Here is a 71,080-nt window from a genome sequence, read left to right as displayed (position 1 = left end):
TATTACCTACCTTTAGCCCACCGCACCTGGATGCAATTATCTGTGCAGTCTCATAAGCTCGACTCAGGTCTGAAGAATATACAAGGGAGATTTTGGGATCCTTGGATAATCTATCACCCAGCTACAGGGCGTAAACGAAAAATTTGTCAGACATTAACAAGCGAAGGGTACGTAAGACTCAAAACTGTCATATGAGTTCCTCAAATAGCACGTATATATACAGTTTGTAACTTACTGCAGCTGCTTGCTGCCTCCCCGCGTCATTTAATTCGACATCCAAAGTCCCCTGCCCAACATAAGTTTACTTTTTTCAGAAAAGAAGGGTGCGGCAGTCCTGTAGTTTACTGAAAACAAAGAGACCAGAAAGGCCTTACTTGAATTTAAAGTACAGCTGAGGGTATTCCTCTACTCATCAAACAACTAACAAAACAACGTATTTTAAGTGAAAAATAGGACCTGGATTCTACCGTCAGCATTCCAGACCGTTTCGCCATGCCGCACTACAAGGATCTCCGCGTAATCCGAGTCAACACTGCTGCATTGAATCCACAAGATTAAAAAAGGATTGAATTTCAAGCTTCATTTTTTTTTTTTAAATTTATTGACGAAGTATGCGATTGGAAGGAAACGGAGGATTGAGGTACAAGGAGAATGAGAGGGACCTGGAATCGGCATCCGCCATGGATGAATCGGGAACTGACGCCGCCGCCGTACCGACGCTGAGCTCTGAGCTCCGTGAGGCGCTAAGGGTTGAATGAAAGTGAGAGGAGGGTTAAGAGTGCGCATTGCAATAATTGTTAATTAAATAGAAGAAGAGTCTGATTCTGTGAAAAGACATGGAAATTGCCTGGAATCAGTTCTTTGTGGCAGGCGTTCACTTTCCCACCAGATATGCTCCACTGACGTTAGTTCAAAGAAAAGGACTTGGATGCCCTCTAATTTTGGTGCCCTACTCGTGCCCTTCTGTTTTTGTGGTCACGGTTAAGCCACGTTAACATTTTATATTACTATTTCTTTTTATTTTATTATTTTTATAAAAAAATAATATAAAATATTGACGTGACTTAACCGTGACCACACAAAACAGGAGAGCACGGGGAGGGCACCGAAATTGGAGGGCAGACAATCCAAGTCCCAAAGAAAATTGTGACATTTTGCTGACCTTAGTTCAATGAAAATTGTCAGTGGTTTTTGTCTCGGATTTGTGCATAGAAAAAGAGGATGGATTGCGGTTTATTTGATTTTTGCTCTCTAGATATTACAAACGATAGTATCTACACTAAGGTGTGGAGAATAGGCTAAGTCTCATACTGGGTAACGTATTATATGGTTCAACTCCGCCTTTAGCGAAAATCAAGCAAATGACTTTTTACTTACAAGTGAAGATGAATATCAATATATTGTAATACTAAGCAGCACATTAGATGAGTTATTATTACTTCTGATGACACGCCCCGATCGTGATATTCCTCGAATACCAGGATAAACACGTGTTGGCCGACACCTGAGGGTGACGAAAACGATTAATTGATACAAAAGCTAAAAATAAGAAGTAATTAAGGGTTATGAATTTAAAAACAATGAATTAATAATTTAGAAACGAGTTCAGAGCATACAACTAACTAGAGCTCTAAAAGAATTAATATAAAATTGAATAAATAAAAGGATGTGGTACCTACACCGAGAGGACTCGAATATGCCAATGCGAAAGTGTTGACGTTGGGATCGTATGCCTCGATTCTAAATTCTGAAAGGGGACTCAAAACAAAGATGAGTTGACCAAGTTCATATATATATATATATACATAATACGAAAACAGTTATGAACATACTAACTCCAGGTTTATATATAATGAAAACTACTAGCATAATAAGTGATAGGTTTTCTGAACTCTAGCATGCCATAAAACATCTCAACAGGTATAACGCGGAAAACCATCATATAAATCATCGCGTGTATCGTCTTGTAGATCGTATTGTAATCGCAGTGTACTGCTAGTAAGATCACTGAAATAAATATAACTCCTGGCCATATGCCAGCACCATGGTCTCTGCGCCCGTAGCCAGAGATTACCAACTCCCGGCCCAATGCATGCTCTGTGTCCCTCAGCCCGTAGCTAGGGATTATTTCTCCCAGCCTATCTACCAACACCAGATCCTCGCCTCAGGCGACATAGTGTCCACTAGTTACGCACAAATAGTTACGCCTCTCATAAATAACCACTTCATAGTATAAAGTCATCTATCTTCTATACTATAAAGAGGGGTTTTGAAAACACTTTCTAGTATCCTTTCGTCATCCATCAGATAGTCTACCAGTTCATGGTTTTATAGAAAATACGATATATTAAAATATAGCTCAATATAGGCCAACAATTAATTCCTCACTAAAAACACGAGATGAAAATCAACATATCAAAAAAACATGCTTAACATAAAATCAAATCATAAACTCGTAAGGCATGCTATTCATTTATGAAATTGAACTATAAAAATCATGTAATTTTAGAAAGGGTCCACTCATAGTACTTAGCCGCCAAAAGCTGCGCTACTAGCGAAGACGAAAATGTCATAATAATTGCCCCTAAACACATAAATAGTACATTTAATCAAACTCTACTCAAACGATTTAATTTAGGAAAACGGACTTCAGAAACGGGTCCAGGACGTCGAAATTAACCTAGGAGAGGTCTCGGACGAAACCCTGAAAAGTCAACCCTAAAAGTCAACGATGACCGTTGACTGGTCAAAGTTAGATTCAAAGTCAACGCTGATCGTTGACTGGTCAAAGTCAGTCAATGGTCAGAGTCAAGGGTCAAAGGTCAATTGGGTGAGGATGCACGGTGGTGTGCGTGGTTTGTAGAGAGAGAGAGAGAGAGGGAGAGAAACAAAAATAGAAAGAAGAAGAAAGAGTCACAGGGGGGAATAGAGAAAGATGAGGTTTGTTAGGGTGCTGCCACGTGGCAGTTTGAGGGGGTTTAGGAATCTAGATAAAGGGTCCAGATTTAGTCAATCTAGGGGACCAGAATGAAATTTTCAATAAAACTTTGGGAAATTATAAAATTACATATAAATTCGGGGGTGGGGTTTAACATTAGATTCTCTACAGTGTTTATTTTTTAGAGCGATTTCAGCTACATGGTTATTTATACTTTTCTTGTTACAAACAATCTTCTATATGGCCTAGTATTAATCTATTGTTCATATCTTGTTTTAGAATTATCGCTGGGCAATTGGTATGGTTCTAGTACTTCTCTTTTCTCTTTGGATTGATAAGTGGTTGGTTATGCCTATTATGGAGGCCGTTGTTGCTACTGAGCTTGCTCATTCTCTATTTTAGACAAAAGTCTCAGACATTATGATATGGAAAATGGGTTATTCCTCCTATTTTTCTTCTTCTACTTTTCAGAGTTAGCTAAAGAGATTTTAGAGATGCCTATTATAATTGATGAGGAAAAGGATGTGTTAATCTGGGACGCACATTTTGAGATTTTTCATTTTTGGATGGCTATGAAACTGTTCGTCTTCGGTTTCCTGTTAAAAGTTAGTCTTCCATTATTTGGCATCCTTTCATTCTAGCTACTTTATTTTAGATTGGTTGATTCTTTTTAATAAGCTACCAAAAGAGAATCAACATCAAGTAGGGGACATTCCTTTATTTCCAATTTTTTAGTTGTGAATTTGCACAACACGCTTGGTGTTAAAACTAAATTTGTGCACTACCTTGAAGGGTCGGGATGCACAAATTCGACAACCTATAAAATAACAAATAACCGTAAGCAACCTAAGGATCGGTAGGGTACTGGTCAAAGACTCTTTAACGGTCAAGTTAGTAAGCAATATTTGAGACTCAAGCAGTACATAAGATAATTGTGTTACCAGAGATGAACCCCATAAGGGTGTATTTATACTAGTTGAGATAGAGTTATTTTAGGATATAGAATTCGTATTAAACCATGAGAATCCCACAAGATATCTATGAGTAGATATTGAATCCTCTTAGTGGTATGATTACTTGTGGTGCACACCAAATCCCTAGATTTTAGGAATCTTCCATATTTTAGGAAACTTGGTTGATTCTATACTAGAACAAATTTATGTATCTTGCTGAACAAGCATGGTTAATCTCAGTGAAGTCAACAGACTTCGCCCACTGCTTCGATCAAGATGACAATGGAATCACTGGTTCATCTATGCAGCTCCGTGATGGAAGCTATTAAGTCCATGACCGAATTTCTAAGATATTCGTATTCCGATCTATCTTACTCCAAATCTAGAAAATCATGGTTCCACACTTAGTTTTGGCTTGCTACTCAATTTGGACTATTTTTCTGCTTACAGGTTCCTTCTCGAATTTTCGACTTGCTTTTGTGTCAAAACGGGTTTCTCCACAACTTCACAATGTTTGGCTAGCATTATGATTTTACTTATTAATGTCTCTTTGGAGTATGCATAATAAAGTAAAGTTTGAAAGTAGGCCTTCTTCTTTTTTATGCTTATGTTGTTCTACTTTGCCTGGATTAGGTAAGTTGGAGTTTTAACTCATGGTCATGTACGTTATATATTGGGTAAGCAATTTTTGGTCTCTTTTAGAATCTTGGTTGAGTCCTGTAAAGCTTCTTTTACAGTTCATGTTCTTTGGCATGCCCCTCCATTTCCATAGGTCAAAGTGAATAAGGATGACATTGCTAAAGGTAACCCAGATCTTGCGGCTTATATATGGTGGGGTTTTCCAAGATTATGCAGGTTATTTTCTTGGTGGTTTCTCCCTGAGTTTGTGTAACAACCCGTCCCAGGATTCACTGTACATAAATGGTATTTTTGTATTTTCATCAAGTTTGAGAATTTATCTTCCTTTTAAAATTTGTTTTTGGTCTTAAATGGTGAGCCAAGGGGACCCACCCCCCTGATTTTGTCCCCGAGCCCTCTTCTCTCTTTCTTCCTCTCCTTCTTCCCTTTCCCGTATACTTCTATTCCTCTCTTCTCTATGATCACACTCACACCCAGCTGCACTCCCTGCTCGAGGAAGACACAATCACCATCTAAACCTCGTCCCTTTCCTCTTCCTCTTGCCTCTGCGCAACTCGGCGAAACCAAGAAAATAACCTTCGGCGAGTCCGACGGCTTTCGAGGCCATTTCCGGCCAAACCACGACGAGTTGGCCGGCGTGAAAGGTATCAATCTCTTCGTCTCGTCGAGTACTATAACTTTCCTTTTTGTTTCACTCAATTTCATTGAGTATTGAAGAAGTTATAATCATTTGAATCTTACCCAGTTTCCGGCGACCTCCGAGTCTTTCGAGGAAATTTCCGGCCAAACCACGGCGATTTAGACGTCGTGTGAGGTATCATTCTCTTCGTCTCTTCCAGGGCTACAACTTTTATTTTTGTCTCGCTTGATTTCGTTGAGTAGTGACAAAGTTATGGCCGTTTAAAGTGGGGTGGTTTTCCGGCCGAATTTCCGGCCTTCTTCTTCCTTGGCAACAGGCCACCCGGCCTTTCCCTCTCCCTCGGGCCTTAGGCCCGTGTTGTCTTAAGCCCAGTACCCTAACCCATTCAGTTTTTCTTTTTTATTTATTTAGTTTTTAAAACCCAAAGGGCTCGGGCCCTAGTTTTGATTGGCCTTGGGCCGGTTTTGATTTAAAGGGCTTAAAGCCTTGCCCTTGTGAGGCCTTAGGGCCTTGTGCCCGTGTGTGTGTGTGGGTATGCTTAGGCATGTGTGTGTGTGTTGTTACGTATATGTTTGGGCTTAAGCCCAAATCCCAATTTTCACCCTAAAACCCTTTTAACCCAAAAAGCCTTAGAATTCCAAAACCCAATAAATCCTAATCCTATTTAACCTAAACCCTAATCCGGATTTCAAGCCTAAAACCCGTTAGACCTAAATTGACTGTTGATCCCCGGTCAACGTTGACTTTAGGGTTGACTTTTTGGGTTTTCGTCTGGGACGCTTCTTAGGGTAATTCGACGTTCTGAATCCGTTTCCAATGTCCGTTTTCTCAAATTCAATTGCTATTATATAGTTTTATTTATTGTACTCTTTATGTGCTTAGGGGCAATTATTATGACGTTTCCGTCTTCGCTAGTGGTGCAGCTTTTGGCAACTAAGTACTGTGAGTGGACCATTTCTAAAAATTACATGATTTTATAGTAATTGCATAAATGATTAGCATGCCTACGAATTTATGATTTGATTTATGTGAAGCCTGATGATTTAAGATATTGATTATCGTCTCGTGTTTTGGTGAGGAATTAATTGTTAGCCTATTTTGAGCTATATTTTAATATATCGTATATTCTATAAAAATCATGAACTGGTAGACTATCTGATAGATGACGATAGGATGCTAGAACATGTTTTTGAACCCCTCTTTATAGTGTAGACGATGATCGGTAACCTATGCTATGAAGTGGTTATTTACGAGAGGCGTAACATTTTGTGCGTGCCTAATGGACACTATGCCGCCTGGGGCGAGGATCTGGTGTTGGCATTTAGGCCGGGATAAATAATCCCTAGCTACGGGCTGAGGGACATGAAGAGGCATTGGGCTGGGTGGTAGTTATCTCTGGCTACGGGCGCAGAGACTTAGGTGCAGGCATTGGGCCGGAAGTTATATTTATTCGGTGATCTTACTAGCAGCACACCGCGCTTACGAGACGATTTATGATACGTTTACTGTTTTGATTTCCGCGATGCGTTTCCGCGATGTGACTTTTGAGATATTTTGGCATGCTAGGATTTTTATTAAATCCATCACTTATTATGCTAGTAGTTTTCATTTATATAAACTGTGGGGGTTAGTACATTGATAACTGTTTTATCATTATTATATATATAAACTTGGTCCACTCACTTTTGTTTTGCGCCGCCATTCAGGACTTAGAATCGAGGCACATAATCCCGGCGTCAAGACACTTCCGCAGCAGCATCTTTGGATCCTCTCGAATGTAGGACTCACTCCTTTACTCATTAAATTTTATCTTAATTCTTCTTAGTGATTAGGTTTAGTTGTATGCTCTGAGCACGTTCCTAAGTTATTAAATCATTGTTCTTAAATTCATAACCCGTATTTATTTCTTATTCTTAGCTTTTGTATCAATTAATGGCTTTCGTCACCCTCGGGTGTCGGCCAGCACGTGTCTATCCTGGTATTCGGGGAATATCAGGGTCGGGGCGTGTTCGTTTGGGCCATCATACTTCTTTATGTACAGAGCTTTATGTTGTCATCCTTGCTACGGAGTTGGCTCATGCCCAGGGTTGGCTTATGGCTATTCTAATGTGATATATTGCTTTGCTTCTAGTTTTTTTTCTCCTTTTTGGTCCCTCCGAACTCATTGGAAAAACTTTATTTCTATGTTACAACACATGGTTTATTGTTGCTCCCATACATTTTGAGAAAAGAAGGCATTTGTTGACAAATTAGCCACTTTAGAGCTTCTTTCATCTTCACTTGTTTGGCATGCCGGCTTACATGTTTATCTCCCTTTTTTATGTATGATTTTCTTTTTTACCTAATCCTTTTGGATTTTACTTTTTGTTTTGCAGTTTATCATGCAAGTTCTTACCTTGTAGCTTTTATTTTAGAGGGATAAGATTTATGCTCCATTTCTTTTCTTGTACTTTCTTTTTCAAGAAGGTAATGTTTATTTCCTCTTCTTTTTTTGTATTTTGGTTTTCTTGCTTTATAAGGGGTAAGGTTTATGTCTACCTGATTAGGTGTAATTTTTTTTTCAAATCAATAAAATTTTATCGTACGTCAAGATTTTCCAAAAAAAAAAAGTGAAAATTGAAAACTTGTATGGTATAAAAATTGAAAATAAAAAACTAAAAGCTACTTTTTTTTTAGTTTCATAATTTGGCTTGATTTTGATTTTCATGCATCATATATTTGAAACTGAAGGCAATTACTAAACTAGCTTTTAGTTAAAAAAAAAATAAAAGAAAATAAAAACTAGAATGGTTATCAAATGAGCATTTCATTAAATTTATCAACTTCAACAAAAGGAGCACGTAAGTGACAATATATGAGGTCATTAATTTTTTAGTAGAGTTTGGTGACTCTTAACTAGAGTTTGATAAACATTTCAGTAATTATATATAGTTTTCAGGCTTTGCTTAGTAATGTTTATCTGGTTTTTAATAATACCAAAATATGAAAATTAAAAATCAAAATCAAATAAAGGCATTTGCCTTGACCATTTTATTTATATTCGTAAGGCAGAAGAACTCATGGTTAAACATTCTTATATTGACCAAAATTATTCATTTAATTATAGGTTAAGAAATAAAAAATAAAAAAAAGTTAAGGACAAGATGGTAAAAATGTGCAAATGAGCTATAGAGAGAGAAACGTGAGGGGAGTGTGTGACGGGAACACAGCTAATACATCAAGTGTTAAAATAAAATTGGTTGAGAGGTTAGAATTTTTTTTAACTAATTGTTTAGGCCACTTGGTTTAATTAAAAAGAGTTTTAATAAAATACTCTCGGTACTGTTTACTTTTCACGAAAAATGACATTTTTACCTTTCCTGGTACTATTCACTTACACATTTATTTGTCTTTTTTCATTAAAATTAAAATTTTTAAGATTTTTTCGTTAGTTTTCCTTTAATTAAAAGATCTCCCACAGCCTTAACCAAAGTTCTTGACTGGCGGCCACCAACCCTCGTTTAATTACATGCATTTCCTGGTCATTTTTTATTAGCGTCTCCCACAGCCTTAACCAAAGTTCTTGACTGGCGGCCACCCAATTTGCGTCATACTGATTGGCAGTGTCCTATTGTTTTCTTTTGTTTGGGGAACAATTTTTTTTTTTTAAATTTTTTTATCTCAAATAATTGAGGCCTTTAACATTATTGGCTTAATCTCTCATAAGAATAGGAATAGTTCATTAACATAAGGAAAAAGTTTGGTACTTGGAATTAAAAAAAGAAGCTTTCTAGATGCCGATGAGAATGCGAACTAATTCAATGATAGCAACGATTCATCTCAATTAATGCAAAAGAAGCTTTCTATCTTTTAGTTCTAGATATAGTCGGTGGTTATTAGATCCGGCAGTTTTTTACACAACACGAAAATAACGGGTTTTGGATCAACACGATAACTAATCGGGTTATTATCGGATGACCTGTTAAGAACCCGTTAACATGGGTAATCCGTTTCAACCCCTTAAGAAAAATAAATTATAATTTTAAAGTTTATAATTACTAAAAATTTGTTATAAAATACAATAGCCATATTGTATATATTGGTATATTCTATATTAAATATATATTTTGGTATTCTTATTCTATATAAGTCAAAAAATTTAAGTTTTATTCATTTATTTATTTTTATTATGAGAGTTTCTTATTATCATTAATAGGATAAATTTTACTTAACATGTTGTCCAAAATTAAAATCAACTAGTATAGTATTAGTATAGGCAATAAGACATCCCTACAAGTATGAAAAATGTGAAAGAATATATAAACACTCGTGATTCATCATTCCTCTATGAGTAAACAATGGTTACACTTACATTATTGTTTAGATTTTAAAAACTCTCTAAACCGTCATGAATAGTGTTTTTTATTTGAGTGTAAAAGTAATAAAATTAATAATAATTATTGTAGAAGTGTAAGAAATGTAAAAAAAAAAAAAATACAATCACTAGTAGTGACAAGCTTTACAACTTTCGTAAAGGGATCAACTTCGAAATCCGACACTATAATCCATAAACCTTAAATTTGTATTTAACCTTCGATTGTCGTTTAGGCTTTATTCTCTATATTGAATTTCATTTTTAAAATTTTCTTTTTTGAAAACATGATCTTCTGGGGGATGTAGGAAGATGAACGGTTCAGATCTTTGATATCACATCCTGGTATTTAGGTTAATTGAAATATGAGTCAATGTTATATAGTTTGTAAAGACTTTATAAACACCAAGCAATATTTTCACTAACGGTAAAACTCTGAACATAATATCAACAATCTGAACTGTTCATCTTCCTGTATCCTCTAATAGATCATGTTTTCAAAAAAGAAAATCTGAAAAGAAAAAAAAAATTTGGTGAGAAAAAATGAAGCATAAATGTAAACAACAATTGATGGTTAAATTTTGATCTATGATTTATATGATTATAGTGGCACATTTCAAAGTTAAGCCCTTCACGAAAGTTGTAAAGCTTGTCATTACGAGCATTTATATATTTTTCACACATCTACATTAATTAAAAAAACTATTAAAGACTTTACTTAAACAATTAACATAGGATAAATGAGAAGAGAGTGCTAATGTAAAAAGCCTCACTAAAAATATCATCAATATAACTCTTGAAGACAATATATCAAGCCAAAGTTCCAATACCGTTTTCCATGGTGATTGATGAAAATTGAAGAGTTTGATTGTAAGAAAATGTGCAAGGTTCCAAACCTTGAAACATAACTCTCTTAATTTTGCAAATCTTTTGAACATTTGATATTTTGTAATGTTCTAATGTTTTATTTTTTATTTTTTATTATGCTCTTATTTTGGATATGTAAATATGTAATACTTGAAAGACAAATGCCTTTTTATGTTTTGAATGTGATAATATGATATGTATATACTTATTTAGTATTATGTTTTTCATTTGATTATTTATTGGTTTAAAATATATTTTCCTTAACGGGTAACGGGTCGGGTCATATTACCTGTTAATATTATCGGGTCGATTTCGGGTCGGGTCATTTTACCTGTTTATTTTAACGGGTGTTACACGACACCACCCGTTAAGATATCTAGTATGACACGAAAACGAAATGAACACGGGAAACACAACACGAATTCTAGGTCTAGTCATTATAGAGAAAATTTTTAGGGTTCTACTTAGACTCCAAATCGAGTTGTGATGGCCGACACCAAGAGGGTGACGAAGCCATAAAGTATTGTGATGTGGGAAAAATGTGAATAAATTTAAATATAAAAGTGTCTAAATATGAGAGTGCACTGTGAGCAAAAATGAACCATTTCACATGTGATGTCAGAGTATAAGTAAAGTATAGTAGAGTGGATTGAGAATCATACCATTGAAGGTAATCTCCAATACCAAGATTTGTCACGAATCCTCGTCGATAAGAAAGCTCAGCTAAAAAAAAAACCTGGAGGGTGGAAACAAAGCAAAGGTGAGTGGCCTTGGAAATAAAATTTTAATAAAAACCTTCTAAATCGTTATAACCCCTCGCTGTAACACCTGTATAGTTTTTAAAAAAAAAATCATACCACATATCAATGTAAAATCAAAAGTATATCAACAGTAAATCCATAAATATACCGTGACACAGCATCTCATAAACAATATATATAATCATGTGCTCAATAAATCAATGCTAGGACATAAGTCGGAGTCACCTATAGTGACCTGTATGACTCATTCATATCTCATCAATCAATGCTAGCACATAAGTCGGAGTCACCTATTGTGACCTGTATGACTCATCCATATCTCATCAATCAATGTTAGCACATAAGTCAGAGTTACCTATAGTAACCTGTACGACTTTGTCATATCTCATCAATCAATGCTGGCACATAAGTTAGAGTCACCTATAGTGACCTGTATGATTCCCTCATATCTCATCAGTTAATGCTAGCACATAAGTCGGAGTCACCTATAGTGACCTGTACGACTCATCCATATCACATCAATCAATGCTAGCACATAAGTTGGAGTTACCTATAATGACCTGTAAGACTCCACCATATCTCATCAATCAATGTTGGCACATAATTAGGAGTCACCTATAGTGACCTGTATGACTCCCTCACATATCATCAGTTAGTGCTAGCACATAAGTCGGAGTCATCTTTAGTGACCTATACGACTCATCCATATCTCATCAATCAATGCTAGCACATAAGTCGAAGTCACCTATAGTGACCAGTACGACTCATCCATATCTCATCAATCAATGCTAGCACATAAGTCGAAGTCACCTATAGTGACCTGTATGACTCATAGGCAACTTGTACGACAGTGTCGGAGTTGCCTATATAGCTCATCTACCAATTCTTGCACATGAGTCAGAACCACTTAATGTGATCTTGTTTGGGCCCAAAATAATAGTTTGGGCCGAGGGTAGGATCACTCTCGGCCCAGGAGGCCGGGCGGCAAAAGGGCCATGGATCGGTCAACCCGTGGGAGTCCAAACCTAGAGCGGTTAGGACAAGTCCTAGTGCAATGAGGAGTCTCGACGGGATCGGATATCCAGAAAACGAATCCAGCTTAGCTAAGGACTAGATTCATAGTCCTAGTAAATATAGGACTGGTCGAGGTGATCCGGAGAGGGAAACCTAGTCCGAGTAGGATTTAAACTCGGACTCAAGGATCAGTACTATAAATAGGGGACGCTGTGCATCAGGAAGACCCCTGCAAATCAATACAAAATTGCCCTGCGCAAATTCTCACAACTTGTGATTTTTCTTTTTCCTTTTTTCGCTGACACATCTTCCGTTGGCATCAACAGCACTGTGGAAGCAACCGGTGATATCTTAAGTCGGCATAGATAGCTCTGTCATCGTAGAGTCAATCGGTCTCGCAGTATCTTCCGTTGGCATCAACAGCACTGCGGCGAGAACGGTTGATTACCTATCCAAGTCTCGGTCGAGAAGGGTTTCTAAATCCTTATTGGTCGAGGTCATCTCACCAGCCTTCTTGGCGAAGTGAGGTGTTACAGTTATTACATTCGGCACATTGAAAGCCGAATTTAATATTGAACTTCGTAAGAATAGTAACCTTGTCTTCAGGTTCGAGAGCCCAAGAGGCCGAGACGTGTTCCTTTCTCGGCCGCAATCGCAAGACGCAGAAGTCAGTAGCGCGACCCAACGCAACATCAACAAATTTACTCCTCGACCGAGCTCGGCCGACGAGTTGGCACGCCCCGCATTCACCGAAGGACGTAGTTAGCTCATTAATTACTCGGCCTGCGCGCCACGTAGGCTCTGTAGTTTTTAGGGTCAACAGATCTGTATGACAGGTTGGGTGTAAATAAATACGCTCAAGTACTACGATCACGTGAAGGCTGTGCGAAGTATCGCAAGTCACCTACGAGTCGGAACCACCTAATGTGGTATGTACGACAGGCTGACACCTACCTTAGATCCAAAGTGAGCGTGTGGTACGAGAGGTGAACGATTACGTGAAGGCTAAGCCCTGTCCTCGGGCGGAGCACTAACATCGAGGTGCAGGATAATGAGCATTAAATGCAAAAAACATAACCATACACATTGAAATCACTATCATCAACATGTACTCACCTGAAGCTTACCGGGGCATCCGCAGCGTCATTTGGCATAACCACTTTAACGTCCCAACATTCTTAATCTGAACTAAACCCAGTCATAGACTAGAATAAAATCATGGTTAATTACTATGCTGTTAATCATCATAACTTATTTCCTTAAAGAAACCAAGTACATGTTAAATTTGGATTGTTTTATGGCTGCATCTAACTGTCTTGTTAGACTGCCTACGTACTCTCAAACGGGATCAAGCCATTCGTAGTTTAACTTAGTACTTCAAAGCATTCACAGTAATTATATGCCGATAATATGCATATAGATATATCATAATGCAATCTAGAACTCAACCATACCATAGTATTTTAACATATACATATATATATATATATATATATAACATGGCATAAAATGCATAGAACAATTTAAAAGCATTTGTGGAATTATCAGTCATATCTATATACGATAAAAGGAAAATACACACTCACTTGAGGTCCGCGCTACGGCGCCCTAACACGAAAATCGAGACATCACGAACCATCGTTGCCTATAACAATTATCAAATCACATCTCAGAGTTCTTATCGATAAAACACATAATTTACATAAAACATATCCCCAAGGACGTTCTAGAATGATTTGGGACCCATTGACCAAAAGTCAATCGTCGGTCAAAGATCGACGCTAGGGTCCGCAACCCTACGTAACTCAATCTAGAAGATCCGCATCATAGATTTCTGATCCGTAACTTCCAAAGATACACATTGTTCTTTTAAAACATCATACTAAAGTTTCATTACGATCCAACGGTTGGATCTCCTCCAATTGCCAATTCAAGTGGTGGTCAACGTTTTATTTTACGAACTTACAATTCCAATTTGGGAAGATCCGTACGTTAGATTCCCAATCCGTAATTTTTTAATATCCTCAAATATTACGTACTATAATGTATTAAAATTTAATGACGATCCAACAGTCGGATCGTCAGTTGCTGTAATAATCAAGTGGCGGACCATAATGAGACTAAGTTCAAACCACGAAATTTCGTCAATCGGACTTCACAAATGGAACCAACGTATTCAAATATAGCTTAGGAAGGTTAGGGGACCCCTCGGCCCACGCGCCGCCGCAAGTGGCGGTTGGCCGCCCCGACTTTCCGGAAAATTCAACTATTTCTAAAAATTACCAAAATTCACAGAAATGAAGATCTCAAAGAGAGGAACAACTTTCATACCTGCCACGAAGTCCAAAAGTGGACGGAAGATAGTCAATTTTGCTCATAAAGCTGGCTGGTGCCTAAAGCTTCCCGGCGTCAATTCGTCGTCTACGGTGGTCCAACAGGGTCAAGATTGGTTGGGATTTTCTCTAGGGATGATGGGCTACAAAGCCCAAGGGGTGGCATCGGCCATTGTTTTGCCGATTCACCGGAAAATTGAAAATGGTGGTTAGAGCACCGTGAGAACCGTCGACTTTCGTGGTCTCAAACCGCCTCATACAGTGGTTAATCAAGGTGGTTCTTGGTTGGGTTTTGTAGAGGGAATGAGAGCTTCAAGATGGTGGTGGTGGTGTAAAAAAACTCCACCGGAGTTGGCCGGAATCGGCCTTGGAAGATGGGTGGTCGCAATGGGTGTGGGTGCGTGTGAAAGGCTATGGGAAGGCTGGGAGCTTTCCCCCCCCCCCCCCCCTCTTTTTTTTTCCTTTCTTTTTCCTCATTGGCTCTCACTCTCTCTCCCTCCAAATCAGGTTGGTCCCCTTAACCCATATGTTGATTGGTTCTCAATCATACAAGGTGGGATTTCAAATAATTTAACTACCTTTAAATAACCAACTTTAAACGTCCATAACTATACTGTTATAATCTAGACTCATAAATGGCTTTCGCCTATGCGTAGTGACGAGTATTACTTAAATACGCTAAAAGAATAAGTTAAACGTTTTTCTAAACGAGGGTCAACGGAAGTCAAAGTCCTTGCCTCTAGGGCATTTTCGTCAATTCACGCTTTTAAAATTTATAAAAACGTAAAATTAGAGACGGGTTGTCACACTTTAGATATAAGCCCATGCAACACTTATTTTCTTGACAAAAACCCATCTCGTTTTAAACATCCAAATAAAACCTAAATTTGAAATAAACTACCATGTAAACAAATAAATACTTATTATTTTCAAAATATTTACAATTGTGCCACATCACCCTAATTATGTTTATGAATTTAATTATCCACCATAATTATGGCAAATAAGAGCTTTATTATTACAAAAGTATATATTTTATACTTGTCTTACCATCATCTGTTCCATTTCTTATATTTGTTTGACAATCATTGTAGGTAAATTATTTTGCATGTATACATTAGGCACATTTTGTTATTATTATATCTGTGTGAAATAAATTACTTATATTTTTTAAGTAGAATATAGGTAATTAATTAACTTTGAATCAATTGGCTGAAAACATACTTTTATTTTGTAGGTGAATAATTTTGCATGTATTATTACATATATTAGGCACATTTGTTATTATTATGTTGTTTGCAATCAATCAACATTCATTTATTCTATAGGTAAATTACAAAAGTATCTACTTTATACTTGTCTTACCATCATCTGTTCCATTTCATATATTTGTTTGACAATCATTGTAGGTAAATTATTTTGCATGTATACATTAGACACATTTTGTTATATATTATTATGTGTTGTTTGCAATCAATCAACATTTTTATTTAGAGAGATTATATTCACACTCCCCAAATTACTTCTCTCACACCTTTTTAATTTTTAATATTTTTTACACACCACTAATGTGACATCACATCCCAAATTTGAAGTTTTATAAATTTTAAAGTAGTGATTTTTCGAAAATGCCCTTAGAGGCAAGGATGTTTGACTTTCGTTGACCGTTCGAAGTCACAATTAATGTTTTTGAATAGATTTTGAAACCACGAATGCATAGGCGAAAACCGTTTGAGTTTGAATTATAACGGTATAGTTACAAATGTTTGAAATTGATTATTTAAAGTTAGTTAAATAATTTGAGCTCCCATCTTGTGGGAAGGAAGCCAATGAGCTTTCAACAAGGGAATATAGGACCAATCAATTTAAATGGAACTAAGGACCAATTAGAAAGGAGGAGAAAATGAGGGACCAATCAGGAAGGGTGAGAAAGAACCACCCTTTCCCGTTAACCCGTGCACCCACAAACCCGACTTCAACCCGGATGAATTCCAGCCAATTGCCACCATTTTTCAGGCCATTCTCACCCCTCCACCACCTACAACTTATTCCACAACCTCTCATCTACCATATTTGCTCAAATTTCAGGGTTTTTAAGGCCAATTTCGAGTAAAACCGTACTAGAGAACACAAAGGTTCTCGACGGTGATTCGCTGTTCCGGTGAGTCTCACCACCCGTCACCACCCTTAATCAACTTCCCTTGGACCCATGAACAAGACCCAACCAGTGGTAGAGATGTTGGAGCACCGAGGAAGGAGAATTGAAATTCACCAATTTTAGGGTTCCGACGGGTTTGAGTGAAATTGGAGCCTTTCCCAGCCAAATTGGACTTGACCACATGTATAAAACTTGCTATACTCTTGGAGATCTTCATTTCTATAGAATTTGAGAATTTTTTGGGATAGTTGAATTTTCCTGCGAATCGGGGCGGCCGACCGCCGTGTGCGGCAGCGCGTGTGCCAGGTCACCCCCTGACCTTCCTAAGCTAAGGTGTCCGATTGTTGAAATCTCATCGTTTGAATATAGTTTGGTTAAAGACCGCTACTTGAACATTATGTGAATTGACGATCCAACCTTGGGATCGTCACCAAACTTTAATACGCTATAGTACATAATATTTGAGGATATTAGAAACTTACAGATTAGGATTCTGACGTACGGATCTTCCCAAATTAGATTTGTAAGTTTGTAAAATATAACGTTGACGTCCCCTTGAATTGGCAATTAGCAGAGATCCAATCGTTGGATAGTAATGAAACTTTAGTATGATGTCCTAGAAGTATAATGTGGATTTTTAGAAGTTACGAATCGAAAATCCAAGATGCATATCTTCCGGATTTAGTTATGTAGGGTTGTGGACCCTACCATTGATCTTTGACCAACGGTTGACTTTTGGTCAAAGGGGTCTCAAATCATTCTAGAATGTCCTTGGGATGTGTTTTATGTAAGTTACGTGTTTTATTGATAAGAGTTCTGAGACATGATTGAATATTTATTCTAAGTGATGTTCATTCGTGACGTCTCAATATTCATGCTAGGTAGTCGTAGTGTGGACCTCAGGTGAGTGGGTCTTTTCTTTTTTTTATCGTATATATATATATATATATATATATATATATATATATATATATATATATAACTAATAGTTCCACAAATGCTTTTAAATTGAATTATGCATTTTATGCCAATAACAATTTCCTTTATATTTTCTAAAATACTATGATGTGGTTGAGTTTTATATTGAGTCATGGCATATCCATATGCATATTACCTATATATAATTGTTGTGAATGCTTTGAAGTGCTAAGGTGAACGCGGGTCATGAGGTAAGTTTAGGTGAATTTATGGTGTTATCTGGAATGAATAAGTTATGGCATGACTATATTTGTGTTTTAGGCAACTCCGACATTGTCATACAGGTTGCAATAATAGGCAACTCCAACATTGTCGTACATGTTGCCTATGAGTCGTACAGGTTGCATTAGACAACTCCGACTCATGTGTTATCATAGATTGATTTATGAGTGGTACAGGTTGCATTAGACAACTCCGACTCATGTGTTATCATAGATTGATTTATAAGTTGTACATGTTGCATTAGGCAACTCCAACTAATGTGTTATCATAGGTTGACGAGCACTTGATTTTTATGTTGTTGCCATGTAGTGATTTGGAATATTCCTGGATTTACTATTGATTTACATTTGATTTCATACTTATACATAGTATGATTTCCTAGAAACTATACAGGTATTATAGCGAGGGATTATAACGTTTAGAAGGTCTTTATTAAAGCGTTATTTTCAGGCCCACTCACTCTTGTTTCTTTTTCCTTCCAGGTTCTAGTAGCAGAGTTTTAGTATCGACGAGGATTCGTGGCAAATCTTGGCATTAGAGATTACCTTCGATGGTATGATTTTCAATCCACTCTACTATACTTTACTTATGCTTTGACGTCACGTGTGAAATGGGTTCATTCTCGCTCACAGCGCACTCTCGTATTTAGGCACTTCTAGGTTTAAATTTATTCACATATTCCACATCATTACACCTTATGGCTTCGTTACCTTCCAGGTGTCGGCCAACACAACTCGATTCGGAGTCCTAGTGAACAATCCGGGTCGGGATGTGTCAACTAACACTTGATAAGAAAATATTAAAATTTTAAAAAGGTGTGGGAGAAGTAATTTGCGGTGTGTGAATATAATCTCCAATTTATTTATTCTGTAGGTAAATTATTTTGCATGTATTATTACATATGTTTGGCACATTTTGATATTATTATTATTATTATTATTTGTGTGTGTGCATGCGCGAGCACATTAACTTAACTTTTGAATAAAACAACATTTGTATATTTGTGAAAAATACTAATTTACCTGTTACAATTATTTGAAAGGATAAAAATGCTCATTTTTACATAAATGTGAAAACAACAATATAAGGAATCAATGACACATCGTGACCGAAAATCGAGGCATGTTGGCCGTCACGTGAGGGTGGCGTAACCATGAGCACAGAGCAGAAGTGATAGTGATATGAAAATGTGAGTAAATAAAAACCAATTAACTAACTTACACTATATATATATATATATATATATATATATAAGCGAGTGGAGGTACTTAAGGTGTAGATACACATATTCAGAGTATAGGTAACCTAGATGCAGTCTAGCAAGCTAAGTATTAATTATACAAGACATGAAAGAAATTCCTACATTAATTAAAGTTTGTCAGAACCGCTGTAGAGTCCTTGTAAGCCACCAACACGAACGTCTAACTAGAACATGGAGGGGCGTAAAACAAAAAAACGTGAGTGGGTAAAAACAAAGCTTTTTAAAACCATTTCTCTTTCCAAAAATAATAACCACTCACCGTAAAACCCATATAATTTCCTAGAAAATAGTAATACATACATATGTAGATATCATGCTCAAGAGTAGTGAAAACCAAGTATATGCCATATCTCAGCAATGAAATGAGTAAGCCAGGTGAAATAAATCAATGTAAACTGATATGTCAGCCGGAGTCACCTAACGTGACCTATACAGCTGAGCCTATAACTCATCTACCAATTCCTGCACATGAGTCGGAACCACCTAATGTGGTATGTACAACAAGCTAGGTGTAAATAAATATGCTCAAGTGCTATGATCACATGAAGTCTGTGCGAAGTATTGCAAGTCACCTACGAGTCGGAACCACCTAATGTGGTCTGTATGACAGGCTAACACCTGCCTTGGATCCAAGATGAGCGTGTGGTGCTGGAGGTGAACGATCACGTGAAGGCTAGGCCCTGGCCTCAAGCAGAGCACTAACACCGAGGTGCAGAATAATGAGCACAAAATGCATCTAAACATAACCATACACACTGCAATCCCTATCATCAATATGCACTCACCTGAAGCTTACCTGGGCGTCCGCAGCTACATGCAATAATATGCATATCTATACTAATGCATATACAAAAATGTAATGCAATTGACATGGCATTTAAAAATGTAAATCCATTTAAAACAATTTCTGGGAAAATGGAAAACACATATACGTATATATGGCAAACCAAAAACTCATTCACTGGTATATAGCAGGGTCATAACCCCCGAGTCTTGCCTGGCTATGCTCATCCTCCTGAAACGTCTCACCTATATGCGAAACAACTAATTTAATGTTAATTTTTAGCACCTAACCAAAACCGCGTAATAACTTCTCATACGCTGCTCAATTAGGGTGTTTGAATATACCATCGTGGCCTACTCAACACCACAAGCATCCCCATATTTTTAGAAAAAAAAATTTATGTCTCACGCGCCAGCCACACGCAAGCATGTGCTTGGCACACTGACGGAATCCCTAACGGTGTTAGGGAATTTTCCGCTAAATATTAGAATATTCCGTTTAAAAAGTAACAAAGTTACCTGATGCCGTCAGTATATTCCATCAAAGTTGACGGAATATTCTTTGTCTTCTCCAGTGGTTTCGCCAGAGCCGCTGTCGGCAACGCCGAATTCTGGAAAATCTTAAAACCTTAGTTTCTACTTTGTTTTTCAACCAAAATTCACAAATCTTATATAGATTTGAAGCTCTCAACAAGGAGAACATACTCTTACCTATTTGGGGACCTAAAACCTTCAGGAACTGGTCAGAAAATAACTCAACACAACTGGCCAAAATTGGAACTCGACAAACCCAAGTACATAGTTGTTCGAACCACTCCAAAACTAGCCTAGGATCTTTATAGAGTCGATTATGACCCTTTTTTAGCCTTAAAATCTTGTGAAATGTCCATGATCACGTCGGAGTAACAGAGTACCTCACCAGAGCTTATGGTTCTTCACGATTCTGACGTCCTTTCTTTGAACAAAAGGTATGGTTAGGCCGCAGGCTTGTAAGGAACTTGAAGGTGGTTCTTAGAAGTTCGATATGTGAGGTTTTGATGGTGTTTGAAGATTGGAGGGCTCAGGTCGTACGGACGAGAAAGAGAGTTCGAGAAGGAAGGAGATAGGAGGGTTGCACATGTGTACGTGTATGTGTGTGTGTGTGGGGAGGGTCACAAGTTGGCCAAAAGAAGAACAAATCTCAAGCCCTAATTGGGCTATAGAATTTAGGGCTTAAGCAATTGAGTCCAAATGAAAATAAAACCAACCCCAACTCCACTTATTCATTTGTAACATTTCCATTACGAACTCGATTCGGCCTTAACTTGCGTTAACACACTCGTGACGATGCATACAATTTAATTACGTCAACAAGAAAAATAATTTAAAACTATTTACGTACATCCACGTCACTAAGCCTCGATGGCATTATCGTCACTTTGCATACTCGTGGATAAATAAATATATAATTTGGGATGGGTCGTCACAACTTACCCCCTTAAGAAAATTCCATCCCCAAAATTTATGTACACTAGCACAAAACATATCAATAATCATAAAACAGACGTGAATATAAATCTTGCATACGATCATCTGTCTCCCAAGTAGCCTCCTCCAATAAATGGTTCTTCCACAAAACTTTCATCATGCGCACAGTTTGGTTCCTAAGAAACTTATCCTTCCAATCTAAGATCGTCACTGGCTCCTCATCATAAGTCAAATCCGGATTAATCTCTAATGGTTGAGGATGGATCACGTGCGATGGATCAGAGACATAATGACGTAGCATAGACACGTGAACAACATCATGCACCTTTGATAGCTCTAAGGGTAACTCAAGTTTGTAGGCAACTTCAGCGATTTGCTCTGTGATTTGATACAGTCCAATGTATCTAGGACTTAACTTACCTTTCTTACCGAACCGTACTACACCCTTCCACGGAGATAGCTTCAAAAATACCAAATCTCTAACTTTATACACTCTATCAGTGGCATGTTTATCGGTAAGGCTCTTCTGTCTATCTTGGGCCGCTTTCAGGTTAGCTTTAATTACCTGAATATTTTGGTTAGTCTCATCAACAATCTCAGGGCCCATTAACACCCTCTCACCAACTTCTGACCAACATAAAGGAGTATGACAGAACTTACCATAAAGTGCCTCAAAATGTGACATACCAATACTAGAATGGTAGCTGTTATTGTAGGCAAACTGCATCAAATCCAAACACTTATGTCAAGCGTCACCAAACTGTAGTACCAAAGATCTCATCATATCTTCTAGTGTCTGGATAGTTCTTTCAGATAGCCTGTTTGTCCTTGGATAATACACCGTACTATAAAGCAATCTCGAACCAAGAGCTTCCTGGAAAGCCACCCAAAACTTAGAAGTGAACCTAGGATCCCTATAAAAAATAATACTAACCAAAACCCCGTGGTATTTAACGATCTCTGATATAAATAGCTCAACTAATAGGCTTAAAGAATAGTTCTCTCGAACTGGTATAAAGTGTGCTGACTTAGTAAGCCGATCCACTATCACCCAGATGTCATCGTAACCATTTCACGTACGAGGAAGCTTGTACACGAAATCCATGGTAATATTTTCTCATTTCCACTGGGGAACGGGAAGTGGCTGCATTAATCCAGAAGACTTCTTCCTCTCAGCTTTGACTTGCTGACAAATGGCACATCGACTCACATATTCAGCAATCTTTCTTTTCATACCAGTCCAGCAGTAGAAAGGTCGAATAGTGTGATACATCTTGGTACTCCAAGGATGCATCGAATAAGCCGATATATGCACCTCATCGAGTATATCTTTACTTAATTCTGTAATATTTGGCACGTACATTCGACTTCCCTACATAAGCATGCCATCAGATTCCCTAATCCTGGGATCTTTCTTTTTCCCTTCTAAAACTGCCTGAATTAACTCCTGAGATTCCCCATCATTGATTTAAGCCTCAAGCACACAATTTATCAAGATTGGTCTGACCCGAAAACTTGTAAGTAGGGTTTCTTCCCGATCTATCACTCCCAAATCAACTCCAGTAGATCTCAATTCTGTGAGAAGAGGGATACGGAAAGCATGTAGAGAATTAAGTCAGCCATGTGATTTCTTACTAAGTGTGTCTGCCACTATGTTCGCACGACCAAAGTGATACTCAATTGTGCAATCATAATCATTGACCAATTATATCCACCTCCACTGGCGAAGGTTAAGGTCTTTCTGGGTGAAAAAATATTTGAGGATTTTATGATCCGTGTAAATCTTGCACTTTTCCCCATAAAGATAATGCCTCCAAATCTTCAAAGCAAAAATAATGGTCACCAACTTAAGGTCATCCGTAGGATAATTCATCTCGTGAGGTTCAATTGTTGAGAAGTATAAGCAATCACCTTACCATGCTGCATTAATACGCAGCCTAAGCCATTTAAAGAAGCATCATTGTAAATCTCAAAATTACCACTGTCGTCTGGAAGTGCCAAAACAGGTGCATGAGTGAGATACTACTTTAGTTGCTGGAAGCTCCACTCACAATCATCATCCCACTCAAATTTAACATCTTTTATGGTCAAACTCATTAGTGGTAAAGCTATTGTTGAAAAATCTTTAACAAACCATCGGTAATAACCTGCCAAGCCGAGAAAACTCCGTACCTCGGTGACGGTTCGTGGCTACTCCCAATTCTCTACTGCAGTTACATTTTGAGGATCCACAAAAATACCCTGAGCTGAAATCACATGTCCTAAGAACGACACTTGATTCGGCCAAAATTGGCATTTACTAAACTTAGCATACAACTGATGCTCCCTCAATTTCTTCAAAACTAGAGTGAGATGTCTAATATGCTCCTCCTTAGATTCAGAATATACGAAAATATCATCAATGAAAATAATCATGAACCTGTCGAGATACGGGCAAAATACCTGATTCATCAAATCCATAAAGGCTGCTGGAGCATTCGTTAACTCGAATAACATCACGAGGAACTCATAATGACCATAACGAGTTTGAAACGCTGTCTTCAAGACATCCTAACTCCTGATCTTCAATTGATAATACCCAGATCTCAAATCAATCTTGGAGAACACGCAAACACCTCGAAGCTGGTAAAAAATATCATCTATACGCAGTAACGGATAATAGTTTTTAATCGTTACCCGATTCAACTGTCAATAATCGATACATAGCCTCAAAGTCCCATCTTTCTTCTGTACAAATAAAATTGGAGCTCCCCAAGGTGAAGTACTAAGCTGAATGAAACCCTTGTCAACCAATTCCTGTAACTAGGTTTTCAATTCCCTCAACTCAGCAGGAGCCATTCGTTAATGAGTTAAGGAAATAGGATATGTACCTGGAAGTAAATCAATATTGAACTTTACTTTTCTATCTGGTGGTAATCCAGGTAAATCGTCAAGGAAAACATCAGGGAACTGCTTAAATACTCGTACATCCTCCACACGGTTAGGAGTATCTTTATTTAATACCACGTGAGCCAAATAACCCTGACAACCTTTCCTCAATAGCCGTCTAGCCCTCACGGCAGAAATAACGCCGTTTTTCAGTCCACTACACACCCACAAAGGTAATCACAGGCAAGCCCGGTGGATGGAAAATGACCGTCTTCTCGTAACAATCCAATTTGGCACGATTGTATGTAACCAATCCATGCCCAGAATACCATCGAAATCAACAATATCTAATGGAACAAGATTAGCTGGCATAACAATGTCCTCCACCAAACCAGAACACCTTGATATGCCCAGCTAACATAGCATATCTCACCTCTAAGCATAGAAAATTCTAATTCATAACCAAGAGGTGTAGGATAGGGTTGCGTCTTCTGATCAAATGTATGAGAAATAACAGAGTGTGTGGCACCAAAATCAATTAATACTCTAGCAAAATGGCCAAGAATATTCAACGTACCCATAATAAGATCAGGATTACTCTGCGTATCCTAAGAAGTAATGTGATGAACACAACCTTGTGGCTACTGTCGTCCTCCACGACCTCTGTTAGCCTGATTTTCACGTCCCTGTAAACCACATCCATGACCAGGCTGATTAGGCTGCCTCAATGATCTTGCACTGCTAGAAGCAACCTCAACGTTCTGGGACTACTCTCCGAAATACCATTGTGATCCACCACCTGGATATGGTGGATATAGCGTGTAACCTCCTGGGTATTGTACGTAACCACTCTGATGATACAGATCATATGGGTACTGATACCGTCCTCCATAATATGGAGCTATATCTCCCTGATAATGATATGCACCCTCATAACCCGTCGAGGTATAACCACCAGGCCCTGGGACTTGCTGAATAGGAATTGGTGGTGGCAAGGCAGGTGGCTGAGGCTTCTGCTGGCTCTGTGGGCACTAATTAGCCCAGTGTCCCGTCTGACCATAAACAAAACATCATCTGTTACCCTATCTACATTCCCCAAAATGTCGACTATTACATCTATAGCAAAATGAATCACTAGAACCACTAAAATCTCTCTATCTTTGAAAGCAGGAACCTCCTGAACGGCCACCCTTCCGCGGCACAATGGAACTTAAGCCCCCACTAGAAGAACCATAACTAGTACCACTTCTCTTAAAACTCTGCGTCTTGCGAGGTCCTTGTGATGATTGGCCTTTATTTTTATTATTATTTTTCTTCTGGTTATTATCTTTTTCTTCTTCCTCCTTACTGTCATCTGGAGCATTGTCAGAGTCCTCAACGCGAAGTAGAACTTCATAAAACTCCTGATATGTAGAGCAGGGAGTCATAGTCGTCATAGAACGCCACTTTTTTCGAGTACCCCACTTAAATTGTTGAAGCATTTCGGCAGGATTTTCAGCAATCTCTGGACAATATCGGGATAAATCAATAAACTTTCTATAGTACTCATTAGCTGACATTTTCCTCTGTTTCAAACGTGAGAATTCTTCCTTCTTACTATCCAAATACTCTAGTGGTACAAATCTCTTCTGGAATTGATGCTTAAAAATCTGCCAATATGCAGCTTCTTCCAGTGACACCTAAAAAGATTCTTGCCTCCACCAGGATGCAGCCTCCTCAGCCAAAAACAGTAGTTGTCTTGACCCATCTATTCTCAGGGAAATTCCCATGTCGTTGCATCACCCGATAGGTTTTCTCGACATGATTGAGCCAACGCTCAACTCTCTCGGGCCCCTTAGTACCAACAAAATTATTCAACTTTCAGTTATATACAGTCTCCAAGGGAGTTCTTTGGGGAGGGCAAAGTGAGGACTGAATGGTATTAGCGATGGCTTCACCAAGTCAGGCAATATTTGGAAAATTAGACTTAGAAGAAGTACGTGGCTCTCTACGAGGCGACATGGTTCTGACATAAGACATCCAAAATGATTAGAATACTCACAAAATATGCAGGACTGCCAAACCTAAGCTTTGATACCAAACTGACACACCCCGACAGGAATCGAGGTATGCTGGCTGTCACGTAAGGGTGACGTAACCATGAGCGCAGAGCAGAAGTGATAGTGATATGAAAATGTGAGTAAATAAAAACCAATTAGCTAACTTACACTAGATAAATATATATAAGTGCGAGTGGAGGTACTTAAGGTGTAGATACACATATTCAGAGCATAGGTAACCTAGATGCAATCCAGCATGCTAAGTATTTTTTATACAAGACAAGAAAGAAATTCCTACATTAATTGAAGTCTGTCTGAACTGTCGTAGAGTCCTCGTAAGCCACCAACACGAACGTCTAACTAGAACCTTGAGGGGTACAAAACAAAAAAACGTGAGTGGGCAAAAACAAAGCTTTTTAAAACCATTTCTCTTTCCAAAAATAATAACCCCTCACTGTAAAACCCGTATAATTTACGTATGTAGAAATCATGCTCGAGAGTAGTGAAAACCAAGTATATGCCATGTCAAGTATCTCAGCAATGAAATGAGCAAGCCAGGTGAAATAAATCAATGTAAACTGATATGTCAGCTGAAGTCACCTAATGTGACTTGTACAGCTGAGCCTATAGCTCATCTAGCAATTCATGCACACAAGTCGGAACCACCTAATGTGGTATGTACGACAGGCTGGCACCTACCTCGGATCCAAGGTGAGCAAGTGGTGCGGGAAGTGAACGATCATGTGAAGGCTAGGCCTTGGCCTCCGGCTAACACCGGGGTGCAGGATAATGAGCACTAAATGCATCTAAACATAACCATACAAACTGCAATCCTTATCATTAATATGCACTCACCTGAAGCTTACATGGGCGTCCGTAGCGTTATGCAATAATATGCATATCTATACTAATGCATATACTAAAATGTAATGCAATTGACATGGCATTTAAAAACGTAAATCCATTTAAAACAATTTCTAGGGAAATGGAAAACACATATATGTACATATAGAAAACCAAAAGCCCACTCACCGGTATGTAGCAAGGTCGTAACCCCCGAGTCTCACCTGGCTACGCTCGTCTTCCGGAAACGTCTCACCTATATGCGAAACAACTAATTTAACGTTAATTTTTAGTACATAACCAAAATTGTGTAATAACTTTTCATACGCTACTCAATTAGGGTGTTTGAATATACCATCATGGCCTACTAAACACCGCGAGCATCCCCATATTTTTAGAAAAACATTTTGATGTCTCATGCACCCTTATGCGTCGGCCACGCGTAGGCACGTGCTTGGCACATTGATGAAATCCCTAAAGGCGTTAGGGAATATTCCGTTTAAAAACTAACGGAGTTAGCTGACGCTGTCAATATATTCCGTCAAAGTTGAGGGAATATTCTTTGTCTTCTCTGGTGGTTTCGCCGGAGTCGCTGCCAGCTATCATCTGCAACGCTGGATTCTGGAAAATCTTAAAACCTTAGTTTCTACTTCGTTGTTCAACCAAAATTCACAAATCTTATATAGATTTGAAGCTTTCAACAAGGAGAACATAATCTTACCTATTTGGGGACCTAAAACCTTTAGGAACTGGTCGGAAAATAGCTCAACACAATCGGCCAAAATTGGAACTCGACAAACCCGAGTACACTAACATTCGAACCACTCCAAAACTAGCCTAGGATCCTTATAGAGTTGATTAGGACCCTTTTTAGCCTTAAAATCTCGTGAAATGTCCACGATCACGTCGGAGTAACAAAGTACCTTACCCTTATGGTTCTTCACAATTCCGACGTACTTTCTTTGAACAAAGGGTATGGTTAGGTTCGCAAGCTTGCAAGGAACTCAAACATGGTCCTTAGAAGTTCGATCTGTGCGGTTTTGATGGTGTTTGAAGATTGGATGGCTCGGGTCGTATGGACAAGAAAGAGAGTTCGAGAAGGAAGGAGATAGAAGGGTTGCACATGTGTGTGTATGTGTGTGTGGTCACAGGTTGGCCAAAAGAAGAACAAATCTCAAGCCCTAATTAGGCTATAGAATTTAGGGCTCAAGCAATTGAGTCCAAATGGAAATAAAACCAACCCTAACTCCACTTATTCATTCGTAACATTTCCGTTACGAACCCGATTCAGCCATAACTCGCGTTAACATGCTCATGACGATACGTACAATTTAATTACGTCAACGAGAAATATAATTTAAAACTATTTACATACATCCATGTCACTAAGCCTCGAGGGCATTATCATCACTTTACTTACTCGGGGATAAATATATATATAATTTGGGACGGATCGTCACAATCAAAACTCTAATATCATGTAATTTTTGTTATTAATATGCATTGAAATCATGACACTAAAAATTTTCTTTTCCAAATCTGTATAAACATTTCAAAAAGTTTAATTGAATGAAATAATATAAAATAAATGTAGATAACAAGTAATAGACCCAAAGTCAATGATATTAGGGGTAATTTAGACATCCAAAAATACCAATTTTGCCAAGTCATACTTAATTATGGATATTGCTTAGTTGGAGCCTAGTTGGGTTTTTATTAGAAAATTTTACAATTGTGGGTTTTAGTTAATGAAAATTGAATTCCAAGGAGTATACTCATATTTTCAGAATTTTTTATTATGATGGGAATATGAATGGTATATCATGTGTTTTTATGTAAGTGGTGAGAAATTTTATTTTTTTAAGTTATTAACTTTTTAACACACATATCCCACCATTTGTATAGTGACACGTGGTATTCCACCTCATATGCTAGTCACGTCAACAAATCTCTCATCGTTATACCATTATCTCTATTAATTAATGAAACCCTATTTGTCAACCAAAAGAGGGTGAAAATACTACTTAGTTTTCTATCACACAAAAACAATGATGGGCAATAATGTAATTTTACAAATCTAAATTTTACTGTTTTTTATTGAAGCATCACCTACAGGTGACGTTAAAATACCTCTAATATTGAAAATAAATAAATAATAAAAAACGAAAACAAAAACCGCCTACCCCCCCCCCCCCCCCCACATTCTCTCTCTCTCCCTCTCTCCTTCTCATTTTCTAAAAAAAATATGTTCATACACACAAAATGTGTAGGCAAATGCTAATAATTATTAAGAAAACAAAAAACTGGCTTTATATGTCATATGAGGTGGATGATTAGGCACAAACTTCCCCAGAAGAAGAGACTGCTGCTTTAAACGTTTTGCTGCAACGAATGGTATCAAATTTTTCAAGACTAATGTTTTCCCACCAGAATCAAGAACTTTCAAAAATGATTTACCCAAAATAATCTAAACATTAGTCTTTATGGAAAATAATAATTACTACTATATTTTTCCTCCTAAACGTTTTTTTTATTTTATCCATTATTTCATTGAAGTATTTGAATTTAATAGTTAAAAATTAAAAATTATTTAGTACTACAGTCTAGTGATATTTTTCTTTACTTGTAAGTGAGAGATCTTAGATTCGATTCTTATCAAAGACGAATTTGAATAACATTATTACTAGTTCACTTGTAAGTGAGAGGTCTTAGGTTCGATTCTTATCAAAGACGAATTTGAATAAAATTATTACTAGTTCACTTGTAAGGTTAAGCCCACCTCCTTCTTTTTAGTGTAAATAATGTTTGTTCCAAAAAAAGTTAGAAATTAAAAAAATGGTAAATTACATAGTAGCCCCTTAGGTTTGAGGTCTATTTGCAATCTTATACAACATCTTTAAAACATTTCACTTTCTTAACTCAAGTACTATTTTATTTCAATTTCATACAACCGTTACATTTTCCATCCATGGATCTGTTAAATGCTGACGTGGCTGCCACATATATGTCATGTGGCTGCCAAATGTCTGCCACATGGCAAATAAAATAATTTTTAATTTTTTTAAAAAAAACCTAAAATTGGAAGAAAAAAAAAGGACCGAACCCCTGCAACCCAGAAGAAGGAGGAAGAAGAAGAAGAGAAGAAGAAAGAGGAGGAGGAGGAAGAAGAAGAAGAAGAAAAAAAAAAAAGGGACCGAACCCAGAAGAGAAGAAGAAAGAGGAGGAGAAGGAAGAAGAAGAAGAAGAAAAAAAAAAAAAAAGGGACCGAACCAGAAGGAGGAAGAAGAAGAAGAAGAGAAGAAGAAAGAGGAGGAGGAGGAAGAAGAAGAAAAAAAAAAAGAATGATCAAACCCCCTGCAACCCAGAAGAAGGAGGAGGAGGAGGAGGAAGAAGAAGAAGAAAAAAAAAAAAGGGACCGAACCCAGAAGAAGAGAAAGAAGAAAGAGAAAAAGAAAACAAAAAAAAAAGTGGCAAACAGGTTTTTTAAAAAAAAATTAAAAAATTATTTTATTTGCCATGTGGCAGACATTTGGCAGCCACGTGGCATATATGTGGCAGCCACGTCAGCATTTAACAGATCCATGGATGGAAAATGTAACGGTTATATGAAATTGAAATAAAATAGTACTTAAGGTATGAAAGTGAAATGTTTTAAAGATGTTGTATAAGATTGCAATAGACTTCAAACCTGAGGAGCTACTATGTAGTTGTATAACATTACAATAAACCTTAAACCTAAAGGGCTACTATGTAATTTACCTTTAAAAAAAATTGTATAAAAAAATAGTGTACGTTTATCATTTCAGTGAGACCGTGGTGTTTTGGATGATGATATAACTCCAACATGACAAATGAAGACAGGACCTTGGAACTTTATGAGGTAGACGACAAATGCATCAAGTAAATAAGTATTAAGATCTGAATCCCCATGCAAATTAATGAATACTTATAAGTACGGTAATAGAACACTTTGACCAAACCCGTTCAACTATTGGAGGTGTGAGTGTAGCCGCCTAAGAGTACCTACACAGACACAGTCAGTAATATGGGCCGCCATGGCTGCTACCATTAAGAATAATGTGTGGGTTCTTGCTATAAATAGCATACTTAATCTCCGTATGCTTCACAGCAAGCTTCCTTCACAATCACAACAGGCTCATATCAAGTGACTTACTGATTTTTTTCGAAAAAAATTCAATTTCGACAAGGTCTCTTTAATTCGAGTTATAACGATGTCGACTGGTTTGACAAAGAGAAGGACGGTGACAGTACTAAGCATTGATGGAGGTGGCATTAGAGGCATAATTCCCAGCACCCTCCTCGCCTTTCTTGAATCCAAGCTTCAGGTACTTTAACCATTTCAGTTTTCAAATTTTAGTTTTTAATTACGTGCTTAATTAATTTGTGCATGTGGTATAGGAATTGGATGGGCCTGATGCAAGAGTCGCAGATTACTTCGACATAATTGCCGGAACAAGCACCGGTGGTCTTGTCACCACCATGCTTGCAGCTCCCAACAAAGACAACAGGCCCATGTTCGAAGCAAAGGATATCAACAACTTCTATTTGGATCACACCCCTAAGATTTTTCCTCAGAATAGGTCAGTCATTTTCATTTATAACAACTTAAGAAAAAGTTGTTTCGTATCAGGATATCAACTTGCAGTATTACTATGTACAAGTTTGGTAATGTCATAAAACATGATCAAATACCCACAATGCACTAAGTACTGTAAGTTGGTACCTCGCATCCGAACAGATCAATCAGCTCACTCAAATCAGCCTACTAGACATATATATAAGTTAACTAGTCCTAATGTTAATTTGTTTGAAATTTTGCAGTCGTAATAACTTCTTGACATCACTAACAAGTATGGTTGGTGCTGTCATGGGACCAAAATATGATGGAAAGTACCTGCGAACATTGACGAACGAGCTGCTTGGCGATCTCACTCTTAAACAAACCCTAACCACTGTGCTTATTCCAACTTTTGATATTAAGCACCTTCAGCCTGTGATCTTCTCAACCATCGATGTAAGACAAACAACAATATACAAGCTCTAATTTTTACTCAATTTTTTGGGATTGTTGTAGCTACTTTGTACGTATTCTTATATAGTTTTAAATCTATGGCACAGGCAAAAGAAATTCCACTGAAAAATGCTAAGCTTTCGGATATCTGCGTTAGTACCTCTGCTGCTCCCACTTATCTCCCCGCTCATTACTTCGAGGTCAAAGATGACGAGGGAAGAACCCGAACTTTTGATCTCGTCGATGGTGGGGTAGCTGCAAACAATCCTGTAAGTACTCAATTTGACAATATACTCTCAATAGACACGCATTTTAATCATAAGTTAGGAAAATAACATGTTAGACTCTCAAACAAAAATTAGAAACTAATTAATGCACAAAGGAAATTAATTGAATCTACGATCATGAGCAGACGATGACGGCCATAAGCCACATAAACAAAGAGATGTTGAAGCATAACTCAGAGCCCATGGATGCGACAAGGTTGCTAGTGCTATCATTGGGCACAGGCGCAGCCAAGCATGAAGAGAAGTATAATGCAGCCACGGCCTCCAACTGGGGTTTGATCAATTGGTTCTTTGACAATGGGAGCACACCTTTGGTAGACATTTTCGGCGATGCAAGTTCCGATATGGTTGACCTTCATGTCTCCACCCTCTTCCAATCCGTCCACGCCAAGGACAACTACCTCCGTATTCAGGTACATTTTATAAGTGGTCTACCTTCGTCAAACATGTACATGTGGTCAGTAAATATTGTATAAATGCAGCATTTTAATTTTATGGTTGCAAGCATGATCATGCTAATTGTTTCCTAATGTGGAAAAATAATAGGATGACACGTTGATCGGCGAGGAGGCATCATTGGACATTGCAACGGAGAAAAATTTGAAAAGGCTTGTTGAGATCGGGAATGCGTTGTTGAAGAAGCCGGTTTCACGGGTGAATTTGGATACCGGAAAGTATGAGGTATCCAAGGAAGAAGGTACCTATGAAGAAGCACTGATTGATTTTGCCAAAAGGCTCTCGGAGGGAAAGAAGCTTGTAGACAAAACAATTAACTGAAAGTGCAATAGAAAATCTTAATTAAATTTTTTGTTTAATTAGTATGTGATTACGTTAATCAATTCCATTGTGAATCTTGATTAAAAAATAAAGAATATTGAATAAGATTAGAGTTTTGGGATCACATCTGTTGATGGTTATGAATGGGATGATCTGTCTAACTTGTCTTTGCTTGGAGCATCCAACCCATGCAAAATAGAAAGGGCATGTATATTTATCAATTCCATGGTGAATTTATAAGTATTTTAATCATCCAACCCATGCGACATTTTAATCTTATGGTTGCAAGCATGATTTGCTAGTTGTTTCCAACCCATTCAATATACTCCGGGTGAGGACCAGAACCTCACCTTCTCCTATATATCATCATAGTGCCAACCAGGCACTACATGTATGGGCTGTGGACAAATACGTTTCTGAATATTTTCTTATATATGAAATGGCTAACAAATCTTCTTGCACTACAAGAAAAATGGCCAATCCACATAAAAAGTTAAGAGCATCTCTAGAGGAAATGTTAAAATGTCCAAATTAGTAATACCAGTAAAAAAAGACAGTTGCAATATTTTCCAACCGAAAAACCAAATCTGATATGGCATGATATGGAACGGCAGCTCTCCCCCTTGTTGTCAAATTTGACAGCAACATCAAATATTTTTTTATTAATTTTTTAATCAGATTTGCATCTTCTAATCAGGACGAAATAGAAATAGGGGTCAAGGAGTTGTTGTACGGGATGAAGAGGCAGCCACAAGGGCTGACGAAGCAAGAAATTACAGCCATCGATTCGATTAAGTTCGGATCCAGGGAAACCAACAACAAATTTACCAGCGATGCCAAATCGAGAGTTTCGTCGCCGATCTCGAACTCGCCTTGTGTGGTTCCTCAGCTGACGTCGCCTTTCCCTCGGAATTCTTGCTCCTCTATCACTTCCATGTCCGTCGCCGGTGGGTACTATAAGCTCACTGAGCTCTCGGTTTTGTTCATTTCTTTCTGGGTACCCCAAATGCTTCGTTTGGTTGTTGAGAGACTGAGAAAAAGGATTGAATTAGTTTTTCAGTGAGCAAACAGAGCTGGGTTCTTTGTGTTTTTATAGTGTGATGAAAATTTAGTGTCTTGGTTTGAATCCGCAGCACCCAAGAGGAAAAGACCGCGATCCGTGAAGTATGAAGACGAGAACCCATCAATTTTTGCAGTTCAAAACAGTCCCATTCGTCTACAGCCAAAGTGGTGGCTGATTAGCCTTCAAAGGTTGAGACCCAGAAAATAATAGTTTAACAAAATAAATAGTTTAAAAAAATAAAAAGAAAAGAAAATAGTGTAATAAAATAATGTTTAATTTGACATACCAGATGGTGAGCAAAAATTTGAAAGATGTAAAAATGCCACATAAGCTGTCAAATTCAAATTTTATGTTTTAAATTTGACATATCCTTTTAGAGATGCTCTAAATGTGCCTATTGAGGTCATCTCCAAAGGAAATGTCAAAATTGCCACGTAGGCATACAATAGTAAAAAATAGCAGCAAACTCTCTCCAACCGAGCCTTCAATTTTTTAGGTAGCGCTGAGTCATTTGAAGGTAAAGCCTTTTGCTGTCAAATTTGACAGCAAATGTCAATTTATTAAATGATATTTTAATAGATTAATATAATATATATATATATATATATATAAATGTTGTTATGTTTTTGAAATATTTGATTGGTTGCCTTAATCATTGGACTCCATAAAAAGATAAATTTTTTATTAAATAACATTATTTAACATATCGGGTGGAGCAAAATATTGTACAAAATGTCAAATTACCACATAAGCTATCAACTATCATTTTGATGTTTAAAATTTGACATCTCCTTTAGAGTAGCTGTAAGGACACCAATATATGTGTTCTTTGACGAGAGCAACAATGCAGCAATCAAAATTGTATATGTGCCCTCTATGAGTGTGGCCTTTGGTCAAAGGGCACAATAAGACGTTTAGTGCTCAAAGAGTTGAGCACTAACAATGGTTTTTTTGTGCCTCTATCCTGACAAGGTTGTCAGAAGGCTTTCCCATCCATCTTACCACAAATTTTGTAATTGTGCCCAATCGATTGAATATTAAACAAATATAAAAATAAAAAACGAAACAGCCTACAAACTGAAACAAAAATTTTACATGTTTTATCCATAAATTTAAACACTCCAAAATAATCATTACCGCACAATTGCATCTTCCTCAGAAAGCTTTGTTCATCCCATCTTCGTTGCTCCACAACTAAATCATCATTCCCACAAGCAGAGTTCCATCAAGCTTGTACTCCCAAAGTATAGCTCAAACTTATGAATTTATGTGCATAAATATACAAAGAATTTCAAACAAAAAAACAAAAACTCTTAACTGAGGAGACATCAAATTTCCTGAGGGAGCAAATACAAAAAACATTGTTAAAAAAATTACACAAATTAAAATATAAAAAAACAAAGGAAAGCACCAGACTAATTGTGTATGTTTTGGGTCAATTCTCAACCAAACACAACATTCTAGTAGTCGAAATGAAGCTAGAAAGACAAGGATTCAAAATATACCATTTTGGTTCCCAACCGTGGCTAGAGTTGGCTGGAAACGGCTTAGAAGGTCACGGGTTTCGCCGGAAAAACTAGGGAAATGCTTGCCGAGTTGGATCTGCACCAAAACTCTACCAATCATGCATGCAGACTCTGGAATTGCACCAAAACATCAAAAGGAAGAGAAACAAGGTGATCCCGAGACTTACCTTGGCTGTGTATGGCGGAATTTTGCAGGAAAACCTCTGAGTTCGAACAGAGGTCATGAGCCCCGCCCTCGGGTTAAGTTCTAAACCGCTTTCTGTCCTCGTCTCAGGGTCTAGAAGACATGTAGGGACGAAATTAAGCAGTTGGTGGTGGTGGCGGCGTGATTAAAGTGGTTGAATCTGAAATGGTTTTCTAAGAAAAGAAGTTGAAATGGTAGAGAGTGAAAGTGATTAACGTGGGAGTTTTAATGGGGAGAGGAAAAGATGGCATGGAGAAAGAAAGAAAAGTACATAAAAATATAAAGGGATGACAAAACCAAGATCAAGGCACGGTTTAAGAGTAGAAAATTAAATAAAATATTAAAATGATTGATAAAATCAAGAATAGATTTACAATTTATAGTTTTTTTAATAATAAAAAGTTTTTTTTAGTTAAAATAGTCTCTGAGATTTGCATGATTCATCACTTTGGTATTGAAATTTGAAATGACAAAACTACCCCAATTTAAATAAGGATCAAAATGACAAAAATTACATTAAATAAGGACTAAAATGACAAAAAGACAAAAATACCCTCAAGTTTGGTTATTTTAACCTTATTTAATGGGGATTTTTATGAAAGGAGCAAAATAATTGATGTTAGACAAATTTAGATTACTTTTATTGATTTTAAATCTCATAGATCAAAATAAAGAGTTATGTAAATCTTTAGGATCATTTTAGGTAAAAAGCCATTATAAAACCAAGACAAACTTCACAAAAGAGAGAGAGGGACGAAAAGAGAGGGATAGATGTTTAAGAGTATATTTTTATTTTCTATTTTTGGACAAGGGGAAGATGCTTCAGTTGGCACATTTAGAGTAGAGAGATTGCAATATAGGGAGTTGCTCAATGCCTTTGTAAGGTTCTTTAATTCTGCGTTATCTGATTCGTACTTTTAACACGTTTCTACATACAAGTGATATGAGATCACGTGCGCATGTGAGATGTTGGGCTCAATTTGATTTGATATGATACCATGCAAATTGGAATGAGCATATAACCTAAGCCAATTATCAATAAGAAAGTAGTCCGACTCCTAATAAGCTTTTTGCATAGTTTCTTAATTTGTCTATATGGAATTCGCACTCGTATCACGACCAATTAGTGCATGCCATAGTTAATCGAGGTGGTTTTAGCTATGTGATTAACCATCCTCATAATGGTCTAAGATAATTCCTAGTTATGTGACTGATTTTTGTTCCAATATTAGGTTAAGGCTACACTAAGTTAAGGGGTTGTGGGAAAACAAACTCAAATGTACAGAAACTAATTTAAAATATCCCAATAAAACAAAAATATATTCAAACCCAAAACTAAATACCGCAAGTGACCACCTATGAACCCAAAATCAATTTCAAACTCTTTTCAAAACACAAAAACTAGGTCTACATATGGATGACAAGCTTACTCAGGCAATGTCACTGATTTTGCTTGACGATTTTTAGATTAAAAGAGCGAGAAACTAAACCCTTAAAAGCTATACAAATAGAAGAAAAGTCAATAAACAAACATTTTGCTAAAATTCAATGAACGTGGTTAAAAATATTTTAAAATTTACACACTATGTTTCATTTTACGGTTGTAAGCATGATGATGCTAATAATATCCTAGTGGTGCAAAAATTATAGGATCACTGGTTGACCGGTGATGAAGCATCAATGGATATAACAACGGAGAAGAATTTTATGAGACTTATAGAGATCGGGAATGCATTGTCGAAGATAAAACATCTTTCAACAAATGGTATTAATATAAAACATAAATTAAATTTAAACCCTCTACTATATATTTAGAAATAAATTTATAAATATTAGAAGATTTTGCAGTCATGATAAAAAAACTTAAACCTCATATCATATGTAGCTTGAACCAGCTTGCACGGAAAAGAATAAATAAAGACTTAAGAAAGGGGCATCAACTTGCAATGTCCATTCAAGAATATATAATGCATATCCGTTATAAAAAGGCAATTATGTGAGAGAGTGGTTTCTTGGAAGATTACATATTCACACGGCCTGCCAATGCTGCATTAGGAATAGTTTTTCTAGAATGTGAGAGTTCTTCTTTCTTCCTGAGAGTCTTTCCTACCATATGTGTGAGTGAACTCCCCACTGTATAAAATCGTTGCCGAAGGCCCTTCTTTGGTGAGGGTCGGAGGAAAGCTTTTCTTTTTGCTCTTTGTTTCTCAGTTTTTGGTTAACTTTCCCCCCAGTTCTTCCTGATTCACCCAAGCTGTCTCTCCTCGACGTCTATCTTCCCAAATACTTTCACTTTAATCCTTAGTCAGATTTCAACGCAAATTTTTGCGATCATTTGAGAGGGTGCGTAGAGCTCCGGTGGACATAAGGGCTCGGGTGTTTAATACAGCACCTCCTTCTCCCTTGTCTGCGTTCGTTGGTAGTGTCGTTCGGGGTATTCCCACGGACTTCTTCCGATTTCTGGCTAAGATCGGGGCGATTGGAGCAATCGGGGGGATCAAGACGGCTTTCGTGGCTGGGTTCTGCAGAGCTGCTTGATTAGATTTGGCGTTGGCTGGAGGATTTGTTTTGGGTTGATCGGAAAAAATTTTACGGCAATGGATGCTGGGGCTGAGAAACTTCTTTTGTTTTGTCCATAGTGCTGGGCTCTTTTTTTAGCTTTGTTGGGTTAGTTGGGAGGTCCAGTTGTGTGTCTAGTACTATTTTGTATGTGGGCCTCTGTGTTTGAAATAAAATTGTCTCCTTTCTTCAGAATGGTTTTACCAAAACAAAATTAAAAAATTAAAAAATAAAAAATAAAAACTCGAGTAAATTTTTCATGTCCCAATGACGTCATCTGATATTATCATCAATCCATTCATGCCATAAGACTATCTCCAACTGAAATGGCTAAATATAGTTCCGTCCAAAATTATAGCTCTGCAAAAAAATTATTTTTAAATAAATAATGTTAGCCGTACTCATATACCATCTTCAACCGAGTGGGCTAAACATAGTCCCCTCAATAATTTGTTAGTTTTAAATTTATACTTTGAATTTATTGGTTAATTTAATTAAACTACCTTTGGATGTTTTCAAATCTAATCGTTCAATTTGAATCAATTATTGCAATTGAATAGCTGACCCTAAAAAAAAGGGTTAAAAGGGGGGTCTACATTTGGCCAACCTGATGCACCTTTTACCAAATGTAACCTAGGATTTAGGAGGATTTTAAAAAACTTTAAAAGTAATAGATTTGATGGTTTTTGAAAACTCTTACAAATTTCATATGGATTTTTTAGGATTTTTAGATAGATTTTTAAGGATTTCTGTTAATTTGGTTTATGATTTTGGTGGATTTTTAAGACAATGGGTGGGGATGGTAACCCACCAGACAGCCGAGAGCAACCATTGCTCTTCACCACTTCTACACTCCAACCGCCACTGCCACCCATGGGAAATTCACCATTACCCATCAAGTCTCTGTTCAGCTTTTCGATAAAAAAAATTGCAAAATAAATATTACAAACAGTGAAATCAACGCCATCATTCCAGAAATTAGAAAACAAACTCAGAAAAAATCCCCAAAAATCAGTGGAAAAAATGATAAAGAACAAGAATTGGTCGTCGCGCGGGAAAAAAAATGAGATGTGAAAATTGGGACCCAACAACACTACATATGAGAAATGATGCAACCCAACATCATCCTTATTTAGAAATAATGCAACCCATCAACGAAAATTGAAGGAAAAATACAGACACGAAAGGAAGAAGATAAAGAAAACAAAGTAGCTGGCAGGCAGTGAGAGGAAGAGAGAGTCAGAGGTCGTTGGATGTGAAATTCTAGGGTAAGGTAGGATTCTATTTGGTCTTAATCAAGGTATTAAATATCGGTAATATCGGAAATATCGGTAGTCTGAAAACACGGAAATATCGATGGAAATATCGGGATAATATCGATATCGATAAAAATTACATGGAAACCACGGAAATTGTAAGAAAAACTTGGAAATTTTTATTGAAACTTTGCAGGATGTTTATTTAGTCAATTATCTATTAGTTTATCACAAAAAATTGGAAGGAAATGCATTGCATGATGAATTTAACATTATCAAGTTGATTATATAGCGAGCTGACAAACATTTTGAGTGTAGAAAATATGTAGTAATTAATGAAAGAAGTCTAAACACATCATAATCATTTATATATAATGAATTAGTAGAATATTTTACACTTTTCACATGATGTAGCACACCATTCCAAAACCTTTTTTTATTTATTATTATTTCTTCTTCTTCATTTTTTGTTTTTTTTGGCAAACATTTTTTCTTCTTGTTTTCAAATGGTGCCATGCACCACTTCTTTTTCTTCTTCTTTTCAGATGGTGACAACGCACCAATCCAAAAGCCCTTCTTTTTCTTCTTCTTTGCAGATGGTGCCAAGTCACAGACGCAACACAACTTTTCCCTTCTCCCTTCTCTCTTCTCCGTTCTCCCTCCTTCCTCATTCCCACAACTTTTAATTATTTTTCGCTGTCTCTCTCTCTCTCTCCTCCCTGCTCGTCACTTTTCAAATCCCACTCTCTCTGCAAATCCCAAATTCCCGATCGCCTCTCTCTAAAATCCATTCCGTCAAGGAATCAAAATCCCATCTTTTTCATTCACATACAAAACCCACACACATATTTATAGATCTGCTGCTCCTCCTCCCATGGCTTCCACCGGGAATCAAAATCCGCCTCCGCAGCAGCAACCACCGCCCTCGGCCGCTGCTGCGTCATTTCCCGCCGCTTCCACTCCCTCGTTTCCCAAGTCGAAAACGTTGTCGTCCGTGTCGACTGCTCCGCCTCCTCTTCTTCCTCCTCCGACAAGTCTCGGACCCCCTAGATCGGAGTCTAGGGTCCTGTTTTACAGTCGGTCGGAGCTTCTACAGCTCCGGTGTTCTTCTCCGAGCAGGCCAGTTCCGATATTATCCCGAAAACCATTTGGATATTGAAAAAAAAATCGGTTCCCCTAAAAACCGATAATATCAGCGATATATCGCCAATATTATTGGCATTTCGGACCATGGTCTTAATTATACATACTTATTACTCTCAAATTCTACAAAATTTACAACTTAATAAAATCCTATAAAATCTTTAATTTTTTAATACACCTGAATTTGGATAGACTCTAAAAATGTCTATTAAAATCTCAATTGACTATACTAGGATTTGCATAAGTTCCAAAAATCCTTTAAAATCTTTTAATTGACTACACTAAGATTTTAATTTTTTTTTTTATGAAATTCTCTCAAATTCGAGTTTGACTAACCCTAAATTACAAATTGTGGGCTTGCCAAATTAAAGAAGTGTTAAGTTCCAGAGAAAGGGAAGATAAGAAACGTCCCCACCATTTGCAATTATTACCTAATTGGTATAGGATGCGAAATGATCACAATAATTGGTATAGGATGCGAAATGATCAGAAAGTGTCTTTCCCGCACCCTCAAATAGATAGCGAAGGATGGTTATCTTTCTTAACACCACCACGTAAAGTCATATATGGAAGGTTCAAAGTTCACAGAGAGAAGAAAGTAAAAGTTTACCGATAAGCTTTCCAAATTAATTGGGAAAAGTACTCACATGAAGCCACAGTTCTTATCTAAATTCATGTGGACTATGTAAATTTGGACCCCATGAATTAGAACATAGGGCGAGTAACAAATGCAAGGAATCCAACGGCCTGACAGAGGCACACCGGTTTAAAATGGTTTAAAATAAAGTGTGAAGGCAATGTTGACGACAATAATTCGTGGATGCAAATCACTTCAAATACTATGGACGTGAACCATGACGAACCCAGAAATATGTATAGATGGGAGTATTGTTAAGCAACAAAGTCGCAAAATAAAAAACTAAAGAATTTACTAAACAAATACTTATATATTAATTTATAAGATTTTTCATACAAAATATAATACCCCTTGACGTATGTTCATGATTTGAAAGCATTGCATGACAACTTAATTACCAATACCATCAAATATCTCTTTTATATAAAATAACCATATTATCATCCATCTATTGATATCCTATCTGATTTCTCAATCGATTCTTCAAAAATTTCATGGCAAAAAATGCTCTTTCAACTTTGGCAATTGCAACTGAAAGAGTCAATGCTAATATCACAAGCAAGTAAACAAGTTATACACCTTACTAATGTCACAAGCATGTACATTTTTTTGTTTGCTAAAAAAAACTGAGTGGGCGCATCCACCCCCTTTGAGCCCAAGGTGGCTCCGTCCCTGGACGTGAACCATCTCAAAGCAAAAAGTTCAATGGACTTCCTAGTTTAGAAGTGTTTGGACTCGTGCCATGTCAAATTTCAAATGGCACAAAGCCACATCAAGTCTCAAGTGGCACGAAGTCACGTCAAAATCTCAAATGGCACGAAGTCACGTCAAATCTCAAATGGCACCTATTCACATCAAGTCTTAAATGGCACGAAGCCGCGTCAAGTCTCAAATGGCACGATACCACGTCAAGTCTCAAATGGCACGATACCACGTCAAGTCTCAAATGGCACAAAGACACTTCAAAATTCAAATGGCACAAAGTCGTACCAAATCTCAAAAATTATACAAAATCATTCAAATTTCAAAATGGTACAAAGCCTATTCTAAATCCAAAATGGCACAAAGCCAATTCAAAGTCCAAAACACGACATAGCCATCCCAAAATCATTTGTAAACTATGCCAGTTTGATTCTACCAAGAATACGTAGGCAATCTAGTTCATATTGCAGATGCAACCGCAAAGCCCCAAATACAACATCTTTCCTTTTTAGTGGTCATTCAGTCGCTAAAAATCCGAATCCATTCTAAACTACATCAGGTTTGATCATGCCAAGGGGATGTAGGCAATCTAGAGATTCAATCCAGATGCAACCGTGCAAATTCACCATCAAATCTAAATTGAATCCTTAGTTCAACTCAACCAAATTCACACAAAATCCAAAACCAAATCCCTGATTCATTCAACCAAATTCACCACAAATCCAAATTGAATCCCTGGTTCATTCAATCAAATTCACCACAAATCTAATTAATTTACTGACCACATCTCTAACAAAGGTAAAACATTTACTGTGGTTATCAAAATGACCAGTAAATTTGGTACGAGTAACATTATTTTAATTGTGTTTATTGTGAAAATTATGGGATGACTCGTTGAGTGGTGAGGACGCATCGGTCGATATAGCAACGGAGAAGAATCTAAAGAGGCTTGTGGAGATTGGGGAGGCACTATTGAAGAAGCCAGTGTCACGAAGCACTGGTCGATTTTGCTAAAAACCCTCTCAGAGGGAAGGAAGCTCAGATAAAACAATTCGAAGCCCAATAGAGACAGCAATAATAATTTTTTTTTTTTTTTAATCTTTCATGTTCATGAATTCAATTTCAAATTTTAGTTGAAAATAAAGAATTACAACATATACACGTACAGGAAATTCAACGGATTCATTCAAATTATAATAAGTATTATGATACAATAAAATTTGTGACACTATGTCATGTAGTTTGGCTTATTTGTACTGTCAATTGATAAGTGGTGAGGAATAAATTCAAACTCAAGATTAGGTGTGGAAAAAAATGCTAACCTCCAGAACTACAAGCCAGTACTACTTTTCCTGCTTGGCTTTGTATCTTCTATTTAGTACATCCACAAAATATTTCCAAAACACTATCAAACCAATCTCCTAAATATCCTAAAAACAAAACAAAATATTCAAGAAAAAAGGAAGTCGAGGAAGACCTAGCTATTGGTGGATGATATAAAGTAAAACAGTTCTAAGCTATAAAAGTGTATTTTGGTGTCTACCAAACAAGAGATTCTTGCATACAACTGGCCGCATGTAACAACAAGATCATACTTGTGTTATTGGCCACATGAACACGTGGTTTGGCGGTCGTGCACTAGATTTTCTTCCAACAGATGACATTAGACAAAGATAATATATAGGACATTTCTTCAAACAAAGATCCGGTGACAACAAAGTACAGCTTGGAACATCAATTTTGAATCTATCTATAATTTTGAAACATGTCTTGATTGGAATTCCCACCAAACAAAAACATTCACAACTTAAAACAAAAGCAGAAGCAACAAATCACAAATAACAAAACCTGGAAAAGGTTGCTCTATAAGTAAACGATGAAGGCAAATGATCAGGCAGAGGTTCCCGAACACCCAAGTGCGAAGAGCGTATGGAGCTGTACGACAAGCGAATAGCGCAAAGCTACTTCTGCAAATCGAAAGAGTGGGACGAAAGCGAAGACAAAATGGGGTCTAAGATGGCAGAACTGATAAAGACCAACGAAGAGATCAAGAAAGCTAAATAGAGCACCATTCAGGAGTGGATAGACTTCAGGCCTCTCATTGATGAGCTTGAACTGCTGAAATATGGCCTTGCATGTACTGAGAACCGATGTGACACACCCAGCATCATCTCAGACCTTGAAGCACAGCTTGAGACGACAAACAAGAGCATCAGATCCAAAAAAGGAGGAACAACACAAGGCGACGATGATGATCAATGGAATAAATCAGGCATTGGATCAAACGCGTCAAGAGATGAAAAGGTTTAAGTGCGATGCAGATGAAGAATTACAAGCAAGATCAAGACTGAAGCAAGGCCTTCTTATGAGGAGACAGACTCTGTGAACACTGTAACTTGGACTTGAAGCTGTACAAATAGAAAAAGAAGTGCTTGTTGCATCGGAAGAAAAAGCACTTAAATACGTAAACTGTTCACAGATGGAGAAAACCATCATCCGTCTCACTTAGGAAGTGTACCATGCCTTGGCCAAAAGAGCTCAAGATGAAAATTTTCTTTCAGACTGGCGTGTTTTGGTTGCATCAGAACAGAAGCTCGCAACGGAGGCAAGCAGAAACAAAGCTTTGGAAAAGTTGAACAGATTACTCTCTGAGAAAATATCAAGAGAAGGGGAAATACAAGAAGAAAGTATAAGTGGAGACGAACACAATGGAGATCCAAGAAACAGGACAGGAGGCCAAAATACTAGAGATTATATGCTCCCTCAAGCTCAGAACAAGGCAATTTCCAAGACAAATCAGAGAAACCCAAGATCAAGAAGCAACAACAAGAAGTTGTCTGCAAAGAAAAAACCATTTGTAGTGCAAAAAGTAAGACAATATTTTGTAAGAAAGATAAAAGGGCTGTTCGAAAGATTTCATACAAATTCAGAACGTAGCAATCAAGTTTTGAACAGCAATAAAGTCATATGTGCTAGTCTAATAGAAGGCGAAAACACTTAGAACAAAATTTGATTTAAGCTAGAATATTCTGATTTTCCCTCAAGTCTTCTGCTAGTTGTCTTGCCTTTCCTACAAAGCCTGAAAAACGAGCAAGCTCCATCATAAATTGAGCAAAGATATTAACCTATTTCAAAACTGGGTTTAATCTTTACTGCTACGACAATAAGAAAACCAACAAATGATCAGATCAATAAGATCAAGAAAGGAAGTTAATAATCTTGCAGAAGACAAAGGTATCCTATCTGGAATCTCACAAACATTAAGGGTTGAATACAAGAGCCTGACCATTTGCAATATGACAAAAGGGTAAAAGTTTGATACCTGATATATCCTAGGGGCCAACTAAGACTTTTAACAGAATATTTTAACCAGTTGACATTGCCGAAGGAATCAAAATTTATCCATACTATGTACAGCGCCTCTGCATAGCATAAACAAAAAACTCAGCCCCAAAATTGGTTGATAACAAAGCAATACCGATAGAAACAAACTTACCATGTGACTGCGTAATCAATGAAACATTCTTGAATATGCTTTTTTTTCTTGCTCAGACCTATTAGCAACCTGTGGAGATTTTTTTTTGCTTTCAAATCTTATAGGAAAGGAAAGGAAACAAAGCAGCATCCATTGTTTGGCGAGAAAATAAAAAATGAAAAAAGTTCACTAACCTTCTTCTTAGCAACCAGAAGCTCTTTCTTAATTCCTCCTAAAAAATAGAAAACATCATGAAAGGTCAAGAATCTATCATTGATAGTATAATGTATAGTTGGTCTTGGTCATCCACTCTGAAAGCATAGGGGTTTAATTGTATAGTTATAACGAATAACAGTAAATATTTGAAAAAACAACCACAGTCAAGTTAATGTCTATTGAGGTTCCCACAAATATGGTTTGCCGTTGGGAAAAATGTGCAAATTTATCGTAACTAAAATTCTGGAAGGATAAAACATATAAAGCATTTGAAAGATTGGCATAGCAATCCTGTAACAGCTCTCTGATCTCAAGAATCTGAACCTTGGCAAACTTTAACGATTACAAGAAAGAATAACCTAGTTGGATAGTTCATAAAAGAACCTACTTTTCGGTATGAAGTTAGATAAATAATCTAACACTACTGACCATCATTTGGTTCCAACTCCAGTGCCTTCTTGAAGCTTTCAACTGTAGCGTCAATGTCATTGAGTGCCATATAGGTCTGCAGGCAGCAAGATGCATAGAAGTCAGATCATAAACAGCAGCCAGAAAGCATTATAAATTCTTTTCTTGCCAATTAAAGATTATTACCTGGCCTTGGCGAAACAAAGCCTTCACATTGTCTTCCCAGTCACGCAATGCAAGGTCAGTGTCCAACAATGCTCCATCTAGGTCTCCTAATTTCAACCTACAAGCCTGAACAGAAAACTCACATATCAATCAATTAGATAATAAAGGGAAAAGCTGTTCTTTTTAGTTGATAACAGTGAAATCAAAGTACCACAAAAGAATATACAATACTCCTGAACATAATCAAGCTAGCCTTTGGAGAAGTATTCATAGTTATCTTCTAGGTATCACAGAAACTGACAAGCGATGGTACTTTTCATTTTGTCCAGCAGGTTAATTTGAATGTGATTAAGTTACTGTTACACAATTTCGATGTCTATCACTACCACTCATAAATGTACAATTTCTGCAATAGAGATAGCTCAGCAAATTGTCATTTACATTTTACACTACTGAGCTGAAGATATTGGTTTACCTATCCATACATGTAATTTTGTTTTCATTTCAAAAAGGTTTCTTAGAGAATTCATTTAACATCAAGTGCTTTCAAATTTGATACATGAAAATTCTTACTGAGCTATTAGTAAATATCTGAGACTTTGTCTTCCGCAAAGAGGAGCTCGCTTCTGTACGATAAAAAAGATAAAATCATAAGATGATGAAACAAAGTAAAGGACACTCTATAGTGCAGAGCAAATGGTATACCTTCATCAATTTCTTCCAGCTCCCAGCATATATCCACGTAGCGCAAAGCCTTGCGATACTTTCTAAGGGCCATCTTATAGTCTTGCTTCTGGATAAAGATCAGAAATCATACTATTGGGTATTCGTGAATGAAATGTATGACATAATTTACCATAGTTGTGATATTAAATGCAATATCCCAATACCTTGAACTGTTGGTTTCCAATGGCCTTAATAGCACCCACATCTGTGACCCACCAAGAAATGTCATCTGGTTTTGTATCAAGATCAACAGGCCAATCAGGATAAACATCACAATCTTTGAAGAAGTTACACACCCCCTCATCTGCTCTCTCAGGAAGCTGCCCACAATCCGAAATAACGACTTCTTCGGTGAGCAAGTCGCCATCTTTCGTGTTCAAATGTTCAACCGAACGAACCACGCACATGCCCTTGATCACCTTCCCAAACGCAACATGTTTCCCATCAAGATAGGAAGTCCGAGTGGTGGTAATGAAAAACTGAGAGCCATTGGTGTCAGGGCCCTTATTAGCCATGGATAGCATCTATTTTCTCTCATGCTTTATGTCAAAGTTTTCATCTTCAAACTTCAACCCATAAATCAACTCTCCCCCGCTGCCATTTCCTACCGAAATGTCTCCACCTTGTATCATAAAACCTCTGATAACGTGGTGAAAACAAACAACCTGCAACAAGATGCAATGCAATTCTTATTGCAACTCCATCCCATTAACAAAATTACAAATTCTTGCACATACACACATAAATTAAACAAAAACCTACCAATGTAAAAATCAAAAGAACAAAAACCCACCAATTTAACAATAGAAAAACAAGACCCCACCAGTGTTACAATGCAAAAACCAAAACCCAACAATGTAACAATCAAAAGACAAACCTAGAAATAAAAATTGAATCTTTTGATGAGAGAGAAAGAGAGAAGGACCTTGTAATGCAGAGGAGCATTGGTGTGGGGGCCAATGCCCCTCTCACCAGTGCAGAGAGCTCTGAAATTCTCAGCTGTTTTGGGGACAATGTCATTGTAGAGTTCCACTACTACTCTTCCTTCTAGCTCTCCTCCAATGGTTATGTCCAAGTAGCACCTTGGCCTCCCCATTTGTGAATAACCCGGAAGAAACTTAACTAAAATAAAAAATTGGAAAAGGGGAAAACTTAAAACCCTAATCCCGTTTTTATAAATTTGAACTGGTTCAAGTTCGCCGCGAGACTCAGTGACTCAGTGAGACCAGGTTACCTTCACATTTCACAGTCTTCTAGACTGTGCCTATGAAATATCCATCTGGTTGAGTCACCAAAGGCTGGTGGGGAGGTGTAGGCGGGTTAGATGTGAACGGAAATGTTAGCGCTATGATCTAATGATTTTTTTTTTTTTTAAATTAAACACTTTATATTTGATTTTCATTTGAAACAAATTTGAATTATATTATTGATAGTTTAGCATAGCCTACCCTCTTCTACAAGAAGATGTGGACGGACACTGACTCCTATAGGGGCAGGACACTGCAGGGTATTTTGGTTGCTGAAGAGAGGTCAGTGAAGATGGGTATTGTTGGAAAGTAGTGAGATTTGACTGAAGATATTTGGGTGCAACTCACTGTACAGGACTGTGTGTGCGCTTCTTTGGGTGGCAATGGATCGTGCTCGGGTTTAATTGTATTGTGTTTGTGCTTTAATGTTTATCATGTTTGTGCTACCTCTTGAGTTGACATTTGTCTTATTTTTATAACTACATATTAATAAACAAATTGTGTCAACAAAAAAATAGTGAAAAAATTATTCAGTCTTTCATCATAATATTAAAGTTAGGGATAGTAAAGTAAATTTATAAAATAAAATTTGTTTTTTGTTTTGTTTAAGCATCACTTACAGTTGATTTTAACGTCTCTGATTAAAAAAATAAAATTAAACATCTTTCCTCTGTCTGCTCTCATGTTCTCTCTCTCCCCCTCTCCTTCAATTTTAAAACAAAAATAAAACATTACACACAATATTTTGTGTGTAGATATATACTAGTTTTTATTTAAAAGAGTGATGTGATATTGTTTACTAAAATGTGGACTGTAGTCTCTATATCATTTCTTATAATATAATAACTTATATTCTTCATCAAAATAATGAGAAAAATTATCATTTTATTGATACGAACTAAGATGCTCTCCGGATTCTCTTTATAAGGATCTCGGGAATCCTCAAATCACATCTGTTTATTGTATAGGGATGTGCTATCCACACACCTCATTTTACTTCTCACACACCCCTTGATAATTTATGTTCGTTGATCTTCTTCAATTCATCCGATCTGACGGCCGAAAATTAAAAAGGTGTGTGAGAAGTAAAATGGGGTGTGTGGATATCACACCCCTATTGTATATTATACGGTTAGTTTTCGTCAGGTATTGTTTTTATTTAATTTTAAATAAAAAGATTTATAATGATTTTTGACCGCACGATATACGATGAATGGATGTGATTGGAGGATCCCAAGATCCTCACAAAGAGAATATGGAAAGGATCCTCATTCTATTTATACAATATTAAGTTAATAGTGCTAATCGTGTTTTAATTATGTACACATCAAGTCATGTATTCATCTTGATATTGAGTGCCGTTTCAAAAATTATCACCTTCACGTGATGATCGTATAAACACATAGTAGCTTGTAGCCGATGATAGGAAAATGTTTCTCAAAGAGAATATTTTCACATATTTTGGATGAGGTTTGGCCCAATTCTTTTTTCTTTTTTCTTTTTTTATTATTTTTTTATTTTCACAAACGATTGCAAATGTTAGTATTAGATGGAAGAGGATCGAACCTTCACCATGTGATTGCTTTCTGCTACTATCGTAAAGCGCCATATGCAGTTTGGCCCAATTCCTTTGATTAGTCTTTTTTTTTTCATACCATAGCTTTGAATTGAGTAACGTGTTTTCCCCCACAATTTTTTTTTCTCTATATAGATGCTGACTTATTTTTGGTCTTTGATTATAAAAAGATGAATAAAAACTCACAAGGACATAAATAAGTCGAGTGTGCATAAATCATTTCCTTGTGCTATTTGCATTTTTTCAAAAAGAATATGACCAATTTCAGTTTGACACAACCCGTATAAATTATATATCTTTTTAGAGCGTGAATAACAACTTCTTTTAAAATTTATACACTTGGTGCGATGGCAAGTGCCTTCGCCCATGAGTGGTAGGTCTCGGGTTCGAGACTTGGGAGCAGCCTCTCCATAAATGGGGGTAAGGCTAGCCGACATTCACCTCTCCCAGACCCTGCGTAAAGCGGGAGCCTTGTGCACTGGGTACGACCTTTTTATAGTTTTCTGAAAAACGTAGATATATCTTTTACTATTTGGCAAAAACACAAGTTACAAATTGTTTCATCGTTAATCCTTTTATCCGTCTAACTATCAAGCATAACTTTTGCTTACCAACAAGTATATACATAAGCCATAGGATTCTCACTAGAAACTCCTAAACATAAGTTTATGACATTTTCAACATCATACATTTAATACAAACACACTAACATCAATAATGCAGTATACCCTACTTCTTATTCACCACCCTACAATTCTTCCTGATTTCTCCATTGCTTCCTGTGAGTACACCAAGATTGGCCATCTTCACCATCGATGCTCCAAAGTCGTTGTTAAATAGAAATGGAAACTTGCTGTAGCTAAGAACCATGGAAGCAGTTCTATTATCCCCCATAAGCACTTGGTCTGATTGGAGAAGTCCAGAATTGTTGACTAGGGTTTTGTAGTAGATGTTGTCAAACTTGGCTGAAGTGACTGGATCAAAGGGAACCAGATTGGTATCGGAGTCGGCTTGATTAGGGCACACGCTTTGCAGGTTTTGTAAACGTGAAGTGTCCAGTGTTGGGTCAGGTTTGCCAGAGTCATCAAAGTTGAAGAGTCTAGTCTTGAAAGTGAAGCATTGAGCAAACCCAATTGTATGTGCACCTGCATGGAGAAAAAAAAAAAGGTTTATTAAGCTTTGTAGTCATCCAAAATTTTATATATAAAAACGGCCACTATAACAGGGCTGGTCCTAAGATTCCTATGAGCATGTGTGCGACAATAAAGAAAACCCTTAACGTAGGGCAACATTTTGAGTTTAACCGTGAATCCCTATATATAACACTTATCACGGTCAAGTGATCACGTGTTGAGTATCATATGGTGATGATCACTTGTTGAGTGTTATATGGTGATGAGAACATATCTCCATGATGTATAAGAATATCTTTCAGTAGTAGAGATGACATGGGAAGCAAACCTGAGAGCACAACTACATCCTTTAAGTCAAGGCCTTTGGCTGTGAACTTTGCAGTGATGTTTCCCAAGGGCTCAAAGGGTGATGGCAATTGTTTATTAGCTGCATCTTCACTTGCTGTTGTGCCATCTCTACGACCCAAGGGTACTGGCCAATATGGCCCTCCACTCTAGCAAAAAAATAAATATATGAGTGCTAGAATCAGTCACTTACACATACATGAGTTAAGCATGACCATTAATGCGCAACTAATTGTACCATTTTGCAAGAAACAATAGAAAAGATAAACCATGTGGAAATTTTAATTAGTTGGAGTTGTTAAATGAAGAAGGTGCTTACAAAATAAACGGCTGCTCTTGATACAAGAGTGATTATGTCAGTGCAAGAAACAGTGGATGGGCAAGCTTCCTCCACCTTTGACTTGATTGTGTCAATCACCTCAAAACCTCTGGCTGAATTTTTGTTGGGTGCAGCATTTTTCTCCCCTTTAAAACCGCTGGTATCATCAAGTAGCAATGATGCATCACATCCCTACCTCCAACAAAATGGAACAAGTTCAGGTTTCTAGTCAATTTAATTTGGCTCATATGGTAACCACAACTAGTAATCAGGTGATCATGCTTATACTTAATTAGACCAGTTCTTCTCTAGACAAGACGTACGTTTTTTTATTAAAGAATGCACCGACAATGTGGTGCCAATAAGTGGTTGATATTAATACTAGATAACATATCAATAGCAAAACTTATTAATGTAATATCGATACATTACTTGCATTACATATCTCTACGAAATTGTTCTTTAACAAAAAAAAAACGTGTCGCGTAGAGAAAAATTATAATGCTTAGACAAACATAATTATTATGACACTCTAAAAAGGTCATCTTTCACTTTAAATTATATAAGAAATGAGTGAAGCCAAATTAATTACATTAACAAAGCAATCATGGAAGTGAAGCCTCAAAAGTGAGGCCGCAATTCTAGTATCATTTGCAATAGCTGACCAAACTCCAGACTGAACAATCTTGGTCAGGTTGGGACAAGTTGAATCATAGAATTTAAAATCAAGCTGACAGAACATAAGATTAGGGCTTAGGAACAAGAGGCAAAGCAAGGTATTAAGAAAGGAAAGTTTGTGATCCATTTTCTGGAATACGAATATATAAATTCTCTAATTAAGTTGTCACTAATACTTTGTGACAGTTCAAATGGTACCGAGTAGTGAGTACTTGAGGTATATTTATATAGAGAGTGAGAGTGTCAAAGACAAAGGAAAAGTGCATGAAATTGTGCAGATGCAGTTGATTATGTTATCTGGGGAGAGTGGTAGAGGCACTAGATTGTCTTTTTATTCAGTTGAGTTTGGTAGAACTGCATTTGTGTAATTAATGGGATCAAGAAGGCGGCTAGGTTAGGACTATTTATATTGCTCTAAGTGGTAGGATACTAGGATGATGTATTCTGGTCCTAGAAAAAGAGCATTAGTTCATACTCAAGTTGACTTAAATTTCTTAATATCTTTTTTCTCAATAAATAATCGGATATTTAGAAAGATATTTTTATAGCTGAATAAATATACACTCAACAAAATTTGTCATTGCAAAGAGGCATTGAATTCATGATATAACATATATTGTAGTTAATGTATGTGAGTTAAGCCTGAAATGTCCTCCAAAGGCTAATTAGTAATAAAATTTAAAACTGGGGCTTCATGAAAGTCCAAAGGCATGTTGTGACTCTCTGTTTGGCCTAGATAATCTTTGGTCTAATTGTTGGCTATATGTACTTGAAGGATTGGAGACACTGTTTCAAAAATCTCCACCCAAAGCCGCCTACTATATGTACTTGAAAGGTTGGAGACACTATTTTAAAGGCGTTAGACGGTTGGCCACTATTTTGATTAGTCTCAAGCGTTTGAAAATCAAGAAAGTGCGCCTAGACCCGCCTAGGCATCCGTCTAGGCACGTAAACAGAAAATCGATAACTTTCATTTTTCATTTTATTTTTATAAAAAATGTAAGAGAAGTGTTGAATACTTGGATGAACACTCATTCTATGTTTGTTCACCATGTTTTCAATATGTTTTAATATTTTATAATCTACATGTCATTTTATTTTGTAATTTGTGTATTCCAATACAACTGTGTGTTTTTTAAGTATAAATAGACGGTTATTTATACAATATATAATAAATTTACTTAAATCTGCTAAGTCTGCCTAGACTCCTGTCAATACCCCGCTTAGCCGCCTAGGCACTAGGCCCCAATCCACCGCTCGACCAGTGTTTAATGTCTTTTAGATCCTTGCTATCAACTAGTGAAAATAAGCATAAGCGTAGAGAGTGATGGGGGCTATAGTGAAATGGATCTATGGAAGCAGCCAGAAGGAAGAAAAGGGGATTGAACTTTGAAGAGCAAGTATCACCACCCATAATGCTAAGTGGAAATTTGAATTATTACTCAAGTATTGATTAACGTGCTTATTACTTATTATGACACAATATTTGGTTTAGAAATTTGATCTCCTTAACATTATCTTTATAAATAACCAGAAACTTTTGTCAACATAAATTTAGATTACAATATTAATTCTCTGCAAATAGTGCAACATCTAGATGTTGACAAAAGTGCTGAGAATTATTCGAATTCACAAACACAGACCAAGAACACCAACTACTGTAGATTCCCAATATAGGATAATGTAATAGTACTAAATTACTAATACAACATAATTAAGTTAAGGTCTTAATCTAAATCTCTCATGATTCATCTAACAGAGATTACAGAATAAGTAATCAAAGCAGGTCTCCGTGCAGTCATAAAAGCAGGAACAGCTGCATCCAAACACAAAATTACACAAAAAGTACAAATTACAAGCTAATTAAACCATAAAAGAAAATAAATAATTAACAAGAAATTAATTAGATAATTACCACTCATTGATGACTTTGTCCTGCTCATCTTCTTCTATCTCGAAATTCTTTGTGGAAGCATCTATGGCTTGTGCTGGTGGAGGCTCCATATCTGATCTTCTCCTATCTTCTGAAATACTCTCCATAGAGAGAAAGAGAGGTGGAATAAAAGAAAATGAAAAATAAAAAATAACATATATGATGCACAACGGATTCGTCTTTTTCCTAAATTTTGTAATAAAATATTCTTTCTTTATTTTGATTTGACCAAATGAAAGGAAGAGAGAACCCATATCCTAATTTTAAAGGGCACTATCATGACTGGAATGTTTCATAATGCTTTTATTGATTTTGCTTATTTGCTTTTATACATTTCATAATTAGATTAAAGTAGTGTTATTCATTTTTTTTTTTATTGTACACATTTTTGTTAATTTTTATACTTTTTTTTCTTTATTTTATTCAATACGAAGATCGAAAATTAAAATGATGTATGAGAGGTAAAAATAAACGTGTAAATAATATTATTCTTAAAATATTTTATATTTTATTAATTTTTTGTAAATATATCTTTTAAGTAACTATAATATAAACGGTTACGATAAGTATAAAATTTTGTGGATGGATCACGAAGTGTTGAGCCAGACACTGTATCTAGAGAAATGCAAAAATTAAACAGAAAAGTAAATGGTTATGGAGAGTTGAAGTGGACCACTGCAGGAGTTGATAAGGCCATTTATCTGTGAAACTAATGGTGATTCTGTGCATGCGTTACTTGCACTACCAAAATGTATTTCAAAGGTTTACCTTTTTAAGCTATTTTAGTTACGAGTCGTTTTCATTGATTGATGACTTCATTTTCTTTGTGAATAATGTCTTCAGTTTTTTTTTTTTTTTTTTTTTTTACACTATATATGCATTATACCAAAATAATGTAATTTTAGGATATTTCGGGGTATTATGTATTCTGAAGTTTTTAGTCATTAAATCTTTTGTCAAAGATACATAGGGTACCAAAGAAATTAATTTAAGATCTTTTGGGGTATTATATATTTTGAAGTTTTTAATCCTTAAATCTTTTTGTCAAAGATACATCGATCAACATCTAACGCGTAATATTCTCATAGTATAAAATACTTTAGAGCACCATAAAATCTTTTTTACTAGAAATTGTTTTGGAGATTTTCCATTTGGGAGTGGTTTATGTAGGAAGGACATTATTTCCCTGCTTCCCAGTAACATGCCATCATTTCAACGTGCAAACGTCATATTTGGAAACTGTTTAGTCGTACATATGAATGAAAGGAATTAACAATTCATAATGAGGACGTTACTTGTTACCATAATCATCGATTTGTTTGACACATGAATGATTAAACATCTTTGAGTCAATAAAGTTTTCTAAAGATGAACTTTAGAAGATGATAAAGAGAAAAAACAATTATGATTATGACGTTATCCTATCAAATAATGTCATGTTAAATGAGAAGGAGGAAAGCTGCGAAGGAGGAAGTATTATCTCAGAACCCAAGAATTTAGAAGAATTATAGCATATATTTTTTTTGTTTGTTAAAATCCAAGAATTTTCTGGTGGTTACTAGGATCTTCTTCTTTAATCCACTTTGTTCGGGTTCAACCACCACCCTTCTCTAGTGTAAATTAACATAGGGATATTGCTTGTATTAACAGAGTGCATTTGGAAGCATATTTCATGAGGAGTTGTTTCAAGGTGCAGATGTATCTGTAACTCAGAAGTGCTTATTAACTTTCTTCTCTGCCAACTATAGCCAAAACTGCTTTATTAGAAAAAAACACTTCTAACGTTTCTAAACAAACCAAAAGTATAAAATGAAATTTAAAACAAATTTGCAAAATCAGATACCTTGGAATGCAAACAAAAGCACCAAGTGCAAAAATAATTTGAGCCCTTTGATATATAGACATGTCATTTTTTGAGTCCGCCAAATTATACATGAAGACGAAGTCATCCTTCAGAAGGCCTTGTTAAAAGACTTCTGCTAAAGCTCTAAATTAGTTACTGGTATACAAAAACTGCTTCTAAATTCCCAGGGCAAGATAAACTTCCACCATCGAAAAGGATGGCAGAAAGAACCTACAAAACACTCAATGGCTCCGAGTCACCTACCAGAGTCTCATCCAGCACAGCACACCTACAAGTCAAGAGCCGCTTCTCTGCAGAACTATGGGCAGAAAGGCAGCTATCGTTCCCTTTCCACCAGTCATCTGAAAATGCTATATGTTTCAGCATTGCGGTTGGCACAACGCAGAGCATCTGCAGGAGGGATGTGGTATTTGAATTGCAAACTGTGCTGGAGGAGTTAATGCACACGAAAATGTTGGCCATTTCCACTGGAGAAAAGGCTGGACCCGTCAAGCTTGGCAATCACCAAATTGGGAATGCACTGCTCTGTGATCCAATTATGGCAGGAATCATCAGCGACTGATCAAATTTTCTTTCAAGTTCGATTGGACTATGGGATTTATCCTGTAGACATAACAAAAACTGTAAAAAGAATATATAAACTTTAATAAAACAAGCGGCATGGCATTTGTACTTACTGCGTAATTCATCCCATTAGATGCCTGAGTGCCAGGCGGGACATCCTGCTGCTGCGAGTTTTTTAAGAATCGATGTTCTAATAACATGGCAGCAGTTGGCCTCTCTGCGGGATTTCTTTGGAAGCAGCAGCATAGGAAATCCTTACCCTCAGGTGACAATGTTTCTGGAATTGGTGGTGCATCCTTCATAACTTTAAACATGGCCGCAGCCTGAATTAATAGACAAGAGTTTAGAAAACTGACAGAGGGCTTAAATGCAGAAAGTTATGTATGAAACTCGAACCCAATTATATATTCACAATGTCAACTCTCGAGAGGCAGATGAGCAAAGCTACATGGCAACGAAGAAGCTAAAAAGAAGTTTATGATTTTATCGAACTGTGCGCGAATAGGTAAAAGCATGCAGAAATTAGGGATTTTGACATAAACAATGGAGTAGACCCCTTCAAAGCACAAATTGAAACAAGTTTCATGGTAAAATACAGAAGATACGAGCTTACCCCTTCATACTCACTCCAAGGAGGTTTTCCGGTGAACATTTCAATAATTGTGCAACCCAAGCTCCATATATCTACAGCAAGAGCCAGATCAGAGCTGCTATCTTTATGCATCTCAGCTTGCATCAGCTGCAGGAAGAAATTGTAGCAGTATTAGAGCAGCGCATAACCCCATAGGCTGCCGCATACTAGTTAGCAAAAGATTACCTCTGGAGCCATCCAGTATGGGCTTCCCTTTAGAGAAAGATTTCCTACGTGACCTGAAAGCTACAAAACAAACAAGTTTAAACTATGTCAGACCAAACTTAGATGGTAAAGAATAAATCCCAGAAAATGATCTGAAACTATAACAATGCGATGACTGTAATGATAGCCTCATGAAACAGTGTGTAGAACCGCCAGATGATTAGATTGAGGAAACCAGCTCAAAATCTCAAAATAACTTAGCCTATTACCCTGCCAAGAGTAAAAAAAAAGCTACTAGCACTCACATGTTTTGCCATTCCAAAGTCAGCTAGCTTGACAACTCCATATGAATCAACAAGCAAATTAGCCCCTTTGATGTCCCTATCAACAGAACACAAGATAATATGCAGCCTAATTAACCCCAAGCACAATGCTATAGGCCCTTACACCAAAAACAGTTCTTCCACATTTGACAATGATAAAATTCGCAGTCAGAACTCATTCTTATTTGCTACTCGAATTTAGTCTCACATTCCGTTTTTGTAAGACAAACTTTATGCTGATAATCATACATTTGATTAAGAATGTGATGATACCTGTGTATTGTCTTTTTGCTGTGCAAGTAGGCCAACCCAGAGAGTATATGGCGAGTAAAATTGCGAACAACAGCTTCTGTTATGGCTCCACAATGTTCATGGACATATTTGTCAATAGAACCAGGATGGACAAACTCCAGATATATATAAAATCGATCATCAACCTGCATATACGAAAGTATGGTGTGATTTGTTTTAGGCAACTCCAACGGACAAACATGAGCCTGGATGCCTAAACATGCATGTAACACATTACTCACTATTTCGCTTCCATAATACTGCACAATATTAGGATGCTTCAGCTGGCTGAGAACTTTGATTTCCTGATTAAAAAAAAAAGGTTTACAGAAAATGAGTAAGAAACACTGACATTGTAACATAATACATCACTCAATACACCTGAAGAACCAGAACAACATAGTCCACCAAAATATATTACATGAAAAATTATTTTGCCCCGATCTCAGTCCACAATGTACTTTTAAATTTTCGTGTTTCTATGAGAGATCAAAAAGCTGAAAGCCGCCATACTGGACGCTGAATCACTGATGCAGTGATACTCCAGAGGTTAAACAGGTAAATTAGGAAAAAGCTTAAGCGATGTGTTACATTCGTAGAACACAGTGAGAGTGATGATAACCTGCTGTAGCTGCTTTATACACTCTGCAGATTTTGGGTCCTCAGGAAATAACTCGACTTCCTTCATTGCACATAAAGCTCCAGTTTCTCTGTTACAAATGAAAAACCGTCATCAGCATTTAGCAAAGAAAATAGAAACTATGATCAGCTGTTCATGGAACTGTATATACCTATTGGTAGCAACATAAACACTTCCAAACGTGCCACGCCCAATAAGCTTTCCCTTTCGCCATTGTCCTTTCACTGGCTGGGACTCCGGTTTAGGTGTGAGTATAGCGTGTGGTGAAGGTAGGCTAAGACTTGCTCCAGGAGGCAGAGGCAATGGATGGACTTCAGCATAACCATTGACCTCACGCCGCGCAGTGGAGACTTCAATTGATAATCTGGGAGGCAATGGCGATGTTGAGCCGGGTGGGATTTTGACATTTCGGCAGGGACTTCTATTTGATGGACTTTGTATAGGGGAATTATCATTACTCTGGGTGGAGTATTCCGACAAGGAAGGGGGAGGGAGCACAGAAGTCATATCGCAAGTGGGCATCTCGGGGGCAGACCAGCCTTGATTTCCCACAGGAACAAGGTGTGGGAGAAGATCACCAGCACTGGGACTGTGTGGGCTGAATGTAGGACTCGAAAAAGGGCTAGCAGGTGCGCTCCAAATACGATTTGGAACTTCAAGCCCGAAGTCAGTATGATAGCTCTCTAAACCATTCCTACCTTGATTCCTCCTCGTAGACCTTGACCTCGATTCAAAACAATTCTCGTTATTTTTTCGCGCTTCCCGGCCACCAAACACACTGAAAATGCAAGACATATACGTTAATAAACAATGCATATGTGCAAATGAAGGAATTCAAAGGCCAAATCTGCAACAAACAATGCAAAATCTGACAAACATGGAAATGTTGGTGCAATCAAAATCACAAACCCCTATCTTTTTCGATTCTTAATTTGAGCATGTAATTAAAATCCACTAATCGTTTTGGTTTTCCAAATCCAGTAATAGTATCATATTTTATTTTTTTTCAATTTTTTGTTTTCTCTAGAACTAAACAATATGAAAAGAAATTATAAATTTTTCTTGTCGAGAAAAAACAAATTATACGCAATATGAATCAAAGAGACAGCAATCTACAATCGCCGAAACTGCATCCGGAGCACCTCTCTTTCCATCGTGAATCCGCTGACAATTCCGGCAAAGGCAGCGGCTGAGGAGTCCCGGCCGCGGACGTGGTTTCCGGAAGCGACGAACTCGAACCCGAGCATTTATGACTATTCACGGCTCCACCTCCCCCGTCCTGGTCTCCGCCGCCAGTACAGATCAAAAGCTGCTTCCTCTGTCGGGTGAGCTTCCTCCTCGACCGGAAAATCCACCCTCTCCCGTCATCGCTGGTCTTCTTTTTAGGCGACTCCCCGTTTGCCGATCTGAACGGCGAAGACGACGATGCCGACGAGGAGGAAGAAGAAGAGAAGGTAATGTTAGACAGCCAACCCATGGTGGAAACCATTCATGATCGTCGCAATCGCACAAACCCTAACAAATTTGGATATTGATTGCGGGAAGGCCTAGGAAGTCCAGGAGAACAAGATCCATGAGCGGCCTGGATCTTCGTCGAGAGACCTGCAGGCCATGAATGAATTCCCCGGGACGGTGTCGTTAACTCGTTTATTTTCTTTTCACAACGCGGTTTAGAAAATGGGTACGGCTCTCGCCATTTTTGAGAAATTGAGAGGTCCATATTATTGTTCTCCGTTTTCTCTCTAACCATGTTTGAACAACGCGCGCGCGCTTGGTTTTTCGTTTTTCTTGTGTCCCGGCCGTTGATTCTGTTATTTTTATTTCAAATTTATACATCTATTTTTTTTTTAATTTGATGATAAGTATGGATAACTACCCAACCTTTGACTCTAAATTACTCTTAACATTTTAACTATACTATGGAAATACCTACGGTTTTGTAAATCAGATATTCGTTGGATCTCCAATATTAAGTAATGACATTCCAACGTTAAGTGATAACATAGACGTATAAATTAAAAATTCGAGCATCCAATTCAATATACTTGTCAATGTCATTAATTCAGGCTCCAGTGACCTAACTTATGTCCATTAAGTAGTTTGGTTAAAATGTTTTAAAAGGTTTAGACTAATTTAGAATCACCCTATAAGGTTGGGTGTAGGGAGAGTCCAACAAATGTCCGTGAGCGATCCATATTCTGCGATTTACGTAACTGATACCACAGAGAAAATTAAGAACAAGGTACATAAGAATTTTCTGTTGCTATGTATCTGTAGGTTTATAAGTTTGTACAACATTTCTATTTACCTAAGACTCTCTCTTCAAATTGCTGCATGTCTTCATTTTACGTGCAGATAAACAGGCATGCCGCATGCATTATCTGGTGGACAAAAATTTCCAGAGGATCAGAAAAAGTTTGGAGCAAATCGGGGGGTATTTGGAGCAAGAAAATCTTAATCTACTCATCCGTCTGCAGTTACATGGAAATTTGATGTTTCATGTCTTGTAAGATTTGTTTGTCAGTAGTTGGTGCCTTGTAACTCAAGGAATAATTGTACCTCGTGGACAATACATTGTGCAGGTAGATATACCATTCAAATATATCAGTTTCTTCCTAGAGGACTGTTTGGACCCAAATTTACACTATCGGCCCATGCAATCAAGGCCGTTGAGTGAGCATAGTTCCCAACCTTCAGATGAAAAGTGAAGATAATTTTGTTATTGTTACAAGATAATATGATCATTTTTATGATAATAATTATCTTTTAATGTGAATTATCTTGACTTTTCCTTATCTGAGATAAATGGGATGCAAACTATATCTGTGATCTGGAAGTAAACAACACAGTTTGAGTTGGGACTCTTATCACGTGGCATGGTTGGGATGTAAGGGTCATGATAGGCTTTAGCCTACAGATGGGATAATGAAATGGTGATGTGATGTGGCAGAAGGTTAGCTTACATGCATGAATAAAGATTATAAGGAAAACTAATGAAAAATGCTTGAAAACTTTAAGTTTTAATGATAAGAACAAAATAAAGGGTAAAGTGAATAGTATCTGTTGAGCAAGAATTGTACACAATATGTAAAATAATTCACTCGACACAATTTCACCCTCGTTCATTTCTTGAAGAGGGTTTTATTAATTCGAGTTCGACCCATTCTAGGCTATGCGCCTATTAATTACAACCCTTCCTTTGGGAAAAGAATACCCTTTGATTCTAATATGAATAAATAGTAACTTGGGGATTTGGGTGTTTATTTGATTTTGTGACTGCACCTAGGTAGAGCCCTAGATTGCTTATGTACCCTCGTTGAGGGATCAAGTCGCTCATAGTTCCTTGGTATTTGGTACTTGTTTGATTGTGATGCCTTGTTGCAGTTTTAGCTCGTGCGGGCGAGGATTTTAAGCCATTGGAGCATTAATGCCTTATGCAGTTTTAGCTCAGGCAAGGACTTTAAGCCATTGGAGCATTTGATGCCTTGTGCAGTTTTAGCTCATGCGGGCGAGGAGCAATTGACTTTCTTTATGGCTTCGTGCCATTTGTAACGGCTTTATGCTATTTGTAGCGGTTTTGTCATTTGATGTTTGATGTGGCTTTGTACCATTTGTAGAAGCTTCATGCCATTTGAATTTTAACACGGCTTTATGCCCTTTGATACTTGATACGGCTTCGTGCCATTTGATATTTTGACTTTTCCTCGGCTTCGTGCCTCTTGTATACTTCAACTTTGGAGCGGCTTTGTGCCGTTAAATAAAATTTTGATGGACATTCTTTGATGAATAATCAATCAAACTTGTAAAAGTGAGTTTGGATCAATGTATTGAACCTCTCTTTTTATAGAGCCGTTTTCCATGGTGGGATTTTAATTTTCCATAATTTTTTGCCTACACCTTCCTTCCTTTCGTGTGGTGAGATTCATCCCACATGGTTTGGGAAAGGTTGATCAACATAAATTGGTCTGGTGCATTTTCTTTAAGGGTCCCACGCAAGCAACATTCTCAATTAATTTGAGAATTTTGTTCACAGCAAACTTCTTGTTTCTTCCCCTTTTTTTATGTACTTTTCTTTTGAATTTTCAACCCCATTTAACATGGAGCTTTGAACCCACTTTGAATTTTCAAGCCTTCTGACAACAAGCTTTACTCCTCCTTTTTTTTATGTGACTTTAAAGCTTTTAAGTTCAACCACTCCTCTTCTTCTCCATGTGAGCAAACTCGACGTGAGGTGCAAATTTTATTCACCCTTTCTCTCACCTTGAGAGATGGCTTTACAAATCATTTTTTTTCCAGTTCCAACACACGGTGCTCTTCCATCAGAAACCAAAGGCAGTTCCGCAATATTTGAGCTCCCGTTGATTTTGCCATTTTTTTTTTTTTAATTCTTTTTGGGTTTGTCAGCCGTAGATTTCCAAACGAAGATGGGTAAGTTTGGTGGAATTCAAATGCTTTTGAATTGTTCTATTTTATCTTCTTTTCCCCTTAAACCGTAGAGACCTTTTTATGCAGGCTACGGGTTCTCTTTTCCTTTTGCCGCACTAGTTTGCTTGTGTGTTTCCTTTGTGGATCGAAAGCTCAAAACGAAGAGGGGAAAAAAATCAAGCAGGTTACCCATTTTCATCTTGTCTTCATGCCTGACACTAACTGGGCAACACAGTAGCACAGCAAGTCTTTTCTTTTACATTGTGTAATAAAACAAGGCAAAGCACCATTTTTTTTATAAATGCCTTTTCCGACTTTAAGGGTGCGTTTGGTACGCAGACGGGACGGAACGGGATGGGACGGGACGGGACGGGACGGAACGAAGGTGTAATTTTTGAAAAAGACATGGGGTATATTTGTCTTAAAATGGTAAAACATTGTGTTCCACAGACGTGGAACAAACCCGTTCCAGGGGGAGGAGGTGGGACGCAAAAACACTCAAAATCTGTCCCGTGGAACAGCCCGTTCCACCCATTTTTGGCGCACCAAACGCGGGACGGAACGCCTCGTCCCGTTCCGTCCCATCCCGTCCCACGTACCAAACGCACCCTAAGTTCCCTTGCTTTTCTCCTTTACCCTTTTTTTTACTTGTTTTTCCTCTGCAAACCTTATTGTCCATTTTTTTCTTATCCTTCGAACGCCCGACACAAAAGACTTTGGGTGGAACTCTTGAACAATACATTCTCTTCTTTTCCCTTTTGTCTAGTAGTATCTGTTAATTTTTCTCACTTTTCCTTTTTGAGTTTTAATCTCTTTTCCTTTTTGTACTTTGTCTCCTACTTTGAATTTAACTTTGGCCCAACATTTGACAATAGTTTGCTCATCTTGTGCCACGTGCTAAGCTTTTTGAAAACAAGCATTTTCTTTTGAGGCTACTGCTTCCTGCATGGATTTGTCCTCGCGAGAGAAAAACCGGCCTTCGACTACAGTCGCGAAACCTTTTTGCTTGCTGGAGATTTTTTCTTCCAATTCCTAATTTAAATAAGCATTTGAATGAAACTTGGTCAGCGACAACCAGCGCCCATTCTTCTTTGGCTGGGTATCATTTCTTCGAGTTTCTTGTCTTAATGAAGAACACCAAGGGCTTTTGAAGATGACCACGGATAGCATATGCACCGTCTTCTTTTCCGCTAGCGACTTAGACAGCAGCTCGCACCATTTTTGACGCATTGTGCAGGCATAACACAGCATTTCCTTCCAAAGTGGTAGCAGCTTTTTTCTTCTTGACTTCCAAACAACGACGACGGGGTCGGAGCACTTAGATTTGATTGGAACTTCACGGGGTGGTTTAGACCACCCCGAAGAAATTCATGGGACTAACTGCAACGGCACAGACTGCACCTTTTTCTTCCCGGTATAGACAAATTTGATAGGCAGAGAGGTCACGGCATGGTTGCAAAGTCCTTTTGGGCTTCCGTTTAACGTCCGTGATAGTGCTACAAATGTCTTCACTGATGGTGAAAGGAAGGCGTGGTAGATTTCCAGAGGCCTACAACTTTATTCTTTAGTTCGAAATCGCCGTGATGGATGCCGTGACTTGGGAGAGAGAGAGAGAGAGCGACAAAGAACGGTGCACTTTAAATGCTTTGTTGCTTTCCTTTGCTATGTATCCGCTTCTCTGTTTGCTCTTATCTCCTTGAATTTCCACAACAGTTCACCTCTTTGATTTCTTTCTTGATTTCTGCAGAGTCTCTTCTCCTTTCCGTTTTTCCCCTCTTGCACTGCAACTAGTACTTATTTATAGGCATGGTTGGAAGGCTCTGGTGTTTTTACGTGGGGGAGTAGAGGCCTCCACTTTCCCTTAACTTCTCCCACTATCTGTGCAGCAATCTTCCATGACTGCAACCTTCCCACGTTTTGCAGAAAATGAGGAGTTTTTGCTCCACGTTTCTTCTTCCCATTTTTGTCGACTTGGGTCTTCCAAGTCTGAGATGTGCTACCTTTCCTTTGTCTTTTGAAAAGTTTGTTTGTTTGCAAACTTCTCTTTAATTTGTTTTTTTATTATTTTTTTTTTCAACAGTATCATGATTGACTTTTTAGTGTAAAAATGTGGTTTTTCGTTAAAGTGAACAGTACCGCGGGCTTTTCATTAAAACTCCCAAGATTATAAAGTGATGGTGGGATCGAATATTCTTGGCATCCTGCGAAGGATCTTGTCAAATGGCATCACATGAAGGGATTGAAAATAAAGATTGGATTGCATGCACGTGGCTACAAGCTAAAGCCCAAATGGCGTGATGGTAATCCATGGGGTTATTAAAAGATATTCTTAGGAATATTATTGGCAGCTTTCATACTTCTCGAAATGCAATGTGGTCATTAAACATACAAGCTCTATAAATACAAGACGGACCGCGATGAAAAAGCCCATTCCAATTCAACACACAAACTGCCCTACACAAATTCTTGCTCTATGTGAAACCTCTCAACAACCTTGAGATTTTTATTTTCTTTTTCTGCCAACACATCTTCAGTTTGGATAAACAGCACTGTGAAGGCAACCGGCGAACACCTTCAGTTTGGAGAAACAGCATTGTTGCCATAAAATCAGCTGACCACGGAGCACCTTCAGTTTGGATAAACAACATTGTTGTCGTAGAATCAGCCGACCGCGGAGCACCTTCAGTTTGGATAAACAGCACTGCGTCGAGGGCGACTGGTTATCTATCCAAGTCTCGGTCGAGAAGGGTTTTCGAGTCCTTATTAGCAGAGGTCATCTCATTAGCTTTTTCGGCAAGGTGAGGTGTTACAGTTTACTAGGGCTTGGCACATTGAACGCCGAGTTCTTTTATGATTGGATACTCATAAGTAAGTTTTAGAGTTCGGCATTCCGACGAGCAAACCACATTTACCATCAAGACATATATTTGTTTTGAGTATTTGTGCCCCTATACTCTGGTGTCGATTCGGCGTGCTTATACCCTTACAAATATAACCACTATGACCGCATCCGGCGTTGACGATTTGTGAACTTCGCAAAATTAGCAGCCTTGTCTTCAGGCTCTAGAACCCAAAGGCCGAGACGTGTTCCTTCTTTGGCCGCAGTCGCAAGATCGAGAAGTCAGTCGCGCACTCAACGCAACATCAACACATTTTACTCCTCGGCTGACGAGTTGGCACACCTCGCATCAACTGAAGGACGTAGTTAACTCATTAGTTACCCGACATGCGCGCCACATAGGCTTGGTAGTTTTTAGGGTCAACAAGGACGATGCTAAACTCGATGATATGCAAAAGGTGAGACGGTTGATATATTTTTGTATTAGCAGTACAATTTATGCATGTGTTACGTTGTTTGCTAATTCACTTTGGGTGCTTCTGAGGAACAGAAAATGGTTCAGATTCGGAAGGCATGATGAGTGGTGATGTGAAGGAGCTGCGTAGTGAAGTTTTAACGGAAATAGTAGGATGACATAATTGGGCTGAGGAGATGGTGGATGCTTTTAAGGCAGTGAGGCCGTTCCAGGAAATGTTCGACTAAAGTGTTGAGGCTGTAGTCTGCAGGCACATCCATGAATATCATCACTAGCTTATTAGTTTAATTGAAGGCTTGTACAACATTGACAACTTACTTAGAATTAGATGGAGCTAATTACACATTTGTTACGGTGTTAACTACGACGAGATCCACATGCATCCGACAATTATAATGTAATCTTTGCTTAACATCAGGCATGTTCTGATAACCATTATAATAAAAGCACAGATGTAACAAAAATTGAGAGTGCTACAACAAAATCCAGCTGATTATGATCTAAACAATCACGATTGTTTTACAACTTGAGAATCACACAGCATATGGCGGTGGGCAAATCTGTAACTTAGGATAAATCAAAGACTTATTGAACTTGTTGCTTCTACTCGTGATTCAAGTCAATGCAGGAAAGCCGTAAACCTGTGCTTTGGTGACTAAACTCGTGCAGATTCTGTGTTGTCCAAATTTGTTGCGACCATCTTACATATGGGCATGGTTTCGTTCTTACTTAGAAGCTTCATGGAAGGATGAACCTCAACATCCGGAACGAACACCCTATCTCCTATATCTAGATCGCTGACATCCACCTCAATCTTTGTAGGAATGTGCTCAGCTGGTCCCAGGTACGTTAGGCTAGTTCTAATTTTGTTCAGATGGCCACCTGTTTTGGCACGAACAAGTCACAATCAATCAACACAAATCAGTCTTTAAAGAAGGCATGAAAACAACATGATGCGTCAAATAGGGACTCCGATAGTAACAGGCTTTTAAACATTTTACATGCACCGTTGTCATACAACGCGTAGAAGCACACTCTTAACAATAAATATCCTTATAATCTCAACAACAACAGCATAAGCAGCTGCAATTCTGTTTTCAATACGTAACCGCTATAGTATAGATGCACAGAGGATAGAAAGAAGAGCCTTTAAAGCAAAGCAATGTACCACATCCATAACCAAAATTTCCTCTCTTCCTAAAGCTTCTGTTTACCAAAGAAACGAAACAAACCTAACAATGTGCAACCAAAGAAAATCAAATTTACCTTTCTTGAGACCAGGACAAACATCTTCACCCTTGAAAACAACAGGGACGTCAACTTTCAGCTCCGAGCCCTCATCCGCCCAAACAAACACCAAATTCAGAATCTTCCCACTCTCTTCGTCCCTATGAATCTACACAAAAACCCAAATTTTAAATAACTCAGAAATTTTCAATTTTTTTTCTATATTATTGGAAATTGTATCGAATTATAATGGATGAAGAAAATGAGAAATTGCCTTGATGGGTATGACATTTCCGGATTCGAGCAAATCCGATGACCCGGACCCGGCTCGGATCTGGAGGGGGAACCGAGTGGAGCAGAAAAATGGGAGTTCTACGGACTTGAGAATGGCCTGAATCTGCTTCCTTTCGGTGGTCAGCAGGTGCTTCCTGGACACCGGACGAGCGGCGGCGCTGGTAGGATTTAGCTGCTGAGAGAACACGACGGCTGGGATTCGACCTTGAGCTCTGTCTTTGACGGAGACTCTGTTTCCAGTGACTTCTCGAGGGATGGCTTGGATCGTGTGGTACATAGCCGCGAAGGATGAGAATGGAGGTTGGGGTCCGGAGCTGGGGTTTTGCAGAACCGCGCGGATGTTGCTGCCGGCTGCGCGCCACCGATTGGCCATTTTTTCGGGTGGTTAATTTTGGTCTCTGCATTTTTCCGCCGAGGGTTTTGTGTTTAGTTTTGGGGTTTAAGGGTCTGGGCCTCTGGGGAGAGGTGAACTTCGACTTATCAGAGTAATGGGCTCATTGAATAATGGACTAGGCCTTTAACTTCCCTATTTGTTCTTCTGTCAAGCCCAATGTTCAAAGGTAATTTTCTTATACCACATGGTCATTTACTCTTTTATATAGAAGTTAAAAGTTATCTAGACAATATATACCTACCACTTCTTTGATAGAGGAAAATGGTTTTAGTTTAACTGTGGCACCGACACATGATGTTATCAATTTATATGTTATTATATGACTAGAGATACTTTCTTAATCGAAGGCATATTAATATTAAATATATAATATGTGTAGAACTAGTTGTGGTGAGAGGCATATGAGTAATGACATCATTGAGGAAGGATTAGGGAGTTTAGTTCGCACACCAATTTTAAGTCTGTCACACACACTTTGTTGTTTCTGGCTATCAAATCAAACGAAAACAATAAACATTATTAAACAGGAGTGTGTATAAGGAGAAAATAGTATGTGTTCATCAATTCCCATGTTGCTACAAATTTGGAATCTCTTGGGACCATTTGGATATAGTGGGGATAAGTACTAATTCAACCAAAACCTAGCTAGCTATTTCAAATTGCTAACTATGTCTCATTGTCTCAAGAACATTTGAATAAGCACCCACCAGAACACTTTCCAAATTCCCTACAAAACTATTCCTTTAATAGTGCAAATAATAACAGATGCTGCAATGGCAACGCAGCAGCTAACTTTTGTTTTTGGTCGAACCCTCGATCCCCAGTCTTTTTATACGTCGAAAACATTGCTCTTTCACACTCATGCCCATCGAAGGAACCTTATTAGGTCCTCAACCTTTTCGTATATACAATAATAAACTACTACTTTTCCTCTTATATTTTAGCCTTGTAAAGTCACTAAATCGAATCGAGAAGAGGAGAAAACCGATGATTCTAGAGTACACTATACATTGAGGTTTGTCTTCGATAGTCCAACTTACAAAATGATTCAACTATTAAACAATATTCATTATTTGATTTCTTAAAGTCAATCACCATTTATTTTTTGAACTACTTGGTTGTCTAATCCCGTACTGTCGAACAAAAATTATTATTCGTCGATATATATATATATATATATATATATATATATATAATAAAAAGGATTTGGCATTAAGTTTAGTGAATGGTGACATAAGAATATTCACACATATCTGGTAATGTGTTGCATACTAAAACCTAAATAAAAAGTGATAGGCATTTCATGTCAAATCCATGCAGGTGATAAAGCTGTCACCCTTGGGCCCTGGGCCACCGGCCCAAAACAGTAAAAAAAAGTCAACAGCAAAAAGGCAAAAGAGATTGAGACGAATAAGCAATCAAAAATATTGTAAATGAAATTCTCTAAAATTTGGAAAAAGCATGAGACGAATTGGTTGATACGGATGCAGGGCAGATCTATCCCACAAAGTCCACCCTCTCCTACCGTCCTATACAAGTTCAGGTGCGTGTGTGATCTTGACATAAGACTTACATAAAACGGATTAATTGTTATATTGTATTTTATTTAATAATGTATTATAAAGTTTAAATTTTTTTCGACATAACAATATATTATTGATTAAAGACATTATTGTTAATGCAAGTTATTTTCGTGATCTCAATTCTTGAGAGATGGGACCACCAACTTGTGCGTGTGTGTATTTACATGATTATATTATTTATACATCCCCACCACACGCCCGTACCTTTTTCTCTTTTTTATTTTTGGAATTTTCTCTGTCCTTTCATATTCCAGATTGCAAATCATTCCGTGGACTCATGGACCAGGAAAAGTTTTTGTGATGTGATGATATATGCTTAGCCGCATTCGATGGTTTTGTTTTTTAACTAACGATATAATTATTATATTAATTCATCAAAATTATGTAGAAGAATGCAAATTTGATGCCAAAGAATACATTATTTTAGCCAATTTAACGAAATTCATATTTTTAATGAGTTTCCTTTGTTTACTCTCGTAGATTACGGAGTTAAGGAATCATCTTATTTTGCTATTAGATTATAAATACGGCGTATATACTTGATTATTTTTTTTATTAACGATAGATGTGAAAGCATAACATATTAAGTAAAAGAATTCATAAATTACATGTTATCAATGTGAGGCCTAGCAAAACAAAATAGTGAGTAGCACCATACCCTTGACTACCATTACAACAACTTCGAAGAAAAACTTTTCATTTTTTGTTGTCTACAACTATGGATTTTTTTTTAATGTTAAAAGCAAACTACACTTGCAATACCAAATGCAAAAATTAGACTTAGACTAACTTAACTTGCAACACCAAAAACAAGTCGAGCAATGATGCTCCTAAGGTCCACATTTTGAGAACATGTGAGGATC

At 37.4% G+C, this 71,080-nt stretch overlaps 6 protein-coding genes and 3 long non-coding RNA genes across 11 annotated transcripts in view; 2 read left to right on the top strand and 7 right to left on the bottom strand.

The window, feature by feature from the left end:
• The window catches only part of LOC103401350 (phosphoglycerate mutase-like protein 4), a 2,292-nt gene extending 1,408 nt beyond the window's left edge, over positions 1-884 (bottom strand). The window contains exons 1-4 of one of the 2 annotated variants that reach the window (XM_029094994.2): positions 663-884; positions 457-532; positions 236-286; positions 11-121 (exon numbers count right to left, since the gene is read on the bottom strand). In XM_029094994.2, coding sequence (XP_028950827.2) covers positions 11-121; positions 236-286; positions 457-532; positions 663-682 — 258 coding nt within the window. In that variant the 5' untranslated portion in view covers positions 683-884. Of the gene's footprint in view, positions 1-10; positions 122-235; positions 287-456; positions 536-662 lie in introns of both variants that reach the window. The other variant, XM_029094993.2, reaches the window with a different exon arrangement.
• A 4,152-nt stretch (positions 885-5,036) lies between these two features.
• Positions 5,037-7,099, top strand: LOC139192534 (uncharacterized). The gene is made up of 4 exons (XR_011576738.1): positions 5,037-5,174; positions 5,276-5,344; positions 6,053-6,112; positions 6,877-7,099. It is a non-coding gene; the product is annotated as an uncharacterized lncRNA (long non-coding RNA).
• Positions 7,100-31,261: 24,162 nt separating this feature from the next.
• LOC103431585 (patatin-like protein 2) lies at positions 31,262-33,335 on the top strand. Its single transcript, XM_008369751.4, has 6 exons — positions 31,262-31,461; positions 31,535-31,716; positions 31,958-32,150; positions 32,255-32,416; positions 32,560-32,847; positions 32,981-33,335. Exons 1-6 carry the CDS (start codon positions 31,348-31,350, stop codon positions 33,209-33,211), a joined length of 1,170 nt encoding a protein of 389 aa, XP_008367973.3. The 5' UTR covers positions 31,262-31,347; the 3' UTR covers positions 33,212-33,335.
• A 2,141-nt stretch (positions 33,336-35,476) lies between these two features.
• Positions 35,477-36,105, bottom strand: LOC103431584 (uncharacterized). Its single transcript, XR_528886.4, has 3 exons — positions 35,968-36,105; positions 35,780-35,876; positions 35,477-35,611 (listed from the first exon to the last, which is right to left on the bottom strand). It is a non-coding gene; the product is annotated as an uncharacterized lncRNA (long non-coding RNA).
• Positions 36,106-45,184: 9,079 nt separating this feature from the next.
• On the bottom strand, positions 45,185-48,580 carry LOC103401343 (peptidyl-prolyl cis-trans isomerase CYP40). Its single transcript, XM_070814647.1, is given in 9 exon segments — positions 45,185-45,360; positions 45,778-45,846; positions 45,951-45,988; positions 46,402-46,477; positions 46,567-46,671; positions 47,119-47,171; positions 47,251-47,335; positions 47,436-47,936; positions 48,197-48,580. Coding segments are annotated over 8 exon segments (1,083 nt in total). The 5' UTR covers positions 48,368-48,580; the 3' UTR covers positions 45,185-45,360; positions 45,778-45,792.
• Positions 48,581-50,593: 2,013 nt separating this feature from the next.
• On the bottom strand, positions 50,594-52,767 carry LOC103416003 (peroxidase 10). Its single transcript, XM_008354278.4, has 4 exons — positions 52,484-52,767; positions 51,892-52,083; positions 51,556-51,721; positions 50,594-51,239 (listed from the first exon to the last, which is right to left on the bottom strand). The coding sequence occupies exons 1-4, from the start codon at positions 52,694-52,696 to the stop codon at positions 50,824-50,826; spliced, it is 987 nt and encodes a 328-aa protein (XP_008352500.3). The 5' UTR covers positions 52,697-52,767; the 3' UTR covers positions 50,594-50,823.
• A 1,287-nt stretch (positions 52,768-54,054) lies between these two features.
• On the bottom strand, positions 54,055-54,789 carry LOC103401345 (uncharacterized). Its single transcript, XR_523886.4, has 2 exons — positions 54,485-54,789; positions 54,055-54,385 (listed from the first exon to the last, which is right to left on the bottom strand). It is a non-coding gene; the product is annotated as an uncharacterized lncRNA (long non-coding RNA).
• A 1,582-nt stretch (positions 54,790-56,371) lies between these two features.
• On the bottom strand, positions 56,372-60,675 carry LOC103401346 (mitogen-activated protein kinase kinase kinase 5-like). Of its 2 annotated transcripts, none has more exons than XM_070814599.1 (10): positions 60,123-60,675; positions 59,132-59,758; positions 58,963-59,050; positions 58,583-58,645; positions 58,323-58,486; positions 58,032-58,107; positions 57,748-57,807; positions 57,544-57,669; positions 57,044-57,253; positions 56,372-56,969 (listed from the first exon to the last, which is right to left on the bottom strand). In XM_070814599.1, exons 1-10 carry the CDS (start codon positions 60,467-60,469, stop codon positions 56,868-56,870), a joined length of 1,863 nt encoding a protein of 620 aa, XP_070670700.1. In that variant the 5' UTR covers positions 60,470-60,675; the 3' UTR covers positions 56,372-56,867. The 2 variants fall into 2 exon arrangements, with proteins under 2 accessions (XP_070670700.1, XP_070670701.1); XM_070814600.1 differs by having other exon boundaries at positions 56,372-56,955.
• Positions 60,676-67,190: 6,515 nt separating this feature from the next.
• Positions 67,191-68,882, bottom strand: LOC103401342 (uncharacterized). Its single transcript, XM_008340057.4, has 3 exons — positions 68,221-68,882; positions 67,986-68,115; positions 67,191-67,601 (listed from the first exon to the last, which is right to left on the bottom strand). Exons 1-3 carry the CDS (start codon positions 68,611-68,613, stop codon positions 67,375-67,377), a joined length of 750 nt encoding a protein of 249 aa, XP_008338279.3. The 5' UTR covers positions 68,614-68,882; the 3' UTR covers positions 67,191-67,374.
• Between the last annotated feature and the right edge of the window lie 2,198 nt (positions 68,883-71,080).

The sequence above is a fragment of the Malus domestica genome, chromosome 15, assembly GCF_042453785.1.
Source record: "Malus domestica chromosome 15, GDT2T_hap1".
NCBI classification, from domain to species: Eukaryota; Viridiplantae; Streptophyta; class Magnoliopsida; order Rosales; family Rosaceae; genus Malus; species Malus domestica.
Note: the sequence above shows the minus strand (reverse complement) of the source record. Positions and strands in the feature narration are given on the sequence as shown.

Coding starts and splice junctions, on each gene's coding strand:
- LOC103431585 (XM_008369751.4), top strand. CDS start 31,348: ATGTCGACTGGTTTGACAAAGAGAAGGACGGTGACAGTACTAAGCATT. Junction 31,717..31,957: donor AAGATTTTTCCTCAGAATAG/GTCAGTCATTTT, acceptor GAAATTTTGCAG/TCGTAATAACTTCTTGACAT. Junction 32,151..32,254: donor TGATCTTCTCAACCATCGAT/GTAAGACAAACA, acceptor TCTATGGCACAG/GCAAAAGAAATTCCACTGAA.
- LOC103416003 (XM_008354278.4), bottom strand. CDS start 52,696: ATGGATCACAAACTTTCCTTTCTTAATACCTTGCTTTGCCTCTTGTTC. Junction 52,084..52,483: donor TCCATGATTGCTTTGTTAAT/GTAATTAATTTG, acceptor TGTTGGAGGTAG/GGATGTGATGCATCATTGCT. Junction 51,240..51,555: donor GGATGTAGTTGTGCTCTCAG/GTTTGCTTCCCA, acceptor TTCTCCATGCAG/GTGCACATACAATTGGGTTT.
- LOC103401342 (XM_008340057.4), bottom strand. CDS start 68,613: ATGGCCAATCGGTGGCGCGCAGCCGGCAGCAACATCCGCGCGGTTCTG. Junction 68,116..68,220: donor GAAATGTCATACCCATCAAG/GCAATTTCTCAT, acceptor GTTTTTGTGTAG/ATTCATAGGGACGAAGAGAG. Junction 67,602..67,985: donor TTGTCCTGGTCTCAAGAAAG/GTAAATTTGATT, acceptor GTGCCAAAACAG/GTGGCCATCTGAACAAAATT.
- LOC103401346 (XM_070814599.1), bottom strand. CDS start 60,469: ATGGTTTCCACCATGGGTTGGCTGTCTAACATTACCTTCTCTTCTTCT. Junction 58,646..58,962: donor GTATAAAGCAGCTACAGCAG/GTTATCATCACT, acceptor TTTTTTAATCAG/GAAATCAAAGTTCTCAGCCA. Junction 57,670..57,747: donor CATACTGGATGGCTCCAGAG/GTAATCTTTTGC, acceptor TTCTTCCTGCAG/CTGATGCAAGCTGAGATGCA.